The sequence below is a fragment of the Enhydra lutris genome, unplaced genomic scaffold (genome assembly GCF_002288905.1).
Source record: "Enhydra lutris kenyoni isolate GAN:26980312 unplaced genomic scaffold, ASM228890v2 scaffoldscaffold48, whole genome shotgun sequence".
Classification (NCBI taxonomy): domain Eukaryota; kingdom Metazoa; phylum Chordata; class Mammalia; order Carnivora; family Mustelidae; genus Enhydra; species Enhydra lutris.
The window spans coordinates 13,425,983-13,488,034 of NW_019154132.1; the positions used below are offsets into that span (position 1 = coordinate 13,425,983).

General features: G+C 44.5%; 2 protein-coding genes across 2 annotated transcripts in view; both read right to left on the reverse strand.

Annotated features, from left to right (window-relative positions):
- The window catches only part of LOC111156713 (N-acetyl-beta-glucosaminyl-glycoprotein 4-beta-N-acetylgalactosaminyltransferase 1-like), a 24,316-nt gene extending 466 nt beyond the window's left edge, over positions 1-23,850 (reverse strand). The window contains exons 1-2 of the mRNA XM_022517757.1: positions 22,541-23,850; positions 19,251-19,706 (exon numbers count right to left, since the gene is read on the reverse strand). Of these exons, the coding sequence (XP_022373465.1) occupies positions 19,251-19,693 (443 nt within the window). The 5' untranslated portion in view covers positions 19,694-19,706; positions 22,541-23,850. The remainder of the gene's footprint in view (positions 1-19,250; positions 19,707-22,540) is intronic.
- Positions 23,851-26,279: 2,429 nt separating this feature from the next.
- LOC111156736 (mitochondrial calcium uniporter regulator 1) lies at positions 26,280-54,677 on the reverse strand. The gene is made up of 9 exons (XM_022517791.1): positions 54,192-54,677; positions 45,822-45,959; positions 41,475-41,578; positions 40,557-40,658; positions 38,345-38,386; positions 37,581-37,652; positions 32,611-32,664; positions 30,338-30,452; positions 26,280-29,505 (listed from the first exon to the last, which is right to left on the reverse strand). Exons 1-9 carry the CDS (start codon positions 54,619-54,621, stop codon positions 29,450-29,452), a joined length of 1,113 nt encoding a protein of 370 aa, XP_022373499.1. The 5' UTR covers positions 54,622-54,677; the 3' UTR covers positions 26,280-29,449.
- Positions 54,678-62,052: the final 7,375 nt, after the last annotated feature.

A 62,052-nucleotide genomic window follows, 5' to 3' on the forward strand; every position in this document is an offset into this window, starting at 1 on the left:
ATTATGTCCAAAATATGAAAAAGAAATGAGATCAAATACACATGTAACTGAATGTCTTCAAAACCTACCATATGTTAGCTGCATCCAAATTATTTATAAAAAGTGATTCCATCTGAAGATGATTTGTAAGCTGGGCTTTTTTCCCCCTTTCCATTGCCTCTCCCCCGGTTCCCTGGGGTTAACAGGCAATCTTTGGGGCTTCTTGGCTTGTGGCAGCCTGACTCCTGTCTTCCCACGGCACCCTCCCTGCAGGGCTCTGTGTCCAAATTTCCCCCTTTCCATAAGGATACCAGTTCCTCTTGGCATAAGGGCCCGGCCCACCGGCCCCCCCACCCCCAGTGTGGCCTCCCCCTGATTTAACTCATTACATTTGCAAGGCTCTATTTCCAAATAAGGCCCCGTTCTGTGGTACTTGAAGTTAGAACCTCAGCACATGAATTCTGAGGGACACAATTCACCCCATAAGAGTGGGCATAGTAGTCATGGGAGGAAGGCCAGCCAGGCACCTGCAAAGGCCCTACAGAGACCAGAGAGCACAGGGCCACGTGGGGAAGAGAATCAAGATGAGCCTGAGTGGGGGGGCCCGGGTGGCTCAGTCAGTTAAGCATCCAACCCTTGGGTTGGCTCAGTTCATGGTCTCACAGTGATGAGACAGAGCCCCGCGTCAGGCTCTGCCCTCAGTGCCTCATCTGCTCGAGATTCTCTCTCTCTCTCTCTCTCTCTCTCTCTCTCTCTCTCCCTCTGCGCTGCCCTCCACCCCGGCTCATGCTCATGTGCACTCTTTCTAAATAAATAAAATCTTAAAAAAAAAAAAAAAAAAGATGAGTCTAGGATGTGTTCAAGAGCAAATTACAAAGTACTTTATAAACCAAATATAAACCAAAGTACTTTCTAAACCAAATACAAGTTTCATCTACAGGCCAGGGTTTTCCAGTATGAGATTTTAAAATCAAAATGAAACATTAAAACAATCCTTATGCACCTCCGCCTTCCCTTGCCCTCCTTTTACCCAAACTCCCCTTACTCGAAGATCCTAAAAGCCAACGAAGAAAGAGTCAAGCTCAAAGGTGTAGGGAGTCCCCGGGGGCATGTTCCCGCATGATCTCAGGGCAGAATCCAAGGAACTGATCCTTGTTCAGGTGGCCTCCTTCCACGCCTGCCATTTTCATCTGTCTCATTTAGAAGGTAATTCTTTGGTTGTTGTTGAATCTTAGATCATAATTTATTGGATCCATTTTTTAAAGTAGTATTCTGTAATACTAAATGGACCAATCTCGTCAATATCACTACCTGTATTTAAATGTTTTATGAAAGGGGGCGCCTGGGTGGCTCAGTGGGTTAAGTAGCTGCCTTCAGCTCAGGTCATGATTTTAGGGTCCTAGGATCGAGCCCCACATCAGGCTCCCTGCTCAGTGGGGAATCTGCTTCTCCTTCTCCCTATGTCTCTTTCTCCCACTTGTGTGCTCTCTCTCTGACAAGGGTTTATTTATTTGTCAGAGGGAGAAAGAGAGAGAGCACAAGCAGGGGGAGCAGCAGGCAGAGGGATTGCACAAGCCGTTCATGTAATACAAGTGGCTGGTAAACAAGGAAAGGGTCTGCTACTGACCCAAGATATGCACGTTAAAACAGCAATGAGTAACTTTTTTGCCTCCAGGGTTGACAGAAATGGACAAGATCCAGTGTTGCTAAAGCTGGGGGTGAAAAGCGCTCTGGGAGAAAGTATAACTTGGTTTATTTCTGGAGGGCAATTGGCAGCATCTACCATGATATAAAATGTAAATAAGCTTGTGTCCAGAAAGTACAGTTCTGGTGCATTCCGGTGATACAGCAATGGGCAGCCTTCACAGAGCACCTCCTGTGTACCAGACGCCACACCAAGTGCATCACAAGGATGACGTCATTTGCATCACAAGATGACCTATCATCACCTCCATTTTCCAAGAAACTGAGGCTTGGAGAAGTTAAGTTTTCTTGGTGAGTGATTAGTGATTTAAATCCAGGGAGTCTGATTCCAAACCCTGTGCATATGATCACTCCCTTTAGCATACCTCACACTTGCACAAGGATGTACTATTATAATAGACAGACAAAATACAAGATTCTAGCATTAGAAGGATCAGGGACTTCAGAAGGATCGGGGACGCCTGGGTGGCTCAGTCGGTTAAGCATATGCCTTTGGTTCAGGTCATGATCTCAGGGTCCTGGGATCCAGCCCCACGTCAGGCTCCCCGCTCAGTGTGGAGTCTGCTTGTCTCCCTCTCTCTACCCCTCCCTCCTGCTTGTGCTCTCACTTGCTCTATCTCAAATGAATAAATAAAAAATATCTAAAAATAATAAAAGAAAATAAAATCACAAGGATGGTTTGATAAATAAGTTACAGTCATACCTTGGGAAGCCCTACAGCAGTAGGTAGCTAGCTTCATTTGTACCGACAGGGAAACTCCTCATGCCGTTTTATTAAGTAGAAAAAAAGGAAGTTATAAAATGACACAAGCAGTGAAATGGATTTTTTTAAATCAACTAGGTGTGTGCATAGGTACAAAGGGACACATACCACTTCAACAGCCCACCCCCACAGAGTGATGTAAGAAAAAGGACACACACCAAGTCATTTACAGTAGTTATTCCTTAAATGTGGAAGTAGGGGGACATTCACTTCTTTAAATATGTATCATTTAGGTCTCTTGAGTTCATAAGTGACAGAAAGCCTAACCCAAACCAGATGAAATACTACAGGGGAACATTTGCTCATGCCACTGGAAGGCCCAGAGGTCTGGTGTGATTTGACAGTTTGACAAGGCTGGGATTGGTGTGATTTGGCAATGTAGCAATGTCTTCAAGGAACTGGATTCTTCCCATCTTTGTACTCTGCTTTCAGCTGTGTTAGCTGCATTCATAAGCAAGATTCCCTCATGGTGGCAAAAAGGTTGCAGCGGTTCCAGGCTTCACATAAGCACCCCACCGTATCCTGAAGCAGGGATGTGTTCATGTCCTCTGTTACTTAGCAAAAGTCTTCAGCTTCAGTGTCGATGGAACCAACCCTGAATGAACTCCGGGGGCCAGAGGAATGGCAGGGAAGTATCAGCTTGGGCCTATATACTCTAAATAAACCACTGTGGCAAGGAGTCCTACTGAGATTGATCAAAGTGTCCCCTGGAGCTGGGAGTACAGTAGATCCCATGTAAATCACTCATGGCTGTGACATGATGGGGGAGGGGTGGAATGCTTGTTGTGGAAACAACACTACAATACACATCTGCATTATTTAAATTTTCTACCAATTCAATAGACACCAAAGCATTTAACACTTTGGTAGTTTAAAAAATACAACAGTGGGGGGCGCCTGGGTGGCTCAGTGGGTTAAGCCGCTGCCTTCGGCTCAGGTCATGATCTCAGGGTCCTGGGATCGAGTCCTGCATCGGGCTCTCTGCTTGGCAGGGAGCCTGCTTCCCTCCCTCTCTCTGCCTGCCTCTCTGTCTACTTGTGATCTCTCTCTGTCAAATAAATAAATAAAATCTTTAAAAAAATAAAATAAAATAAAAAATACAACAGTGGGCCTTTTTTTGGGGGGGGGTTCATGAAAATACATTGCAAATAATCTTTTTTTTTTTTAAGATTTATTTGAGAGAGAGCGAGAGAGTGAGAGAGAACCCAAGCAGAGAGAGGGGCAGAAGGAGTGAGGGGGAGAGAGAGAGCGAGAGCACCAGCTTGGGAAGGGAGGGGGACAGAAAGGGAGAGAGAGCATCTGAAGGAGACACCCTGCTGAGCTTGGAGCTTGGGTCATGACCTGAGCCAAAACCAAGAGAACCGGCTGAGTCACCCAGGCGCCCCAGCAAATGATCATTTTTACAAATATTTTTATTTCTTCCTCAAGTTCAAATTACATAGCTAAACTTCCTGCATCCAAGGGTCATCTAAGAGACGTGATGCACCGTGTTGTAGCTAGAGGGACCAGTGCTGGACTGAGAATTAGCAGCCTGAGCTCAAGTTCTAGCTCAGTCAGCAACAGTGAGCTCTCAGCAGTCAGGGACCTGCTCCGGACTCAGTTTCCTTATCAGCAAATGATGGCTTTGGAGGAGACGATCACCACGGTCCCTTCTATCTCAAGTATTCCTTTCTCTTTGTTTATAAGATATTCCCATCCATCCATCCATCCATCCATCCGTCCATCCATCCATCCATCCATCTCCATTCATTCGTTTATGGCTTTTTTTTTTTTGTAATAATACTATATGCATAAGATAAAAATATTCTAACAATACAAAAAGCTTCACAGTGAAAAAGTTCGTTCCTCCTCCCACCCCGCCTCCCAGCTTCTGCTCTGTGCCCCGCCCTCAGCACTGTTAACAATCTATCCCATAAGCATGGATCGCCCCCGCCCCCGCCCCCGCCCTCATTTACCCAAGCACTGACCCACCGCCCCTGCATCCCCCAGTCTGCTTTTTCTCTAACTATCTCCAATGGAACTCTTGGGTCCGAAGTCTTTTTGATAGAAACATTGCAAAATGACCCACAGAGAAAGGGTGATGCTTTATTTCTCCATTGAATTATCAACACCTTACGTTATTACCCTTTCATTTTTGTTGTTGTACAGGATCCAAAAAAACACATCTCCTTGTGGTTTTACTTTGCCTTTCTTTCATCCTGTTTGAGGTTGAGAATGTTAACAAGCTTAAAAGCCATCGACAGTTATTTTTGTAAATCATCTGGGCCCGTACTGGGCCCCTTTGCTCTTGTGAATCTATCAGTTTCCTTGGAATGTGGAAGATGGGGCATCCTCGACACCCTTCTCCTGGGACGGTGGAACTTAGAGACCTTCCCATTAGGCCGTGGGGTTCCAGGTGGGCGTTGAGTGGGGGTGGTGGGCAGAATGGCCCAGGAGGGACCCACGGAGTGAGGGGGGCACCACAAAGACTGAGAGCATGGCTTATACATTGGAAAGGGTTTGGGACATCGCCAAACAAAGAAAGAACAAAAGAATGTGCAATAGGGGCCTTATGACCTCCTAGACCTGAAATATTGGCGATCTGGCCCTTTGCAGAAAACGTTTGCATTTCTGGTCCTGGAAGGGATAAAAAGAAAAAAGAGGAGGCTGGGATGGGGGAGCCTGGCGCAGGCTGGGAGGCAGGAGGGGACTCAGACCGATGGCAGCTCCGAAGGGAAGAGTCCCCAGTTCTCTTAGCTGGAGGGCTTCTCTGTGTCAAGTTTGGCCAAGAGTTCAGGAAGGATCAAGATTTAATCTGGGGCATCTGGGTGGCTCAGTTGGTTAAGCATCTACCTTTGGCTCAGGTCATGATCTCAGGGTCCAGGGATCGAGCCCCCCATCGGGCTCCTTGCTCAATGGCAAGTCTGCTTCTCCCTCTCCCACTCCCACTCCCCCTCCCCCTACTTGTGCTCCCTCTCTCTCTGTCAGGTGAATAAATAAAACCTTTAAAAAAAAATAAAGAGTGTTCTGGAATCAGCAATGAGGAAGCAGGTCACTGTGACCTTTGTAGAACTGGTTTGAGGGATTGTTGATAGGCAGGTTTTTGAGTCACAAGAAAGAAAAAAAAAACAGAAAGGGAGGGAAGGCCCTGGGGGTGGGGTGGGGTGAGGTGGGGTGAGGTTGGGGTTGGGGAGAGAGACAGAGGGAGAGAGAGAAAGAAATAGGGAGGGAGAGGCCTGGACACAAAACAGGAGTGCTTAGCAGAAGTTAATTGGAACAAAGAAAAAACTGGCAAGACTTCCTTAAGAGAAATAATAATTACTATCTAATGTTATATAATCATAATTATTATCATAGATGCAAATGCTGTTTACTTCTCTAAAGCACACGTTAGGTCTGTCTGACGTAAGCTGTAGCTTCTCCACTCGCTCGACTCTCTCACTCTGTAGGGAAGGAAATCCCTGATGGACATAGAAACAGTGTCAACCCTGCGGCGGGGCCCTCCTTGGATGCAAGCCACCAGCCCCCACATACCAGCCCCCACACGTTTTATGTGTTCCTCAAAGAGGAAAAGTGACACAGCCAGGCCACACAAGTGAACAGGGCAGGAGCTACAACTCTGGCTTTTGATCTCAGCTCTTTCTCTGCCCTATGGCCACCAGGTCTATCCTCTTTGACGGCCCAGGAGCATTTGACGGCCAGCTAGCATCCGTAGATCCTCCATCAGTTTTTCCAGATTTTGTATATTCATTTCCATTTATATATTCATTCCCAAGGCATTGTAGTTCATTCTTTTCCAAACTTCTATTTGGAATACCCTCTTCCATTTTTGTAAAATTAATGTTAGGGAGGTAGAATTTTTTGTTCAAGGTTTTCTTTATTTATTTGAGAGAGAGAGAGAGAGGGTGAGGGATCGTGGAGGGGAGGAACAGAGGGCAGAGGGAGAGGGACAAGCAGACTCCCCACTGAGGGTAGAACCTAACGAAGGGCTCCATCTCATGACCCTGAGATCACAACCTGAGCTGAAACCAAGAGTCATTCACTCAACTGACTGAGCCACCAAAGCCCCCCAGAGGTAGAATTTTTTCATTGTGGTAAAATACACACAATACAAAAATTATCATTGCAGCCATTTTCAAGTGTACCATTCTTTGGCATTATGTACGCTCAGATTGTTGCTTAACAGTTTACATGAAGAATTTAAAATTTACATTAAAAGTGACATCCATCACCACCATGAAAAGGCTGAACTTTTTGTCATTCCTGACTGAAACTCTGTACCCATTAAACAATAACTCCCTATTCCCCTGGTTGTGGTACAATTTGTACCCAATAAAATCCCCATCTTAAGTGTACATTTCGATGGATGTTGACAAACGCATACTCTTGGGTAGTCACTCTCTCATCAAAATATAGAACATTTCTGTCACCACAAAATGTTCCCTTGTGGCTCTCTGCAATCAGTCCCCAAACTCTGTCTCTGACCTCTAATCTAGACTTGTGTTCTGCTCAAAGCACATATTTTTTGCAGTCCTGGAGATTAAAAAACCACACCTCATTGTGGTTTTACTTTGTCTTTTTTTTTTTTAATTGTGTATGAAGTTGAGAATGTTTCCGTCATTATAGGTTTATTTTCCCCTTTCCTAGAATTTCATAAAAATGGGATCAGACTGTGTATGCTCTGGGGTATTTGGCTTCTCTCACTGAGTGTAATGTTTCTGAAATTCGCTCCTGTCTTGTATACCAGAACTTTGTTCCTTTTTATTGCTGAGAAGCATTCTAAGATATGAATCTACCAGAATTCGTTTACCTCTTCGCTGGCTGACAGACATTTTGGGTATTTTCAATTTTGTTTTGCTATTATGAATAAAGCTTCCATGAACACTCATGTACAAGTCTTTGTGTAGACACAAATTTTCAATTCTCTTGGGTAAAAGAAACAGGAGTAGAATTGCTGGGTCATATGGTTAGTGTAACTTTATGAGAAATGGCCAAACTGTTTTCCAACGGTGGTGGTTGTACCATTTTGGTTTTCACCTTCAGTGTCTGAGAGCTCTGTCACTCCACATCCTTGCCAACACTTGGTGGCGGTGTCAGTTTTTCACATGTTAGCCATTCCAGTGGATGTGTAGTGGCGTCTTTTTGTGGCTTTAATTTGCATTTCTCTGATAAATAAAAATGTTGAGCATTTTTCCTGCGCTTATTGGTCCATTGTAGGTCTCCTCTTGTGAAATGTTTGTTTAAGTTTTTTGCCCATTAAAGAAATGGGATGCTTGTCTTCTTATTGATTTGTAAGAGTTTTTTTTTTTTAATATATCTGGATACAAGCAAGCCCTTGTCAGATGCATATGAATATCAGAAGTTAAAATTTGTCTAATTCGCCTCCACAGAGGCAAGGATAGGACCCCTTCTTCTTCTCCTTCTTCAAGATTTATTTATTTAGGGGCACCTGGGTGGCTCAGTGGTTAGGTGTCTGCCTTTGACTCAGGTCATGATCTTAAGGTCCTGGGATCAAGCCCTGCATCGGGCTCCTTGCTCAGAGGGGAGACTGCTTCTCCCTCTCCCACTTCCCCTGCTGTGTTCCCTCTCTTGCTGTGTCTCTCTCTGTCAAATAAATAAAAATCTTTTTTAAAAAAGATTTATTTATTTGAGAGAGAGAACATGGGAGAGAGAGGGAGACAGTGTGTATGCACATGCAGGGGTGGGTGGTGCAGAGAGAGAGGGAGAGAGAGAATCTCAAGTCGACTCCCTTCTGAGCATGGCCAATGCGGGTCTCGCTCTCACGACCCCAAGATCATGATGTGAGCCGAAACCAAGAGTCAAACGCTCAACTGAATGAGCCACGCAGGCACCCCAAGGGTGGGACTTCTTAATACCAGGTTTTATATTTGTGGATGGCACTGCTCTGAAAGCCTAGCTAAGGATGGCTTGGCTTGATGGCCGCTGGCATTTTTGAGCCCTATACCTAAAGTGGTAATAAGCAGCGGCTTGGGGTCTTGGTGCGCAAAGACATTCTATGGCTCCTTGGCACTCTGGCAAGCAGCCTCAGGAAACCATAACCCAAAGCCATGGTGAGTCTTTGATGTAGGTTCTGAAGATTCTAAGCCACATTTGTCTCTGGAAGAAGGAAAACGTGATAGAAGTGTCACAGGCCTAGGGGAGCTGGGTGCCTTGGCTTGGTTTCTGGATGGGGCACTCTAAGGTACATGGCCTGTGTCTTGTCCTGGTTACAGTGAGGGAAAGCAAACAGCTCTGATGCAACAGCCTCGGAAGGTGATGGAAGGTGCTAGAAGGTGACAACCGGTGTCCTCACGTTCTCGCTCTTCTCTTTTTCAGTAGAATATTTGAAATCGTCAATGATGTGGGACCTCATGGAGTCCTCCCAAAATCCTAAAATCCTACACAGGAAGGTCTCCATGCAGCAATGGGGAGTCTCAGGGGTGACCTCGGACGCAGATCAAATTGCGTCTCGGTGATTATCTGGAATATTATCTGCAGAAATATCTCTTGTCAGGAGACCAAAGGGTTTCCTTCGAATGTGACTGGCAATGGCGCCTGGGTGGCTCAGTCATTAAGTATCTGCCTTTGGCTCAGGTCATGATCTCAGGGTCCTGGGATCAAGCCCCACATCAGGCTCTCTGCTCAGCGGGGAGCCTGCTTCCCCTGCTCTCTCCGCCTGCCTTTCTGCTGACTTGTAATCTCTCTGTGTCAAATAAGTCAATTAAATCTTAAAAAAAAAATAAAATAAAGAATGTGACTGGCAAAGCAGGAGGGCACCTTTGATCACACAGATACGGTGCAGCTGCAACGGTCTGTCCGGTGAAACAGGGGGGACTGACCTCGCGTGGCGGCTGGAGCCAGAGACGAGCACTGGAGATGGCAGTGTGTGAGCAGACTGTCTGTCAGGCGCTTGCTTTGAGCCAAGGGGAATGAGGAAATCAGAGCCGGAGGGAATGAAAGAGGAACCAGGGCGGGCGGCAGGTGCACAAAGACCAAGCAAGGAAGGAGAAGCTGGGAATCCACATCTGCACTACAAAAAAATAAAATGAGGTTTCAGGGAGGGGAGTCAGGAAGGCTGTCAGGTTTGAGATGAGACCTCAAGGCTGAGTAAGAGTCCACTGGGGATGGAGGGGAGGGCTGAGTAGTCCCAGCAGTGGGATCACATGTCAAAGGCCCCTGGGTGGCCGGCGCTTCTTGGAGATGTTACTTCCGTCTTGGAGATGTCAGTTTCACAGTGACACCCTACAGCCTTAAAGCTCCAAGCACATGGTGGGCACCTTCTCCTTCGTGTGGACCAAGGCTGTTACGCCCACGTGCTCGGCAACCATTCTCAGGCGGCCACGTCTTCTGTTCTCCCCTCCCCCCCCACCCCCCCACCCCCCCCCCTCCCCCCGGTCCCATGCTGCTATCCACGGTCCTGTTCACGTTAGAGTCTGGTCCTTTAATTTTCAAAGCCCTCCCTAAAGCCCTGGGGCTCGTGATGAGTATCTATCTCCCTCGGGTCTGGAGGACAACTGGCCTTCTGGCCCCAAATTCCTGTTTTCTTGCCTCATTGCCAGGCTTGGCCAGGCTTCCTCAGGGACATCTGGAAAAGAACTTTCCGACGCCATGTTTTAGCTTTTAAAAACGACAGGCTGTTCTAAAATCTCACAGTCAGATTGGGATGGCCTCAATGTTTTTGTTTAAGAGCCTTTGAAGAAAATATTGTATAATGATACTTAGTTTCATACTAGATGTAGCCAAGAGCCCAAAGTGCAGTTATGGGGGTACCCATGTTTTGGAAAAACTGATACATGGAAATTCTCCTAACACAGCTCTATTCTGAGAGGATTTTTCACATTAAAAAAAAATCACTGCTGGCTTCCTTTAAATAATTTCCCCCCGTGTAGTTAAAAGATCAAGTTTTCAAGAGAAATTCAATCCATAGTCAACTTCTCAGCGTCAATAGGAGGACAGTCGTTGTATAAAGACAGGTCCATCTGAATGTCCTGTTCTCCTTCCCTCCACTCAGCACATCAGGATTTGCATGGCCTCCTCTTCCAGAAATCCTACCACCTCCAGCCTTCAGTTGGGCCCCTCTGTGCTCAGCCATGGACTCCCCCCCAGCCCAGACTCTGGAGCTGGACTGTCTCTGGGAGACCCGAGACGCCCCGGTCTCCTCTGGATCCCGAACGCATCCAGCCATGCCCCCGATGCTCTGCTCCTCCAGCAGAACTCTCCAGGAAGTTGTTCCTACTGTCTTCAATTCCTCTCCCATTATCTTTTAATGCAGTTTCACCAGGCTCTCACCCTGCCGCTCCCCTGCTACTGCTCTTGTCCAGGTCACTCGCCAGGCCTAACGGGCACCCCTCCTCCTCTCCTCTCACTCGACCTCTCACCAGCTGATTCTTCTCCGCTGTGGAACCCTTTCCTCACTTGGCCTCGGGACCACCACTCCCCCATGCTTCTCCTACATCCTCGCTTGTCTCTCTTTGCGGCGTCCTCCTCATCTCCCCAACACCCCAGCCACTGGAATATTCCGGAACTCAGTCCTCAGACTTCTTCTCTCCTCCCCTCTGCATTCACTCCCCAAGGGCCATCTGTGGTCACGTGGCTTTAGAGGCATCACAACAGCTGACACAGTCGCGTTTCAGCCGCGGCCTCTCCTCTGAACCCCAGGCCCACACAGTCTTCCTATGTCCCCTCCTGCTCAGCTATGGTCTGTGACACTCCGTTGCTAGAGCCATCAGGTTAAAACATAAATTAGAGCTTGTCATTCCTTTCTCAGGACCTTCCACGGTGCCCCACCCCGTGTGGAATGAAAGCCTGTCCTGAGGAGGGTCTCCACGGCCTGTATGACGTGGCCCCTGGACGCCTCTCTGAGCTGGTTTTCGGTCAACACTGGCTCACTTTGCTCCCATCGCTGGCACGCCCGAGGTAGCGCTGCCCATGGACAGCCCTTGGGTGCTGAGGATGGCCTCGGGGCAGGAAGGTGGCCTCGGCCTCCACCCCCCCCCAGCAGCCCACCCCACCCCTGTCCCAGGGCAGCCACTGCTGAATGAAAGAGGGGTGCAAGGGCCCAGCCCCCTCCGCAGCGTGGGACAGCTCTGGAGGGTCGTCCTATCTTCAGACTCCTGTCACGGGAGACAGCTCCTCCTGAACCTGGTCTCGCTCCCTTCCCCCTTCCCTTCCACAAGCTGATCCCAAGAGCATTCCCCCATGAACTCGCCGGGCACCAATCGCCATCTCGGACAGACACTGCTTCCGGGGGAACCCGACCTGGGAAACTGATTCCTTTGCTGTTTCTGGAACCCACCAGTACGCTCTGCTCACAGAGCTCTTCTCCTAGATGCTCTCGCAGCTCCCTCCCTCCCTTTCTTCCCATCTCTCCGGAACATTCCATAGAGAGCGGCCCTTCCTGACTAAACAGCACCGCCATCACCAAGTCCTCTCCTGTCATCTCTTGGACACAATCTAATGAGTGTGGTGGAGCCTCATTTGGCTGCACGGTTTTCTACGGTCTTTGTGATCCTGTGATAAATATTTCCTTGTTTATTTCTCCCATTGCACGCTTGCTCCATAGGGCATGGACCTCACCTAGTTTGTTCACTGTTATTCATTCCCTGGCTCCTGCCACGGGGTCGGGACTCAGCACCAAGTCAGGATGCTGCTGGTCTTGCTCTGACCTGATGCTGGTCACTGGCCACTGTTCTATCCTCTGTGACAAAGTCCTGCCGTGTGACTTTCCACCTCGACTCCTTCGATCTCTTTGACGATGAGTCAATGTCTTCATGGCTCCCATCGTATCCTCCACGACTTGGTGGAGGGTCTGCCTTATTACCTCCTCTCCGGCCTTTCTAGAGGCAGGATCCTGCCCCTCCAGCACGGTCCCTCTCTATCTGCTATTCGATTAGCAGGAATCCTACCTCTCATTCTCCAGGTGCCCTCGTGTGCTGTTGAATACCGGAACCTCCCCCTGCAATCCAAGTCCCCGTTCTCATCCATGTGCCACCCGCGGTCTGGTCGGCCTCCCTGAAAACCCTGTCCAGATGATGAACCACCCTTTCACCGGCAGCATCCGAGAGGCCACTGACAGGCAGTGTCTCTGCTGTAGGGAAGAAAGTTCGCGTCAAGGTGCACATCCCAGCTCTGCCGCTTACTGTGGCAGAATGCTAGCCCCTCAATTCTCTGTGCTTTAGCTCCCCACCCTCTTGGAAAGCACAGTTGATGACGTCAGCCTTGCAGAGCGGCTGTCACCAGCACAGGAGGACATATGAAGACGTCTGGCACATTGCGGGCAGTCAGCAAACTTCCCCGACTATCCTGAGATCCTCGGTGACATCTGGCCCATTGTGTTCAGCGGAGTGGCACCGTGTCCTCAAGAGGCAGCTTTGAGTCTTGGTAGCCTCCGTGTACAAAAAAAAAAATCTAGTATTTCCCTCGGGAAAACATTAGCATTACGTGAAGGGTTGTGAGAATTTCAAACATCTCGGAACAATACAACAGCAACCTGCGCGCGGCCGGCCGGGTCCACCGGGTCCGGGCAGTTAGCTCAAGCCGACAGAAGCCTGGCTTTGCCTCTGAACGGCAGCCTTTAACAGACAGGTAGCCCTAACGCAGAATGAACTCTATCCTCACTTTTGTCAGATTTAATGGAAACATTTATACTAAACCTTGCCAATTTCACAGGAGCTTTTCTAGTTCCCATTACTTTGCTACTCCCAAGGAAGGGCGTAATCATTTCGGGGGCAGGGTGTGGTATATCTAACAGAGCAGTGAAAGCAAGTTCAACACAAATGACCACTGTTGGCAGACTGCATAATGCTCCAGTTATTTTTGTGATGGGCAGTGTTTTTCTTTTTTTTTTTATTCTATTTTCCTCCCTCTCAAGTTGGCGAAGGATTTCCAATGAATAGCCTCTGTCTGGTACAATCCAGTTAGCTCAAGTTGCATACACGGTGTCAAAGAGAGGCTGTGTAATGAGAGACATTCATTATTTTAATGGACTCCCAGTAGAGTGAAGACGGAGGAGGAAATGTTGGGGTGTTCACTTGTAATTTGTGCTCTTAGTTTGGAGGCAGGGCGTGAGCTCAGCAAAGAGAATGTAAAAATACACAATAAGGTCCCCACATTCTCTGAAGTCTGAGCCATCATCTGTTAGGGAATTGAAACATGTGTAGACACGTCATGAAGGTTTTAATATTTTTCTTCCTGACCAGGAACAGAGCTTCCGAGTCCAACTGCTGTGTTTTCTCTGGGAGATCGCTAGACGGGATACGTTTAAAGTTACTACTAAATCTGGTAGTAACACGGTATCCTCTCAACATACTTTGTCCACTGCGATGGCTAGAGGTGAAGAGTGTCCTTGAAAACACATAGTGTGCGTCCTAGAAGGCAGTCAGATTCATTCTTCATACTCAGCCCAAGATGGCTCAAAGATTCCCAGTTTCCTCCTGGGAAGCTGAGTGCAGAAGCCAAGAGGATGTTTGAGTCCAGTGAATGTTTTCCAAGAGAAGCTTCAGCACTTAAACTCAGTTTTCATTTTTTTTTTTTTTAAGAGGGTAGGGAGACAGAGACTCTTAAGCAGGTTCCACGCCCAGCATGGAGCCAAATGTGGGGCTCGATCTCACAACATGAATCATGACCAGAGCCAAAATCAAGAGTTGGATGCTAAACCCACTGAGCCACCCAGGTGCTCCTCCAGTTTTCACTTTTAAAAACTATTATATGCTCATGTTAAGAAAAAAGTAAACAGCACACAGTGAAGAGTAAGCCTCCCTCAGCACACTGACCGTCCCCCTTCCAGGTCCCTTCCCCAGAGGAAACCACTGTTACCATTTTTTTGTGGGTCCTTCCCAATAGAGTCTATGCATACAAGAGGAGCTTTGATTTTTTGAAATGCGTTTTTATAGGTTCAGCTGAAGTGGTTTGTAAGATAGCTTTTCCAAATAACTCTCCATGGTAACATAACTTTGGAACATACACAACCACACACACTCACACGGATATACACACGTACACACACACACAGTCGTCCTCTACAGCAGAAAATGGAGGGGAAATGATGCAACAGCATGACTAGTAGGTATATTCCAGTAAACCGCGATGGTGAGTGGATTCTCAGATGGTTCCAGACAGCTTTTTGTACAGAAATAGCCCGGTGAGAACACCCAGCCTACTCAGACGGCAGAACAAATCCCAGGAACTTGCCTTTGTGCAACCTTCAAGCTCAAGTCTAAACACATCAGAGCTTGGCAGGGCTGCTCGGGTACATTGGCCGACAGGCAGACACTCTAGTCCCTCAGGCTCTCTGTGCTTTTCCCTCAGAACCAGCAGATTCTTACGGATTGGACCCCACCAGCCCATCCCCTGCCGCCAACATGCAGAAGCGGAAAGCCCCTCGAGTTTCTCTCCATCACACAGCTGGACCAAAACCCAACTCACTCCCACTCGGAAGGAAAGGAAGAAACACCAGCAGGTATAAAGAAACATGCCCATGTGTGCATGTTTGGCAGAAACAAGGAAAATCATTCTGTCTAGGAGGCCATTCTGAAGCTAGGTCACGCACAGTATCGCTCAAATCGGGAAGTGGTGTCTTTGGCTTCAGGATAGTGGTGGCTGATGGGAGCAAGACGGAGTAACATGAAGCTGCCGTTCTAGAGACTTTTTCATAATTGACACGGGAGTGGGGAACACCAGAGGACTTGCTCTTACCTAAGTCCCAAGACAGAATAATAAAAGAGCTGTCCTAATTTTTAGCGGAGTCAGCCAATCTACAGGGAACCCGAGTAAAAATTTCTCATCAAAAGCCAACGCTCTAAAATAGGCACCATATGGAAAGCAGTAGAAAAGGAACGTTTCCATCGTACAGCAGATATACCTGGGAGAGCACGTCTTACTCCTGGTTAAGGAAAGAGAGACTTTTATGTCTGGTTTCCGGGACACTGGAACGATCACGTTCCATGGAAATACTGCCTCACCTGCTGGCTCCTGCCTGAAAAATCCTTTCTGAGTCGAGAAAGCCTTAAAGTCCTCAACAGTGGAGAAAGCGAAAGAAGCAAAATCAGCCATCAGGATAATGCTCATTTCCTGAACGCTTACTTACGGTAAATGCTTACATTCATACTCAGGACTTTACATGAATGATCTCCTTTAATCCCTGTGGTGGCTGGTCCCCAGGATGACCCCTCCATGACCTGGCCTCTACATACATAGACGCCCTCGTGCAGCGCCCTTCCCTTGAACTTGGGCTGGCTCTGGGACGCACACATAACCAGCAGCATGGGGCGGAAGGGGTACTGCGCGGTCTCCAAGCCTAGCTCGGGAGAAGCCTGCCACCTTGGTTTCTTGGAAGGGGTATTCTGGGGGAAACTCAGTTGCCAGATGAGAAATCCAATTCCCCTGAACCTGCCATGTTGGGAGAAAGCCCAAGCAAGTCACGTGGTATGGCTGAGTGGAGAGCGATGCCGGCGATGGCCCTCGGCTAGTCCCGCCGTCTGGCACCAGGTGCCAGACACGTGAACGAAGAAGCCAGCTTCAAGCCGTCACAACGTCCTCTTCAGACGATTTGGCCCCGACCCAGAATCTGATGACCCTAAGTGAAAATTGCCCAGAAGAGCCCACTCAATCCGCAGAACATTAGAAATCATAAGAAATTGGTGCTTTAGACCACCAGGTTTTGGAAGGCTTTGTTATCCAGCCAGAGATTGCTGAGATATTTACTCTCCAAGATCCTGAAAATCACAGTGAATGCTCCAACATCCATTTCACTCTTCCTAACTGTGCAATCTGGGTTCCCCTAGGGTACCTCTCATCGGACTATGCTAGTGGTTTTCAAAGTGTGATCCTGTGGCTTCAGTGTTATCTCAGAACTCATTAGAAAGGCAAATTCTGGGACATCTGGGTGGCTCAGTTGGTTAAGCCTTTGCCTTCGGCTCAGGTCATGATCTCAGGGTCCTGGGATCGAATCCTGAATCGGGCTCTCTGCTCAGTGGGAGCCTGCTTCTCCCTCTCCCTCTGGCTGCCGCTCCCCCTGCTTATGCTCTGGCTCTCTCTCTGTCAAATAAGTAAGTAAAAAATAAAAAAAAAAAGGTAAATTCTCAGGCTCTTCTCTAGACCTGCAGAATCAGAAATTCAAGCACCGAGGCCCAGTTATCGGTCTAGTGATTTGTGTTTTTATGCGTCCTTCGGGTAATCCTGACATATGCACAAGTTTGAGAACTCCCATCCGTATACCAACCCCGGTAACCCTGTCCATACCTTGCTAGTAACCGCTTTAAGGACCCAGGCCTCAGTCAAGCAGCACCTGGCATTCCGTTGGTGTCAGTCATGAATCCGTGCCCGAGGGCATGGTCCCTCCATCCTGGTGACAGTCACTCTGTGAAAGGAGCCGGCCTTAAGAGACAGCTGCCATCAAGAATGGAAGGCAGGGAGGCCAACCAAGCCTGGGTCCCTGGCAGCAGGATTCAGGCAGACCGTGTCTCCTTTGAACTTTGAATTAGGGCGGGTGGGGTGGGGAATGTCCGTCAATTTCCTTACTGCTTAGACCCATGTGAGTTGGCTTCTGGTTTCTTGCACCTCCAAACACACAGAGCGTGATGATCTGTCTCTCACGTGGGAGAGGCTAGCTGATTTGCAGTATAGCTCAGACCCCTAGGAAGCAGAAAAGCTAGGGTTGGATCCTAGCAGAAAAGCTAGGATCTCTGTGTTGTCAAAGCCACCATCATAATGAAGCCCCGAAAGGGTGAGCTTTGCCCTCTTCCTGAGATCAGAAGCTTCTGTGCATATACTCCATGGGTTAGTAAGGTGTCTGACAGAAGAAGGGAACCACGGAATGGGGAAAAGGTCCAGGGAGAGGAGGGAGGTTGCAGAAAAGAGAATTCCTGCTGAATTCTACTCAGGTCTGGCCTCTGCTTGGGTATTTCTTCCTGTCCCTAAATTGAATGACGTCCTTTCTCCTTTCCTTTCCCCCCAAACAGACTGTCATATTCTGTTGTTTTGCAGGGAAGATGCCAGGAGAGGGTAAGGCAGAGTGTTCCTTTGGCGAGCAGGCTGATTGGTCCAAGGAGGTCTATAAACGGCATCCACCCACAGCCCGCTACTCCAAAGACAGTTTATAATCACAAAAGGAACAATCCGGAAGATTCCAGCTGTCAACACAGCTAAAATGTAGCAGCAGCAGACCTTGCACAGGAGACACAGGCCATGACACGGATTGGGGATTTTTCTAACCTCGGGGATCCCCAGGCTCTATGCCCCCTCAGGGGATGCCAACATTTGAGGGGGGCAGGGGGCTCTTGCCTCTATTCCCCTACACTGTGTTCTCCACCGGAGGTCTCCTCCATCCACTTCTGACACACCCCGGCCTCTTCTGGAACTGACCACGAGAGTGAGGTGCCTAATTTTAACCTGTGATCTGAAGCCCAGTTGGGGGCAGTCCCAAGGTACCAGGTGGCTGCAGCTAGAGGGCCCTTTCAGGGAAAACACGAAACAAGGCTTAAGAGAAACAAGACAAACAAGAAGGGGACAACTCTTTTCCAACTGTCATCCAGAGTTTGAAACACGGGCAGATCAGCTTTGTTAAAAGTTCTGATAAATGTTCTCCTAATTCGAAACCACTGGCTCCGGGAAACAGCAGGCATTTCTTTTTTTTTTTTTTTTTTTTTAAAGATTTTTTTTTTTTTTTTTTTTTTTTTTTTTTTTTTTAGATTATTTGACAGAGATCACAAGTAGGCAGAGAGGCAGGCAGAGATAGAGAGGAAGGGAAGCAGGCTCCCCACTGAGCAGAGAGCCTGATGTGGGGCTCGATCCCAGGACTCTGGGATCATGACCTGAGCTGAAGGCAGAGGCTTTAAGCCACTGAGCCACTCAGATGCCCCCTTTATTTCTTTTTTTTGACAGAGAGAGAGAGATCACAGGATCACAGGTAGGCAGAGAGGCGGACAGAGAGAGAGGAAGGGAAGCAGGCTCCCTGTTGATCAGATAGCCCGATGTGGGGCTCGATCCCAGGACTCCGGGATCATGACCTGAGCTGAAGGCAGAGGCTTTAATCCACTGAGCCACCCAGGCGCCCCCAGCAGGCATTTCTTGAAGCCTCGGCTGGTGCGTGGCATTAACTGAGCACTGGGAAAGGACATCAGTGAGGGGACAGTCCTTCCAGGGATGCTTAGAAACGACTATAAAACAAGTCGACAACTAAGATAGAGAGGATAAGACAAGGCACCGCCTCCTTCCTCGGTACTATTGTGTCTAAACTACTGTGATCCCAGTCAGGAGCCCAGGCGTAAGTCCTGTCCTTATCTCCACTGCACCGATAAGCAAACCGAGGCACTGGGTGTTTAAGTCATTTTCCCAAGGTCAAGGGATTTCAAACCCAAGCAGGCTGATTCAGGAGGCCGTGCTCCTGACCCTGATGCAGGATGCTAGCAGGGAGGAGAGCAGGGAAGAATGGGGTTCACCCATACGGCCCCCTGGAGGAGGTAAGGGTTCAGAAGACTGGTGGGGATTCAGGGCCATGTTGTTGGTAAATGAGAATGAGCAAGAGGTAAAAAAAAAAAACCACACACACACACACACACACACACACACAAAACTTAGGTTCCCCTTCTTGCTAACTCATGTTGCCTTTTTCTTAAGATATATTTATTTATTTGAGAGAGAGAGAGAGAGAGAGAGAGACAGCACGAGTGGGGGAGGGGCAGAGAGAGAAAGTCTTAAGCAGACTCCCTGATGAGTGTGGAGCCCGAGGCGAGGCTCTATCTCCCCACCATGAGGTCATGACCTGAGCTGAAACCGAGAGTCCGTGGCTTCCGGCCTCCCCCACCCAGGTGGCCCTGGCCCCCGTTACCTGTAATGACCGTAGGGGCAAGTCTCTTCCGTAGCTTTGGTCCTTAGGCCCGCGCCAAGCCCTGGGGACCGGGTTTTCCCGGAGCCGTGGGTCTGGACGGAGAGCGATCCGGTCCCCAGGCTGAGCCGCCCTCTTTCAGAGACAATGAGCCCCAGCTGAGAGCGACCCCGTGGGCCCCGCGCAGCGGCCAGCCTCCCCGCGGGCTCCGGCCTTCCGTGCAGCGGCTCCGCTCGTGAGCACATGCCCTGCACTCCCGGACAGGCCCGGGACGCCAGGGCCACCCAGCCCAGCGTCCTTTCCCCGGCGGGCGCCGCCGAGGCCGGAGCTGGGGGCAGCGGAGGTCTTGGCGAAGGGCCCTTCTGGGTGGGGCCGGATGGTCTGGGCCCCTGGACGGCTGACTTCTGCGCCTGCTGCCGGTCGTAGCGCCCGGTTCTGGCCCCCATGCCCGCTCACTCCCTAGAAGAGAGGCCGGTGGTGAGGATGGGTGGCCTGGGCCCAAGGGGAGTGCCCTGGGCCCCCGTGCTGAGCCTGTCCCCCCGCCACATGGTACCCGCCAGGCGGCTGGGGGGACACATTTCCAAACCCACCAGCTCAGTTTCTCTCCTTGTGCAGACCAGAGCCGACTCTGCTCCTCATGAAACATTTTACTTACTGTATTATTTTAAAGATATTAGGTATTTGAAAGAGCACGAGCATGAGCAGGGGAAGGGGCAGAAGGAGAGGGAGAAGCAGACTCCCCCCACCCCTCCCCCGCCCGCGACCTGGGAGCCAGACAGGGACTCCATCCTGTGACCTGATCCAAAGGAGTTGCTAAACCCACTGAGCCACCCAGGCGCCCTTCCTCATAAAACATTTTATTTTATTTTATTTTTTATTTTTTTTTTTTAAAGATTTTATTTATTTATTTGACAGAGATCACAAGTAGACAGAGAGGCAGGCAGAGAGAGAGAGAGAGAGGGAAGCAGGCTTCCTGCTGAGCAGAGAGCCCGACGCGGGACTCGATCCCAGGACCCTGAGATCATGACCTGAGCCGAAGGCAGCGGCTTAACCCACTGAGCCACCCAGGCGCCCCCCTCATAAAACATTTTAAACAGAGGGATGCACTAGGTCATTTCATTTAGTTATCACTGAACCTTAATCACTAAATAAAAATTTAGGATTTATCAGAAGCCAAAACATCATCTTGGGAGACTGGGTGGAATCCTGGGGTGTGCAGGCAAGGTCAAAGGTCAAAAGGTCAAAATGTGAAGGTAAAAAATGTGAAAATGGTTTACAAATGTTTTATAAACTGTAAGACCCTATGTGCAAGAAACTGGAATCACTTATTCCCAGAGTAGGGGGGGCCTCCAGTGAGCAACCCGCTCTGTGACCCAGGAAGTCAACTGCACAATTCTCTGGCTTGGGTTCTCCCTCCGAAAACTGAACGTGTAGGATGGACAAGTTTTTTAAAAAAGCAGTTTTTTAATGAGTTCAGTGTACAAGTTACTGATTTGAAGTGTGTTCTCAGTATATTCACAGAGTTGGGCAACCGTCACCATAATCCATTTTTAGAACATTGTCATCACCCCAAAAAGGAACCTTGTACCCTCTGCACTCACTCTCCACCCCCTCAGCCCCAGGCAGATACCAATCCCCTTTCTGTCTCTATGGATTTGCTTATTCTGGTGAAGCTGTGTGTGTGTGTGTGTGTGTGTGTGTGTGTGTGTGTGTACACACACATTTTATACATATATACTTTTTTTTAACATACAAGAAGCTGGGGTAAAAAGCGAGTGTGCCCTTCAAGTGTGCCCCTTCTTCCTACCATCTGAGATCTAAATTCCCACTTTGCTTGGGAAGAGCAGGACATACATGGTTTCCATGGGAAGCCGAAAGCAGGAAAGAAGGGTTTTATGCAAAGAAAACAATTCGGATAAGATGTGAATGCTACCAGGGGCCCAGACAGGATTTGCGTAGCCCAGCTTTCTGGGAAACTTTGAAAAGTGGCTGATTTTTTTTTTTTCCTCATGTAGTCCTACAGAGAGTTGGTTGACTTGGTTGATTGGGAATGAAATATCTGAGGGACCCCTGGCTGGCTTAGGTGGAGTGTGCGACTCTTGATCTCAAAGTTATGAGTTTGAGCCCTGAATTTGGTGTAAAGATTATTATTTAAAAATAAAATCTTTAGGGGGTGCCTGGGTGGCTCAGTTGGTTAAGCGACTGCCTTCAGCTCAGGTCATGATCCCAGGGTCCTGGGATCGAGCCCCACATCGGGCTCCCTGCTCGGTGGGGAGCCTGCTTCTGCTTCTCCCTCTACTGCTCTGCCTGCTTGTGCTCTCTCACTCTGTCAAATAAATAAATAAAATCTTGAAAAAAAATAATAAAATTTTTAGGGGCGCATGGGTGGCTCAGTGGGTTAAGCCTCTGCCTTCAGCTCAGGTCATGATCTCAGGGTCCTGGGATCGAGCCCCGCATTGGGCTCTCTACTCGGCGGGGAGCCTGCTTCCCCCTCTTTCTCTGCCTGCCTCTCTGCCTACTTGTGATCTCTCTCTCTGTCAAATAAATAAATAAAATCTTTTTTAAAAAATAAAATCTTTAAAAAGAAAAAGAATGAAATATCCTAATTATCATATCACCAAAAAAAAAAAAAGATACTAACTAAATAATAAGGAATTATTTAAGGTCTACACTTTGGATGAATCTAAGGCTTGGACAGTGGCCTTCATATCAACATTAATCCTTTTATATAAAGACCCCTGAATAAAATTATGAACATTCACAATCACCCTGGGATTTATATGAAGGGCTGGTATAATATAATACTTGAGAGCTTATGGTTATTTCCTTGAGGTTATCTATGTTCCTCCAATCCCTGCTATAATCTATACTCCAGCTTTTTTAAGGATTTGTGTTATTTATTTATTTACTTTATTTAAGAGAGAGAGAGAGACCACAAGCAGTGAGAGAGACAGAGGGAGAGGGAGAGCAGGGAGCCCAATGTGGGGCTCAATCCCAGGACCCCGGGATCACGACTTGAGCTGAAGGCAGACGCTTAACCGACTGAACCACCCATGCGCCCCGGGACTAGTTTTTTGCTAGGATACTGCATCTTTCTCAATAACTTCATCTGTCTTGGTACTCTGGGGAGGTTGCAAGGGAGTGGATTTAAGGGAAATGTACTTATTTGGGTAGTGGTATAAGCAACGTTACTGGTAATTATGAGTAGGTGATTCCAGTTAATTGCACAAGTGGTTTTATAGTTTTATAAAACATTTTCACTTTTTTTTTTTATTACCTCATTTGATGCTTACCAAGTGCTATCAGTGGGTAGGGTCTCTATTCTTCAGAGTCAGAATGCTTGGGTTTGAATCTGCAGTCACCGAGCATCAGCTGGGTGCTTGTGAGGCACGTTACTTCGTCTCTGCCTTGATTTCCCCCTCTGTAAAGAGATCATTTCAGTGCTTACTTCCTAGGGATGTGATGAAGAGTAAATGAGCGGGAAAGACTTTAGAACCGTGCCTGAAACACACTAAACCAAAGCTCCATAATGATTCCCATTCTCATTATTATTGTTGCTGTTATTTTAGAAATGTGGGAACCATTGGCTTGGCAAGGTCCAGTGGTTTTCCCAAGAGCACAGCAAGTGGCCAGGCTGGGAGCTGAACCCAGATCTCCTGACTCATCGCATTAGTGGTTGTGAAATTATCTGACTATAAAAACTGGTGGTTAGCAACCAGAACGAGATATTGTGCCGCTAAAACAAAATCATCACGGTTTTATTAATTGGCAAGCAGAAGTTAATAGACTTTTCCAAACCTTAAACTTTTTGCCTTAGTGTTTGCTAAACCTTGGAGGACTTGGCTATTGTTCTGTCTCCCAGCACTTGCGGTGTTCATAACCAAGCAAAAGCTTTCACATAAGTATTAATGGGGAAGACTCGGAATGACCTGACCATGCTCAGTTCAACAGCTTTTTCATTCTCACTGAGCACTGGCCTTCTGGTTTAACTGCATTCACGCATCTTAAGCAGACTTTCTGCAGGTGCACCCGTCCTCGGTTGCATGAAGGAATTGGCTTCGCTGGGAATCTGCAGGATCCCACAAAGAACAGGATGTTCAGTAAGTTCCACTGCCCCCTTCGCAAGCCTGATGGTCACCAACTGTGCCACAGCCGTTCCTCCCCAACCCTGACTTCTGCCAGATGTAGACTCACTTTTTTTTTGTAGACTCACTTTTTTACTGTCCCTCAACCATGTGAATTTCAGATCTAGTATGTATGTTCTGAGTTATTCTTATAGGAGATAGTTGGAAAAGAAGGAACCAGGAAGCTGGGAACAGAGGTCAAGAACAGATAGGAGAGTTGGGGGAAACGCGTGCTTCTGCCATGCAACCAAAGGCCACCGAGGCAAAAATAAACCTCAGGATATGGGGGTACAGCACTGTTGAATGGAAGGGGAGTGGTATCTGGGTTATGCTGTGCTTTGGCCAAAATAATTCGGCAAAGCTGAGGATATATTGCCCTGCAGATTGGGGAGGAGTTTTGAGAAATAAGCATGTATGTGAATTTGTTCATTAACAGATTTATTTTTCCTCAAATATGCAAGTTATTTGGAACAAATCCCAAGAGAATTAGTTTTAGAATTAAAAAAAAAAAGGAATTAAAATTTGGTCAGAGAACCAGTAAAAATATTCTGTGGCATGGAATAAAATAAAATTAGCCACAGGTTCTTGGAAATAAAGGGAAAGGACATTCTAAAGCATTTCTAACCACGAAAGGGTGGTAACTTAATTATATCCTTCTCCCTAGTGTACAGCCTGTGTTAATCACACAAACACTGTAACTGACACTGTTGAATGCCAACCCAACAAAGACTTCCAGCTTCCCTCTTCCTTGTCCTGCTCCCACCAGAAGGGCTGCAAAAGCTAAACATTCTCTTTTGCAACCTGTCTTGCTGTAGGTAGCCATGTGACCTCATCCTGGCCTATGAGACATCCAGGGTTTTTTGTGGGAGTGGGATAGAGCTTTCTCCTTGACTAAAAGGAGAGAGACCTATGAAAAGAGCCCTTGTGCACCTCGCTTTCTTTTTGTTTTGCACGCTGCCATGTGAGGATGTGATGCCTGGAGCTGTGGCAGCCATTTTGTGACCAGGTAATACCAAGGCTGAAGCTGAAAGCTAACACACGGAGGAGGCTAAGTATGGCAAGATGGAAAGAGCTGGGTCCTTGAAAGCAATGTTGAGCTGCCAAACCAACCCTGAGGATCACCTATATTTCTAGACTCAATTAAGTAGTAAATGTCATTTGGTATAAGCCGCTGTTTGTTTTGTGTTACTTACAGTTGAAAGCATCCAACAGCTATGATGTAAAAAAAAAAAAAAGAGAGAGAAAGAAAAAAATCCATAAGTGCTCTTATGGGTTCACGAAGTATCTTGATCCCCCAGGCTTCCATCTTTTCTCCCTAAAATCTCATCACACCTTTTCACAAATAGCCCGGAGACACCACTTGTTACAGCGTCTTTCAGGATGATGTAAGGCTCATGCACACTATAAACTTCTACAAAAGCAAGAGAAATAGTAAAAAATGCTTCTGTAGTAGGTAAAGACACTGACTTTCATGCAAGGGACAAGAGGCCACGCAGCAGCTGTTTCTTCCCTCCTGGGAGAACACACGTTGTGGATGGAGTCAGAGGTGGCCGAGGAAGAATTCAAACACCCGTGCGAGACAGTAAGTGCAGGAAGGACGTGCTGAGGAAAACCATGAGCGCAGCTCCCCGGGCTTTAATATTAAGTTCACCCGAATCTTCAGAATCATGAACCGATGAGTGGGGGGTGAGGGTGGGGATTAATTTAAACTGAGAGAAAAAAAATTAGGACTTTGTAAAATGTTCCACTCCTGTTCCTGAGAGTGCTGGCGTAATAACAGTCATGAGCATGTTTGCAACATGTAAAAGGCGACCTGAAGCTGGGTGTTGCCTGTTTACGTCAAGGATGCAGATGCCCAGTGCCCAGACCCCTCCCCAGCAACCTGCTATCCCTGCTATCCCAGTAGAGGCACCACTGGCAGGACACTGTGTGGTCAGAGCTCTGCTGTGGAAAGCCGGAGGTTTTGGTTCCAGAGAGAAAGCGGTTTCTAGAAAATGTCATTCTTTGAAGCTGTGTTCTTATTTTGAAAGCCATCAAAGGCCCCAGGCAAAGATTAGGTTTTCAGGTTGCCACACCCTCAGATGAAAAAGCAGGACCAGGTGGGGGGCTGCGCACAGCACCCCACACCCTGCACCCCACACTTGCTCTATAAATACAGGGACTGAGTCTGTAAATCTGTCTGCAAAAGTCTGCAAACATTTGGGGACTTTCAGGATCCTTATGGCTCACCTCAGATCTGGTTTGACTCTCTAACTTTGGTAGATTTCTGATTGGAGAAAATGGAAGATACCTAACATTAATTTCTGGGCTATTTCATTCAACCACGTTCCCAAGGGGTTTGCTTTTCTCTGGAGCAGACAGACGTTGTTACCCAGAAGGCCACCTGCACGGAGCTGATGCTCCAAGAGCTCCCTCCTTGCGCAGCAAGCCCGCAGGCTGCCACTGCGGCTGCTCGCTTCTGATCCTTTCTCCAAGGCTTTGTCTAGGTGAACAAACCCTCCAATCGCTAAGCAGTCAGGGACGTGCAGGTGTTTCAGTTGTCCACAATGGAAGCTGGTCTGAGAATTCTGCCTACCCAAAGGTGAGGTAAGAGGTGCAGAGAGGGGTTGATTGCATTTTGACTTTTGCCCTTCTTGAACTTTAATCATAAGCCAAAGGCAAATTCCTTCTTGCTCCAGCTAGCCAGTTCTTAGTCCAGCTAGATCGGGACTTCGATTACCCGAAAACTGAGTCTGCGCAGATACTTCTAAAAACTTGTAATTAAAACTCATTTACCCCTCTATGTAAGCCCCCAGTTCTAACCATCTCGAGTCACATTTTTCTGTGAATTCCAGTGTACACAGATGAGTGAAAAAAATCTTTTTCTCTTAAAGCACTTCCCCTCAACTATTTTACACGAGCATGTTAATTCTTTTGAATAAAAAATTTATTTTGCAAATCAAGTAAGCACTTTCAAAGTTATCGTCTATACAAACCCCCTTTTTTAGGGTATTAGGTTTTCTTATAATACACCAGTGCTGTCATATACAATGGAGGGAGTAACATTAAAATACAGTGCAGGCCGAAGTTGTTTTCGATTTGCCAATTCATTGAGTAATTCAAATGAAAGGTGTAGTAGTTACATAGAAACAATTAAATATTTTCCATAATAAAAATATTATACCCACTCATATAACAATATGTAACTGACTATTCGGTTAAGTGATACAATGGTTAATAAACTGATTTGGGTTATCATCAAAAGAACAGAATCAGAAGAACATGAATGTAAATCTAGAAAGATATTTTCAAAAAATTCCAGTGAAGGGCTTTAGCCATTCTCAAACACAAAGAGTACATCAAGAGTAAGTGGTTTCTGTTTAACATGTTCTCTCTTTAGTGTCAGAAAGCCACAGATTTGATAAACATATGGTAAAGCCCAAGTTTTCTAGACATGAGTTCTGTAGTACCATTTATGTGTTATTTGTTCAGAAATGATGCCAACCCTATCAACAGAGCATGGCCAGGGTCGGGGAGGGGGGGCGGAGCATGCCCATGCTGAATGGTTAAGTAACAGGCAGAGGCGGCAACAGAGGTGGCTGGAGGCCGGGACACGGGGAGGGAAGCTCACGTCACTGTGCAGCTAGAAAGGGAAAAGCCCGGCTCGGGATTTTTATTTTTAGAGTGTTCCGAGACAAATTCCAGCAAGATGTCTGGTTTGAGTCAAGCCTTTCTTCTTGAACTTAGCTTCACGACTGAGGTACTTGGCATACTTAAGGGAAAAAATGAATACACTCAGATTTATTTTTCTTAGATATTAAGGTAGAAAAGTAGCTTAAGGAATAAGAATAGCCCAGAAATCAAAATCCTGTGTCCCGTAAATAGTATGGACAGACAGGTTTTGCTTATTAATGGAACAGGAAATGACAGAGAATTGGAGTTTAAGCTCTTTAAACAAGGAAAGGGCAGGGGAGAGCAGAGTGTAGGAATGCAGAGGCACCCCCCAAGAATGGAAAGGAAAGCCAGAGTCTGTCCATTTGATGTTCTGCTTTGGCCATTTGTAGCAAAGGCGTAGCAGGTTACGTGTGTGCTACCTGGCCCTGGTGAATTTCCCAGGTGCTATGGCCTGGGTTACATGGAAGTTGTGCCAGGCATCCTCCCCCTTCTGAAATTAGGCCAAGGCCTAAGTTCCTAGGCGATCGGAATCCCTCTGAACCAAGCTAGTTCAGAAAGCTGTCCCACTATGTCCAGTCCCAGCATGCTTCCGGTGTTCACAGAAGTCTGGGCCAGCCAGCAGTGGGAAAGGTATGCTTGTATTTCTGGTTTATATGCTTTTCAAATAGAACGCGTTTGACCAAACAAAGGGAACACAGTCCCGAACCTTCCTAACCTCCATAAATGCATGTAATCTGAGCCACCAAAAGGCAAGTTCTTTGTTCCCGATGCTGCGGGTACTGGGAGTCTGTTCTGTAGTGCAGAAAACTACACAGGAAAATCCAAGGCCCAAATTAAGTGACTGCTGCAGCCAGTATAAACCAGTAGGAATGTCATCTGGAATACTTTTGGCAGATAAAAGAGTGTCACCCCGCTGAACGATATTTTCAAATATCGTATCAGGAAGTAAGGTCACTTTGCTTGTTTCTAACCTATGCAAGTTAGTGTTTGCTTTGAAACGTAATTGCATACAGTGCTTTTTTCCTCTTGGGGATTCTTTCGATTTTGGAGGAGTGTCTGTGCTCCGGGCCCTTTCTCCAAGCTCTTACTAACAATAGTTATATTAAGTAGTTGCAAATGTGGTCTTAATGGGATGTCATTTACTTAAATCTGTAATACGTAAGGCAACTGCTCAATGTGCAGTATTTTCTGGGGATCCTTTTCTGAAAGTGGAAGCACAAACGGCTACGGTATTTTACACAGCCGTTGAGATAATTTTGGATCAAGTTTAAAACGATCAAATAATTATTCACTTTGAAACTGACACCACTGACGCCAAAGTACTCAATTTTTCAGGCTCATCTGGAGCTCAGCAGCTTTGTGCTAAACACGTTTAAAAAAAAAAAAGAAAGAAAAAAAGACACTGACTTACATTTTCTGAAGTTCAGAAAGACATCCAAAGGACAAAGGTAACTTTTTTGCTAATGCGGTTACAACAGTGACAGCGGATGATTTATCCTACCTATTCGATCAACATCGATCGACAAGTGCCCGTGTAGTTTCTCCACTGTACCAGGTCATGTGCACGTGCGTGAATGCAGAGAAAGACACAAACACGTTCTCTACGTTCTCGTTTTTAAAATGCTTATTCTCTCCCACACCAGTCATTCAAATAACGTGAGAATGTCCTTCTCTATAAGAACCCCAGCAGGCACGCGCACGCGCGCACACACACACACACACACACACACACACACAATGTAAGGGTGGGAGAGAAATCTAGCACTCTGAGAGGCAAAACCAGAGTCTCCATTTGTAATGATTACAAAATTTCATCAGGCAACAAGATTTTCTGGCTGAAAGGCACATGAAAAATAACCATGACAACTTACTAAGACAATGGAAATTAAGAGAAAAATAACTGCTTTAGGGGGATAGTATAGGTGAATCATTAGCACACCAACTCACTGGGGCTGCCCCCTAACGTGGGCACTGGCTGAGGGGAAGGGCTTGGTCAGAGGGACAGAGGGTCTGGTGCTCTTGGTTTAGTTTCGGTGATCCTTTAGCACTTAGTGAAGTCGTTGTGCCTTTTAAATGGAGACCCCCAAAATCCTCTATGTGACAGAAGATTGAAAATTGTAGGGTTATATAAATATTTACTGTTGGCATGTCCCACAGGTTAGACCAAGTTCACTGGTCCGGCTGAGTGGGGTCTTCCGTGTTTTGTCCACCACCACTCAAAGGTACAAAGGCAACTAAACAGAAAAGACGGAAGAATGATTATGACTTCTTTCCTTGGTTGTATGTCCATAATCTGCATAAAATAAATAATACGTATTAAGTCAAAACTGGGGTTAAAATCTGGAAATGAGGGGGGGCAAAGAGGCCCAGCAGTCTGGTATTCTTAAGGCAAAACAATAGGGATCTCTTTAAATAGACACTTTATTATATCCATAGGCGATAAAATCCCAGAGCTACTGTTAGGCACGTAAATACAGATCCTGTAAGAAAAAAAAAATTGAGCATAGTATTAGTTGTGTTAAGAGTTACTTAAAGAAAAACGTTTTATTAAGAAAACATACAGGCGCTTATCCACCTATCCACCAAACAGAAAAACCAACCCAAGAAACTCAGATCGCATGTGAGGTGCCACATTCAACGAGACACCCGCCCACTAAAACACTCCGCTCTTTGCAATCATCTTCAAAGTAGAAAAGTATCCAACAGTCAGCGAAACTTTTCAATGAACCTCAGAAATTCTGTGATCACAAAGGATGTGTGTATGTACTATAGAGGGCCACACCCTTTAAAACGTCACCAACAAAATTCCACTTTTAACTGCTATTATAACTTGAATATATTGATAAATCCAAAATGTTAAATGTGAATTAATCACCGAGTTGTTTTTATATGTGAATTTTCATTCCCTTTTTTGGCTCAAAAATTACAAAACCAAAATAACTCCTTACAAGGAGTGTCCCCGATTGAAGCAGGAAGATCGCAACTCAAAAACCTTTCCTCCCATCCGTAAAATACTGCCTTGAATTTCACTAAAAAAAAATTCCAAGTAACAACAGTTCAGTGACAGTATCCTATAAAACTTAAGATTCCACCAGTTGTAAAGCACATCATTTTACTACTAAGGAAAAAAAAATACCGATTACTGTATGATACTCCATCTATCGGAAATGATTACCTGCCTTCTAATTTCAGAGACGTTAAAAGGTGAAAAAAATGTGTTAGAATAGAAGAAACGCAGCATCTGTCTTTGATTTATTTTCCAAATTTTACGAATTTTCCACTTGTGAACTATCCAGACGCAAAAGAGCTTACCTGCTAAATATTTAATATTATCAAGCTTGTGTGACTCCAGCATGGTTTTGAGGCCAGCGACCTCAGTGTCTATCTTCCTGTCTGTCTGGGTGACAGCCCGATCTTGCTGGGCATGCTTTCAAAACAAAGAGATTCACAGCATTAAACCACTTAGGATACACCTGCCATCCCCTCGGCTCCCGCCATCCCATAGGCCCTCCGCAGCAGCGGGAAGTCCCGGGGAAAGAAGGGCTACGCTTAGGGAGACCTGGGCTTTAGCTTTAGTTCTACTATGCTCACGTTATGTTGCGTTGGTCAGGGCCTTTAACTGTCTCTGGGCTTGTTTACTTTAATTTGAAAAAAAAAAAAAAAAAAAAAAAAAAAAAAAAAAAAAAAACTCACCAAAACCCCAAAACAAACAAATACCACTGGCCCTGTCCTCACACAGGACAATCAAATGTGATAATGTAAAAAAAGCTTCTGTAAAGGATACACTGGTCTACAAATTAAGGTTAAAGTTAAAAGACAGTCTGTACTCAAAGACAATAAAGGTACCTCATTTTTTCCCTCTTGATGATAGGGAGACAGAAAATGCTTCCAAAAGTGAACACAGGGACTCCTGGGTGGCTCAGTCGGTTGAGTGTCCGCCTTTGGCTCGGGTCATGATATCAGGGTCATGGGATCGAGCCCTGCTTTGGGCTCCCTGCTCAGCAGGAGACTGCTTCTCCCTCTCTACCTACCGCTCTCCCTGCTTGTGCTCCCTCTCTGACAAATTAAATAAATAAAATCTTTAAAAAAATAAATAAATAAAAAGTGAATGCAATCTTAGATAATCTAAAAGCAACAGTGTTTGCCTTGATACAATTCCTATTCACATTTTAAAGTTTTCTTCTTTCATAGTTCAAACACCAAGTATTTTATTAGTATGAGGCTTGGTTATACCAAAGGCTTCTTTTCCAAATACAATACAGTTAAACTAGATACACAACCATCCTCTAAGGGTGGCAAGTTTGGCTGATGTTATAAAGGGGTTGTAACATTTTATTAATGCACAAAAATAATTCACTAAATATCCCAGGACAAGTAAGTATAATTGACCCTTTAACAATGGTTTAAAGTGCACGGGTCCACTTACACCTGATTTGTTTCAATATGGTACAGTGTTATAAATGTATTTTCTCTTTCTTATGATTTTAATAAGAGCTTACTTTGTTTTAGTGTGTAATACACATAACATAAAAAATATGTGTTAATTGACTGTGTTATCAGGAAGGCTTCCGGTCCACAGTGGGCTATTAGCAGTTAAGTTTCTGGGGAGTCAAAAGTTATATGCAGATTTTTAACTATGTGGGAGGGTCCCTAACCTCCCTACTGTTCAAGGGTCATTTGTATGTAGTTCCTTATGGCTAACAAGTCTGGTAATGAACAAGGAAATAGAGGTCTGGATGAGCAGAAACATATTCCAGAGGAATATTCTACTACTCTCTGATAGAAGTGTCTTGCATGTTTTAGAGGTCCCAAGTAACAGAAGACGGAAAAAAAGTAAAGCATGTCGTAAATTTGAAAAGTAATTTTAAAAATCGCCATTCCCTATTGTTCTTCAATCACTGGGATTTAAACTTTCATGAAGATAAACAAATATTCTATTAAGTGCCAAGAAAATTCCAGGATACCCCACTTCTGGGCACCTGCCCCAGAGAAGTGAAAACAGGGACTCCCAACAGATACTGGCACAACCACAGCAGCATGACTCCCAACGGCCAAAAGATGATGGCAACCCAAGTGTCCACTGGCAGGATAATCCAGCTGTGGTCTATCCGCAAATGGAATGTTATTTAGCTTTAAAAAGGAGGGAAATTCTGACAGGCTATGACATGGATGAACCTTGAGGACATTATGCTAAGCGAAGTCAGTCAGTCACAAAACAAATATTGTGTGATTCCTAGAGCAGTCAGTTCATAGAGACAGAAAGCAGAATGGCGGGGAGAAGGGAATGGGAGTTAGCACGTAACAAGTCATATCAGGGCTACAAGACGTAAAGAGCTCTGCGGATGGGTGCCAGAGATGGTTGAATAAGGATGTGAATGTACTTAATGCCACTGAACTGTATGCCTAAAAATGGTTAAGATGTAATTTTATGTGTACTTTACCACAATGAAAAAAACCCCAAAACACAGCCTAGGACACAAAACTTGAGAACCCTCCCATAACACATCATTACAAAGGACAGTAACCACACGTGGGATGAAGCCAACATGAAAACAATGACCACGAAAAGTAGTCTCATTTCTTACCAATGCCACCATTTCTGTCCTCATTTCCAGCAGCTTCCTTTCATTCAATGAGTACTGAAACCAACGAACATGGAACACAGGTCAGATTCTGATTTATTCCTCTCTCTCCTTTTCTGCTGCCTTAAATACTCTGGTCTCAGTACTTCCAAGAATATAGGACACTAGACATCACATCTGGAATCAAGTAGCCTACTTGCCCCTTTCCCTTAGATGTATTTTTTTGAAGTTTCTTTCCTTTTTCAAAGATTTTATTTGTTTACTTGAGAGAGTCACAGCACAAGCAGGGGGAGCGGCAGGCAGAGAGAGAAGCAGACTCCCCACTGATCAGGGAGCCTGATGATGGGGCTCGATCCCAGGAGCCCAGGATCACGACCTGAGGGAAAGGCAGATACTTAACCAACTGAGCCACCCAGCTGCCCCCGAAGTGTCTTATTTTTGAGCCACTCACTGCTCCAGTATCTGGATTCCCTTTGTCACCTTTCACCTCTCTCCTCTGTTCCTGTCATCTGTTCACTGTGATGCCATTTAGCCCCTCCCCCTACTGTAACGGCATTCTCCAGGCACCAGTTTGCATGGCTGCTGAATCGTGTGCTTTTTGCTGCTTTTGAGAGGGTTGCAAAAGTGGGGAACAATATAGTTTGGGAGCTAACCTGTCACAATCACAAAACTGGTCACTACCTGAGGCTTAGATAAAATTAGGAATGTTATAAAACTGGGGAAAAAATAGTTTCAAGGAATATTTTTATGTGACAGGCACTGCCTAAAGATACAATATAAATACACTGGTACAAGATAAGCATTAAACCATCACATGTTGATTTAAATTAAACAAAACCCTACTTGGGTGTGTCACAATCCAGTGTTACTGAAGGAACTGACCAGCATGCCCTAGAATCAAAGTGGTATCTTGCCTTTGGCTATTGACTTTGGGGGGGGGGGGCTATTGACATTTATGCAAAAATTTAGTGCAATTTTGTTGACACTGAGACCAAAATCAGACACATCTCCTTAGCAGTGGGTATTAGGATTTAATTGAGCAAATGAAAAATTAGCATTTAATTCTTCAGTAAGGTAATGCTATGATAGGGGAGAAAATTAGTGCTGTTGTATCTAGAAAACTTTCTAACTATAAAATGTTCCTCTGGACTACCAGGGTGCTAGGGTATAAAAAATAATATTGCTCAGAAATTTTTAAATTAAAAATATTTTTTTAAAATTTTTTTAAAAAGTTGGAAAAAACCCCCCCAAACCTCAAACCAAGCACCAATCAGGACCAAAGAACGCTGATCTCTGCCTAAACTTCAGGGTTTTAGAAGAGGAAGGAGCTATGCATTGAAATGCCACAAGAGGGCAGGGTGGACCGGATTTTTCAGTCAGTATTCACCCGCCACAAGAGAAAAGCCAAGCCTCATCTTGGCCCTGCCGTGATTTTTTTTTTTTTTTAAAGATTTTATTTATTTATTTGACAGACAGAGATCACAAGTAGGCAGAGGCAGGCAGAGAGAGAGGAGGAAGCAGGCTCCCCACCAAGCAGAGAGCCCAATTCGGGGCTCGATCCCAGGACCCTGAGATCATGACCTGAGCGGAACGCAGAGGCTTAATTAAGCCACTGAGCCACCCAGGTGCCCCCCTGCCGTGATTTTTATGTGACTCTATCTCCCTGTATCCCAAAGTGGCTTAGAGGCCATACTGCTCTGAAACTGACTGTAAGTAGCACCAGTTTTGGACTGAAACAGAACTTTATTCAACAAGGAGAGGGAAGGTCCCGTCACTCCTCTTTACCAATGTGCACTGAATACACACTGCTGTCCTGTACTCAAGTCTTCTCAGTTTAGGATAACCACGGAACACTTCTCAGCTAGGTTAGAAAGTCCCATCGACTCACGGGCTTTCACCCATGTTCAGCAGGCGCACAGCTCTTAGCTATGGGCATCTTCCTAAATCAAGTGCATTCAGATTTTTTGCTAAGTACAAAACCTGTAAAGTCAAAGGTAATTAAAAGAGTTTCTCCTTCAGGCGCCTAGGTGGCTCAGTGGGTTAAAGCCTCTGCCTTCAGCTCAGGTCATGATCTCAGGGTCCTGGGATGGAGCCCCACATCAGGCTCTCTGCTCAGCGGGGAGCCTGCTCTCCAACCCCCCCCCCACCCCCGCCTCTCTGCCTTGTGATCTGTCTGCTGAATAAATAAATAAAGAGTTTCTCCTTGGGGATGGGGTAACTGCGGGATGGACATTAAGGAGGGCTCATGATGTAATACACACTGGGTAATATATAAATAAGACTGAGGAATCACTAAAACTAGTAATACACTATATGTTAATTAATTGAATTTAAATTTAAAAGATTGAATCTGTTAAGATGGTTAAAAAAGAGTATTTTAGAGGAATTTGAAATTAAAATTCTAAATAACAGTGCTATGCAGAGACATTTGACACCTAAGGCAAAAGGAAAGTTTGGATATTTCATGTCATAGATTTTATGTTAATTTAAGTATTTTACTATTGCATTGAAGTATTATTCGTCCTAATTAAAAAATTTTTCCTTTTCTAGAGAATAATCATACACTAGCACCTGTTAAATATTTTAGTGATGCTAGGTGAATTAATCTTTACTGTTGAGAAGTGGTTTTTGAGACAAGAAAGACAGGTGACATGGGAATAATGATTTTGTACAACAAAGCTCAGCCTAACTCTTGAAATCCAGAGGTGGTTCCAAAATAGAGTTAAGTGCTTATTTAAATTTCAGTATTAGCTTCACTTATCATTGTAGTACATTTTGGTTAAAAGCAAACTGTGATAAACCAGGAGACAATGAACAACTGTGTATACCCAGTTTCTACATGTGAATCCAGTTCCGTGTTAGTTAAAATATGCCTCACACAGCCCATTTCTCATTATTCTAAGAATAAAGAAGGTATCTAACCACTGCTATCAAATTCAAATAAAGCCTGAACAAGAAGATAGATGGGTTAAAAGTCACTAAGGCAACTCAACATTATTATCAGAGGGGCGCCTGGGTGGCTCTCAGTGAGTTAAGCCTCTGCCTTCAGCCCAGGTCACCGTCTCAGGGTCCTAGGATCGAGCCCCGCATCGGGCTCTCTGCTCAGTGGAGAGTCGGCTTCCTCCTCTCTCTCTGCCTGGCTCTCTGCCTACTTGTGATCTCTGTCTGTCAAATAAATAAACTCTTTAGAAAAAAAAAGGTACAAACTTACAGCTGTAAAATAAGTCCTGGGATGTCATGCATGGAGACTACAGTAACAATACACTATTTGAAAGTTGCTAAGAGAACAGATCTCAAAAATTCTCAACACAAGAAAAAAATTTTGTACCTACGTGTGATGACAGATGGTAACTAGACTTCCGGTGGTGACGACCCTGCAGTGTATGCAAGTAGCAGATCATCATGTTGTTCCCCTGAAACTAACGTAATGCCGTCTATGTCAATTATAACTGAATAAAATAAAAAATTGAAAAGTGCTGCTGTGCAAACTCGGAAAAAAAAAAATAGTAGTCCCATGCATTATTTTTGAAAAACCAAGGGCAGCAAACTGTATCTGCACAGCTTTCTTGAGTCCTGTACACAATCCCACAAGTTTACCACACAGGGGCAAGCGCCCTTGCGCTTACTTACTTACATCCTACATTTCTGAGACCCCCTTTTCTTTTTTTAAAGATTTATTTATTTATTTATTTGAGAGAGAGAGAGAGAGAGAGAGAGCGTGCGCGCACGTGTGCACACATGAGCAGGGGTAAGGGCAGAGAGGGAGGGAGTAGCAGGCTCCCCTCCCCCGAGCAGGAAGCCTGACGAGGAACCCAGGACCCTAGGAACATGACCTGAGCCAAAGGCAGACGCTCAACCAACTGAGCCACCCAGGCGCCTCTTCTGAGATCTTTCTGGTAGCAAATGCACAGAAGTACTTTTCCTAATTAAAATTTTCAATTTAGGGGCGCCTAGGTGGCTCAGTGGGTTAAAGCCTCTGCCTTCGGCTCGGGTCACGATCCCGGGGTCCTGGGATCGAGCCCCGCATCGGGCTCTCTGCTCGGCAGGGAGCCTCCTTCCCTTCTTCTCTCTCTCTGCCTGTGATCTTGGTCTGTCAGGTAAATAAATAAAATATTTAAAGAAAAAAACTTTTTTTTTCAATTTAGTGTAACTTAAAAAATTGTTTTGAATTTGCATTTGGAAACAATGCAATCAAGTCATTAAGATTTCTCTATTTAAAAGTTTAAAAAGGCTATATGGGGGGCGCCTGGGTGGCTCAGTGGGTTGAGCCTTTGCCTTCGGCTCAGGTCATGATCTCAGAGTCCTGGGATCAAGCCCTGCATCGGGCTCTCTGCTCAGCGGGGAGCCTGCACCCCGTTCCCTGCTGCCACCTCTCTGCCCACTTGTGATCTCTGTCAAATAAATAAATAAAATATTAAAAAAAATTTTTTTAAAAGACTATATGGGAAATTTTTTTTAATCTTGAATTTTAGTGTAGAATTAAATTTAATATTATTCAAGGCAGATGATCAACTTAACTTTAGAAAAATCTGGACCTGTAGAGGCTTAAGTTAGATGAAATAGGGTGAGATTTGGTTTGATTTCTTTGGTAATATCTAAGTCACACATAATTTAGTTTCTCTCCCTCTCGGACATAAAACGAGATTCAAACTTGATTTGAACAAGAGTTTCATTTTTTATAAGGTTTTACTTTTAAGTAATGTCTACACAATGCAGGGCTTGAACTCATTACCTCACGATCAACAGTCACACACACTCTACCAATTGACCCAAGATTGGGAGCCAGGCACCTCCCAAGATTTTCATTTTATTTTTCAGTTATCAAACTTAAGCTCTAAGCTAGAATATAATTAAAGAGAAAACCGTGTCTAGCAACGATGCACAGGTGAACTGTCTATATACTCAGACCAGACCGAGCATTCCATCCTACAAAGCGATGAATTCACACTCTGTTTTTTAATAAAGAAACATACCAATTCCTTCACTCTGCTCTTTTCTAGATTGAAGTCTAACTTGGTGTCTGTTCGGACTTTGACCACTTCATCCTGTCAGGAGGGCAAACAAAGAGAAAGAAATCCAAAGTGAGAAATGGAAACCCTGTTGGGACGTGAAGCCTGGGACTTCCCAGTCATGTACACAAATGATGCCCGCTTATGCATGAGTCAGGCCAGAGTGGGTTCCTGCTGCTTTTAATCCTGAGATTCCCAGTGTAATCTCCTTATGGAATTTATGACTGAAGCTGTTCCCTGGCCAACTCTGGAAAGCAGAGAAGGACTCAAAGGAGGAAAATATGAAATTCTGGTTTAAATAAAGCCTTCTTTCTAACACTCATCACAACCTTTTCTTCCTTAACATCCATGTCCTTTCTACTTTAAAAAAAAAAAAAAGAAATCAAACAGCTGGCACAGTCAGCATTCTGAAATCACACGTAATTCTCTAAACCCAGTCTGTTCTAACAGAACCTAAAGGCTTCATATGTTGCAACTTCAACATTTAATTTAAAGATAACTCCATTTATCCTAGAACACAATTTTCTTAATGAATTTGTTTACAGACCTCACCAATTTATTCATTGTGTTCTTAGCTAAACTTTCCAGTGTGTCCTTTTGAGACGTATTACACAAATGCTCAACATGGGATTAAGTTTTTAAGAACACCTAAAGAACTTCTGACATGGTATTTATTACTATGTTTAAGTAACTGACTACAAGCATGCAAGGAGGAGTGAGGGTCTCACCATTATTTGTTGTTTTAATCGATGTAGCTCCACGTTTATCTTCTAAAAACACATTAAAAAAAAAAAAGTCAAGGATATGGCTAGAAGGTTAGAAAAAAATACCTGAAACTTGGTAATAAACATACATTAGAACATGTTTCATGCACAGTTCTAGCTGCATTCAGAATGAAGCATGAGCTGAAAAGTCTTGGGAGCAGACACGATTATCTGTCATATCAGGATGGTATTACAATGCATGCGCCTACTTGGGTGCCCCAGTGGCTCAGTCGTTAAGCATCTGCTTCTGGCTCAGTCACGATCCCCGGGTCCTGGGATCCAGCCCCCGCATCGGGCTCCCCGCTCAGCAGGAAATCTACTTCTCCCTCTCCCACGCCCCCTGCTTGCATTCCCTCTCTCTCTTGCTCTGTCCAAATAAATAAAAATCGAAAAAAAACAAAAAAAAAACAACAAAAAAACCCTGCATGTGCCTATCTTGAGATCGGTTTCATCCTGAAGGTTACATAAGATCAGCAACACAGTTTTAATTTTTTTTAAAGTAGGCTCCCTAGCGTGGAGCCCAGCACGGGGCTCATGTTTCTTATGACCCCGAGATCATGACTCATGACCCTGAGATCAAGACCTGAGCCAAGATCAAGTCAGAGGCTTACTGACTGAGCCACCCCAGTAACACGTTGTTTTTAACATACACCTTTGCCTCCAGAGGCCCTGCTGTCTTTATACCTACTTCAATTTTTAACAAATTCTGCCTTCAAATAGCCGATTTCAAGGGCAAATGTGAGAGTTTCAAACTACTGTTTTGCTAGAAGGCCTTTCATAAGACTAAGATGAATCACTAATAAATGGACTTCATTTGAGACTTTAAATAGGACTGAAAACAAAAGAAGGATGCAAACACAGCACTCACTTCAGTGCTGAATGTCACACTTAAGAAACCAAGGGATACATTGCAACGACGTGGATGGAATTAGAGGGTATTATGCTAAGTGAAATAGGTTAATCAGAGAAAGACAAATACCATGATTTCACTCATATGTGGAATTTAAGAAACAGATGAACATATGGGAAGTGAAGGAAAAATACAGTAAGATAACAGAGAGGGAAGCAAACCATAAGAGACTCCTAATCATGGGAACAAACTGGGGGTTGCTGGAGGGGCCGGGTGGGGGGTGGGAGGATGGTGTAACTGTGTGACGGGCATTAAGGAGGGCACGTGATGTAATGAGCACTGGGTATTAAATGTAAGTGATGAATCACTAAATTCTACTCCTGAAACTTGTTAATATACTGTATGTTAACTAAACTGAATTAAACAAACAAACAAAGAAAAGAACCCCACCCCAGAAACCAAGGGATATTTTACAGCAAGGCTTTGTGATAACCAGAAGCTGGAAACAATTCTAATATGCAGTTGGCCCCTGAAAAACACAGGGGGTTAGGGGCACTAATCACCCCTCTCCCCGTTAAAAATCTCATATATAGTGGTGCCTGGTGGCTCAGTGGGTTAAGCCTGTGCCTTCGGCTCAGATCATGATCTCGGGTCCTGGGATCAAGCCCAAAATTGGGCTCTCTGCTCAGCAGGGAGCCTGCTTCCCCTCCTCTCTCTGCCTACTTGTGATCTCTGTCAAATAAATAAATAAAATCTTAAAAAAAAAAACAACTCCATATGTAACTTCTGACTCCCCCAAAACTCAATAGCCTATTGTCGGCCAGAAGCCTTACTGGTAACATGATATATTTTGAATGTTATATGTATTACATACCATCTTCTCAGAATAGAGAAAGTCAGAGAAAAGCAAGTATTATTAAGAAAATCATATGGAAGAGAAAACACTGACTAAACTGTGTAAGTGGTTGGTTGGGTGGTTCAAACCCGTGTTGTTCAGGGGTGAAGCGTACATCACAGTAGAGTAACGAGGCACATTCATATAACACTATAGACAATGAGCAAGACCCATCCACCATTAAGACACACCACAGGATACCCCCAGATGAAGCTCTGGAAAAGGCAAAACCAGTCAACGGTGACACAGGATATAGGGGTCTTCCTAGCAGGGGTTAGCAGGCTTCTGGGGTGCCAGAATATACCACGCCTTGATCTGGTGGTAGACACCTGATGAAAACACATCTAACCTGTCCACTTTTGTCTGTGCATTTATGTCTCAACGTCTTGACAGCGAGCATTTTATTAGTACGAGCAGCTCTTTAGTTTTACCTCATTTTCTGCTCTGAGGGCCGAAAATTCGCTCTTCTCCAAAATAATCATATCCTTTTTCACATTGGCAATCTGAGACATTATTTGCTGAACAGTGATCTCCTAGGAAAAGAGAAATGAAACATGTAACCCAGGCTGGCCTAGGACGTCTGCCTCCCACCTGGAATCATCTTAGTGAGAAACCAGGAGAACATGGACACGAGGAGAGAGGTTCAGCACGGTCGTCCTCTATTCCAGAATGAAGAAAGGAGAAGACGGACTCAAGTCCAGTATCACCATCAAGTGAGCCAGTTCAAAGGGTGGCGGTCTGAGGACCAGCAGCTCAAGAACACACTGCTGTGATCCCAGCCGCATCTCCCTGTGTTCGGTACGGTGGACTGAAGAGTCCATTTTCAAACATAGCTGAGTTTTCCAACATGACTCTACAACAGTTGAGAAGATAGCTTTGAAAAAAGAAATACAAATATATGTACTTTAAGGCAGGCTCCGTGCCCAGTGTGGAGCCCAATGTGGGGCTTGAATTCACTACCCTGAGATCAAGACCTGAGCTGAGACTGAGTCGGATGGTTAACCGACTGAACCATGCAGATGCCCCTCGAATAAACTACTTTTTATGCCACTAGGATCATTTCCTTCTCAACTATGGTTAAAAGTACTATATGCTTTTTAGGGCGCCTGGGTGGCTCAGTTGGTTAAGCGTCTGCCTTCAGCTTGGGTCGTGGTCCCAGGGTCCTGGGATAGAGCCCTGCTTCTCCCTCTGCCCCTCCCCCTGCTTCTGTTCTCTCTCTCTCAAATAAATGAACAAAATCTTAAAAAGTACTATATGTTTTTCAATACAGTATTATCCAAAAATAGGTATTACAAATAACAACGTAACTTCAGGCTTTAAATTTGCTACCGTGCCCCGAAAAAGCTAACCTGCTGCATCTTGGTGACCATATCCTTGTAGACGATATCCATGTTGGCGTCTGTGATCTTGACCAAAGCAGAGACAGTGATTTCTGCTTGCTGGGTGGTGAAGCCTAAGCAAACACAAAGACAGTCACACTCTGGAGACTCTATTTGTTGGAAAAAAAGAGAATAAAACCCTTCACAAAAGGGGAGAAAATGTTTTGAATTCAGGAAGACTGGAATCCCAGGCTGTGCTGTGTCTGTGTCTCTGGACAAGCATGACATCTATTTCTACACGTAAAGATAAAGGGCTGGGCTGGTGTCCTCTAACTAGCTGCAAAAAATCCTATTTCCTGACACTGTCTCATGACATAGAGGAAGCCTGCAATGCGGGGTCAAGGAAAGGAAAGCAAGATCAAAATTACAGACTCTATTTACTGCTTTTGTAACTTAACAAAAATTCTAGGTAATCTTTATTTCCTTCCCTGTGGCTTAAATTTTCTATGACTTGATTTCCCTATTTTAAAGTGTACACGTTAGTAAAGAATAATTTACTTAAGTAGGAAAGCTCAATTATTTCACATGCAGCATAAATCCATCAAATCATTGACCATAATAAAGACAACTAGTAATTTAGCTATCAATTCATCTGATGTTAAAAGGAAAAATCTGTTCTTTTTATTTTTCCTCCGCAAGTCTCTTCAGTCACTTGTAGAGAGGGGACCAGGCTGGAAAAAAATATATAGCTTTGATGCCCAGTAAATGATGCTAAATCAAAATATCTAACTCAGCAGTGTTACTGTGTTTAATAATTTTAGATAGTACTACCTGTGAATCTAATAAAACACTATACACTAATTAACTGAATTTATATGAAAAATTTAAAAAAAAAGTTGGCAATAAAAAATAATTTTAGATAGTAATTTACATTTCACATTGGCAATTCTAATAAGATGCTTAAAACTAAGACCCTGGAAAGTAATTTTTTTCATTAAATACTTCCACCTGTACGAACTACAGAAGAATCTACTGATTCTTGTAATTAAAGGCACATTTGTTCGCAAAAATTTTAAGTGATACAATTTGGATGAAATTAAGCCGAGACTATATATTTTTTAAAAAATATATTTTATTTATTTAACAGAGAAATCACAAGTAGGCAGAGAGAAGGGGAAGCAGGCTCCCCGCTGAGCAGAGAGCCCGACGTGGGGCTCAATCCCAGGACCCTGAGATCATGATCTGAGCTGAATGCATAGGTTTAACCCACTGAGCCACCTAGGTGCTCCGACGATACATTTTTTTTTAAAGATTTTATTTATTTGACAGAGAGAGAGAGAGAGAGCAAGCACCAGCAGGCAGAGAAGCAGGCAGAGGGAGAGGGAGAAGCAGGCGCTCTGCTGAGCAGGGAGCCTGATGTGGGGCTCAATCCCAGGACCCTGGGATCATGACCTGAGCCAAAGGCAGAGGCTTAATCGACTAAGCCACCCAGGTGCCCTGACTATAATTTTTTTTTATTTTATTGAGTGTGAGTGCAGACGTGCTTGCTCACATACAGGAGTGGGAAGGGGGAGGGCAGGCGAGGGGAGAGAGAATCTCAAAGAGACTCCCTGCTGAGCTCGAAGCCAAGATCTCCAGCTCTGAGCACGGAGATCCTAACCTGAGCCAAAATCAAGGGTCCTAAGGGACTGCGCCACCCACGTAGCCCCCAACTATAAGAAACAAAGAGATTTGAAAGAGACAAAAAGACCTCCAAAGACCTATTCCCTTCATTTATTCAAAGTCCTTTGATTTTCAACATGTGGGTCATGTACATCTAGAAAAATCATCCAAAAGGTTACCCACCAAAATGTTACATTGGCTTGCTCTGGGGTATTGGGATTCAGAGTATTTTCCTGTTTCTTTTATGCCTACATTTTTTGAAAATGAAAATATAATTTTTAAAACTTTTGAAAAAGTGCTCATAGCTAAACATAGTTAGGTTTGGCAATTATGAAGAAAAGAAAGAGACCAGCAGAGAACTTATGCTGCTAATATACTCCACAGCCTTGTAATTTATAACCACCTATGGGAGGAGAAAGGGATAAGAAAAAGCAGAAGTTAGGTCTGAAAACCTACTGGGTTACCAGATATAAAATAATGTTCTGTAAGGGGCACCTGGGTGGCTCAGTGGGTTAAAGCCCCTGTCTTCGGCTCAGGTCATGATCCCAGAGTACTGGGACTGAGCAGGGAGCCTGCTTCCTCCTCTCTCTCCGCCTGCCTCTCTGCCTACTTGTGATTCTGTCTGTCAAATAAATCAATAAAATCTTTAAAAGAAAAATAATGTTCTGTAGGAATGACAGAACAAGACACCATCAGGGTTAGAGAGATTATACACACACAGAAAGTTTTGTGAAGCAGGAGATGCAGCTCTGGAGAAGGTAAGGATGGAAGGTGGGAGTGCTCCTGGACAGGTCCTTCTGGCCCTCCCCTATAGCATCTTAAATATCCATCATTCGTCTAACAGGCCTCGTGCCCTACATCTTGGCAGGGTCCCCATAACACCAGTCTTGAGATACCCCAAAATTCATGTGTCAAGGTTTGAAATGAAGAAAAGCAGGAAGTACATCTATCAAAACATCACACTTTAAAGGTGAACAATTTTTATTTATCAAAAGTAAATAAATAGACTTTTTTGGTGGGGGAGGAGAAATAAACCCCACCTGTTAACAGGAGAAAGATCTGTGGCCACCTCGAGCCCACTGCTGCTACCTTGCCATTTAACAAGATTTATGATGCTCCCTTACTCTCATCAAACCCCAGTGTGTAGAGAAACACCTCCATTCTCTCCAATATGGCTTTTTACAATGGGTTACTTTGAATGCAAGAACATTAGAGCCACAGAAAAAAGGAAAAAGCAGGAAGACTTCTGCTTATCCACATAATTTCTGATGTCTCTCTTTTCCATTCTACTTTTCTAAATTCTGAACCGAAAGAAGTTTTAGTGAAAAAAGGCCTAATGTTTCAAGTTGAGAAGGAAAGCAATGAAGATTATGATATGGTACTTAAGAGTTTTTCTGAAGTGTACTCAGGTGTATTTCCTTTAATACTCAAAGGACCCTTTGGAATTTTTACTGAGCCCACACTGCTAATGAGATGAGGAGATAGAGACCGGGAAGGATGGGGACACCTGGGTGGCTGAGTCAGTTAAGTGTCTGCCTTCAGTTCAGGTCCGTGATCTCAGAGTCCCGGGATCGACCCTGCAGTGGGCTCCCCACTCAGCAGGGAGTCTGCTTCTCCCTCTGCTTCTCCCCTGCTAGTGCATTTTATCTTTGTCTCAAATAAATAAATAGAATCTAAAAAAAAGAAAAAAGAAACTGGGAAGGATGAGAGAACTGCCCCGCTTTGCAGCTGGGCCCTGGCGGAGCTTGAACCCAGAGCTTCTAACTCCCCAGGTGAGCACAGAGCTCATGCCACCTGCTTGGCCCTGGCGAGTAAAGCCCAGCTCCGGAGAGCAGCTCTGCAGATATGAACACGTACAACTGGGGCAAGATCTAGAGCGTCGTGAAGACTCACAATACAGAGAATTAGAACTGGTCTGTCTAGAGAAGATTCAAAGAGAATGTTATCTATGCACTGAATCCACTTTCAATAAACGTCATACATGTTAGAGCATCTTTTGCATTAATAGTGATAAAGAAAATATTAGTTGAACTATTAAAAAAACCCTACAAGTTGAAATTAGCAATGGCTGCTCAGCAACATTTTAATTTCATAACAATTTTAAAAGCACACAACACGCCCAGTAACAAAACTACCACTTTTGTGCATCAAGCAAGTGTCCTAGGAAACATTCCTGAGTTTTGCTAACTTGTGTCTAACTTGTTATCTATAACACTCTACCTCCACAGAGATGTAAAAATACGCTTCTCAGGGACAAAGAGACAACGTATACAAGAATTTCTTAGGGACAAAGAGAAAACGTATACAAGAAGTCTCAACTGGTCTAGCGGAAGCAAAATGTCCTTAAAAAATATGAACCCTTGGGGTGCCTTCGTGGCTCAGTGGGTTAAAGCCTCTGCCTTCGGCCCGGGTTGTGATCCCAGGGTCCTGGGATCGAGCTCCACATTGGGCTCTCTGCTCAGCGGGGAGCCTGCTCCCCCCTCTCTTTGCCTGCCTCTCTGCCCACTTGTGATCTCTCTCTCTTTCCTCTGTCAAATAAATAGATAAGATCTTAAAAAAAAAAAAAAAAAAAAAAAAGAACTTAAAAAAAACGGAGATTGACCAAAAGATCATCTGTAGACTTAAATGTCAAAGAGAAATAGAAGTTAGATAAGATCAGGAGAACTTATCATTTAGTGTTTTTCCGTGGCCCTAAGTGACCCACGAAAGGATTACCATTTTCTTCCAGTAAACACACTAAGGCATGGGTGTCAAAGTAGAGCTTCTTGTTCCCGCAAGAGGTGAAATCTCGCCTTTTGTGCTCCAGATCTCTCCTGTGCTCCAATTGCAGGCTCCCAGCCGAGAGGCTTAGCTCTAGAATGTGAAGAACAATTAGGCTCAAACAGGATGATAGTAAACAAAAGCCATGGAAGAATATGGCATACCTCAAAAGCCCACCTGGCTGGGGCTTTACTGAGATGAAAATTCACATACCATACAATTTGCCCATTTCAAGTGTTCAATTTTATCTTTACTAAAGAGTTCTGCCACCTTCTGCACAATCCTCTAGAACATCTTCTTCATCCCAAAAAGAAACCCTATACCCTTTAGCTATCATGCCCCAATCTCCCAACTCCCTCAAACCCAGGCAACTCCTTACCTACTATCTTTATGGACTTGCCTACTCCGGGCATCACATATGAATAGAATAAGGGATGTGGTGTTGTGTGTTTTTTTTTCACTTAGGTGAGGTTTTCAAGGTACATCTACCTTATAATTAATGTGCACTTTGTATCTTTTTATTGCTGAATCACATTGTTTTAGGAATATACCAATTTCTTCTTACCTATGGAGTTGTTTCTACTTGGCTGCTATGAACAATGCTGTTGGGAACATCTGTGTATGAGATTCTGTGTGAGCAAGTTTTCAGTTCTCTTGGGTATATACCCAGAAAATGAATTGTTACATCACACAGTGACTGTGTTTAGCCTTATGAGGTTATGCCAGATTATTTTCCAAAGTGGCTACACCATTTTTCATTCCCAACAGCAGTGTCTGAGGGTTCCAATTTCTCTACATTATCAACACTTGTTATTGTCTGTCTTTTTTATTATAACCATCCTAGTGGGTATAAAGTGGTATCCCACGGCAATTTATTTTTATTTTTTAGATGTCTCTTCAACTATGGTATTTACTTATTTATTTGTTCTCTATAATTGAAAGTGTTTCTTGGCTTGTCTCTCATTTCTTCCTTTGTTCATTTGTTTCTTAAATCCCACATATGAGTGAAATTTTACAGTATGTGTCTTTCTCTGACTTATTTTGCTTAGGATAATACCCTCCAACTCTACCACATCATTGCAAATGGTAAGATTTCATTCTTTTCTATCACTGACTAATAGTCTATTACATATATAGATTTTTTTATATGTGTATCTGTATCTGTATATCTATATCTATATATATACACATCACCTCTTTATCCATCCATAAGTGGACACTTGGGCTGCTTCCATAATCTGGCTATTGTAAATAATGCTGCAATAAACATGGGAATAGCAGTTTTGACTTGTACTTCCTTGATGCTTAATGATGTTGAGTATCTTTTCATTGCTTATTGGCCATTTGTCTATCTCTGGAGAAACATCTATTCAGACCCTTTGGCCATTTAGAAAATTGGGTTATCTCTTGGGGTGCCTGGGTGGCAGTTGGTTAAGTGACCAACTCTTGGTTTCAGCTCAGGTAGTGACCTCAGGGCTGTAAGGCTGAGCGCCAAATCAGGCTCCAAGCTCAGTGCAGAGTCTGTTTGAGATTCTCTCTCCCTCTCTCTGCTCTTCCCGCTCATGCTCTAATAAATAAATCTTTAAAAAAAATTGGGTTATCTTTCTGTGATTGAGTTGGTCATTAAGAACTCTTTATACAATTTTAGGGGCATCTGGGTGGCTCAGTTGGTTGAGCGTCTGACTTCGGCTCAGGTTATGATCCCGGAGCCCTGGGATGGAGTCCTGTGTCAGGCTCCCTGCTCAGCGGGGACTCGGCTTCCCTGCCCCTCCCCTAGTTGGTAGTTTCTGGTGCTCTCTCTCTTGTGCGCATGCTCACTCTCAAATAAATAAATAAAAATCTAAAGACATATATACATTTTATTTATTTTTGAAGATTTTATTCATTTATTTGAGAGAGAGCATAAGAGAGAAAGCACGAGAAGGGGCAGGGTCAGATGGAGCAGCAGATACATCGCTGAGCCACTCCAGGATCATGACCTGAGCAGAAGGCAGATGCCTAACTGACTGAGCCACCCAGGTGCCCTTCTTTATACATTTTAGATACAAGTTCCTTACTGTATATATACTTTATGAATATTCTCTCCCATTCTGTGGGCTGGCTTTCACTTTCTTGATGGTGCCTTTCAAAACACAATAGTTTTTAATTTTAATGAAGTCCAACTTATTTTTGTTCTTGTGCTTTTGGTGTCATATCTAAGAAACTACTGGCTAATTCCAGAACACAAAGATTTACACCATTTTTTTTTTCTAAGAATTTCACAGTTTCAGCACTTACATATGTATGTCTCTGGTCCATTTGAGTTAACTTTTATGTGGCGTGAGATGAGGCTTTGACTTCTTCTGCATGTGGAAATCCAGTTGTTTCAGCATTATCTTGGAACTTGTCAAAAACTAGTTGACAGTAAATCTTCTCTGGGTTCTCCACTCTATGCCACTGATTTATATCTGTCCTATGCCAGTGACACATTTTCTTGATGACTTATAGCACTGTGGTAAGTTTTTATATCGAGTTTTGTTCTTTTTCAAGATTGCACTGGCCATTGCATTTCCTTATGTACTTTAGCATCAGCTTATCAATTTCCTTTTTTTTAAGTCTGTAGATCAATTTGGTGGAGTACAAAGTCTTCTAATCCATGAACATAGGATGTTTTTCCACTTCTTTAGCTCTTTAATTTCTTTAATGGTGTTATGTAGATTTCACACTATAGCTGACCCTTGGAACACAGGTTTAGACCACATGGGTCCACTTATACACAGATTTTTTTTTTCCCATACTGTATTTCCTCTTCTTTGATTTTCTTAAAATTTTCTTTTCTCTAGCTTACACTATTCTAAGAATACAGAATACAACACATGTGATATATAAAATGTGTTAATTGACTGTCTGTTATGGTAAAGCTTCTGGCCAACAGTAAGCTATTAGTAGTTAAATTTGGGGGAAGTCAGAAGTTATATACAGATTTTCAACTGTGTGGGAGTTGGCACTTGTAAGCCCTGTGCTGTTCAAGGGTCAATCCTATAAGTTTTGTGTGTTTTTTGTTAAATTTGTCCCTAAGTACTTTACTCTTTTTGATGCTACTATAAAGGTAATTATTTTTTAGATTATTCATTCTAGTGTAGAGTAATGCAACTGATTTTTGTTATATTTTTTATGTTGATCTTATATCCTGCAATCTTCCTGAACTTGTTAATTAGTGGTTTTTTAGTGAATTCCTTAGATTTTTCTTACAGGGTCATGTCATCTGTGAACAATGATAGTTTCATTTCCTCCTTTTCATGGTCTTCCACTTGTTAGAACTTCTAGTACAATGTTGCATGGCTGGTGATGGCAGACATCTTGCTCCCGACCTTTGGAGGGAAAACTTTCATCCTTCACTATTAAGTATGATGTTAGCTATGGGTGTTTCACAGATGCCCTTTATTAGTGAGGAAGCTCCTTCCATTCCTAACTTGCCAAGTGTTTTTTATCATGAAGGGTGCTGAATTTTGCCAAATTCCTTTTCTTTGTCTTCTGAGATGATCACATGGTTTTTTTTTCTTCTTCTGTTTTTTTAAATATGGTGCAGTACAGGAATTGATTTTCAGATGTTAAATGAACCTGTTGTTCCTGGGATAGAATTCCCTTCAGTCATGATGTATACTCCTTTTTTACATATAGCTGGATTTGATTTGCTGAGTATTTTGTTGAGGATTTTTGTCTTTATTCATAAGAGGTATTGTCAATAGTTATCTTTGTGATGTCTCTACAAAATCCTATCTTTAGAGGGATGCATTCTAATAATTTGTATGTTAACCTTTCTTATGAATTTCTGTGCATTTAGCCACAGATCCAACTCATCTTGTAAACTTGTTTCAAGGTGCTCATTTGAAGACGGTAGCATGGTAATGGTTCTCTGGCTTTTGTATTTCATGAACCATAAAAATAGTTTAAAAAATATGTATCAGTTGCAGTGCCAACTAGTAATTCTATCCAGAAAGGACAATTAAACACAATAGCTCCTTATTCTTACAATCATATTATAAAAGACATTTTGACCGCAGAAGAAAAAAAAAGAGATGGGCAATATAAAATTAAAAAACTTTCATTTAAATGTAATAAACATAGCTACATGAAAATTTTACTACATGTCTGTCTTTACTTTTCTATGGCGCCAGATTTGTAGAAGAGTGGTAAAAGAAGTAATAGTGACTACTAAACAGTCACTACTAACTCGAAGTTTAAAAGTCTGAGATAAATCCCCTAAGTGACCAGAAAGCTACTGCAGCTAATCAGCTCCTACTGTCAATCCTTCACCTCTAAACACTCTAAAGGAAATTGCATGTAAGCAAAAACATGACATGGACAGAACCCTACAGATCGGATGTTTGTCTAGAAGCCTAGAGCAATGGTTCCCGCCTTGGAAAGAGGGTCACAGTCAGCGTCAAGTGCAAGAAATCCAATCATTTTGTACCAAGCACTGTTTGCAGACTGGCAAAATGTAAAATGCAACAACTGCTAGATGAATGTGTGAGTTTAATCGTTTTTTAAAAAAAAGCGGGGGGGGGGTGCCTGGATGGCTCAGTCGTTAAGCATCTATCTGCCTTTGGCTTGGGTCATGATTCCAGGGTCCTGGGATTGAGCCCTGCATAGGGCTCCCTTCTCAGCAGGAGGCCTGCTTCTCCCTCTCCCACTTCCCCTGCTTGTGTTCCCTCTCTTGCTGTGTCTCTCTCCATCAAATAAATACATAAAATCTTTAAAAAAAAAAAAAAAAAAAGGCCCTTACATTTAGGGAAACACTAGCCTACAGTATCAGGTCCTTGGCAAGGCACACAAATACAAAGCCTGTCCTAACTTAGCCTACACCTACCCTTTCATCTTTCTTTCTTGACACCTAAATTATTCTGTGTCCTTGTGTACTTGTATATCTTGGTACTCTGTGTACTTGTATATCTTGGTACTCTATCCTGATGTCTGGCTTGACCCCCTTTTTCAACTGGCAAATTTTAGCATCATTTCAACCCCTCTTCATTTAATTTTGCAATCTGCTAAGTAAACATTATGCTCTGGGTAGGGAATTGTGCTACACTGTGTGGTTCCATCTGCTAGTTCCACCCAGGTCAGAGGGCAGCCTTGATTGCTCCTTATCTGTGTTCTCAGCCCAGCCCAGCCCAGCCACCTCTATCACAGCACTCACCACACTGTTTCCACATCTGTATCATCTACTAGGTCCAAACATCCCAAGAGCAGCCAGTCTTAGTCATTTTCACATTAGTAGCATCTAGCAGAAGGCCTGGCCAAGTGCAGGCCAGAAATAATTGTGTAAGAGACCTCTCTGATCTGGATCGTGAGACTGTCTAGAAAGAAAATTTGCAATCATCCCCTTTCACCTCTTCACCTACGACCTTCTCTTTGTACCTAAAATAACTCAGTTAAATCTGGTCCCTCTTTTTTCATTTGTCCCTCTTTTTTTCTTTCATTAACCCCAGTCTAAGACAAAACTGGCCTCCAGGAGAAGAGACCCCCAATGACTGCCTGATGACAGAACAGACCGAGCTTGAGAAACAGCAGTGATGAATGAATGAACGAACGAATCTCTCAAGGGGCCCTCCAGAGGCCAACCCACCCATATTTAAACTGTGCTCAACTGTCCCATTGGTCAGGAAGCTTGAAAACAATTTGAGTCTAGAACTGGCTGGTGAAGAGTGATGGGATTTTTCTAGTACCAAATTAGTCAACTGTGTGACTTAAAACATCTCCCTCTCTCTCTCACACACACACATCCCAAAAATAAACAATCATGAGTACTTTCTAAGCAAGAGCTAATTCCAATTTAGATGCTGCAGATTTTTTTCTTGTTCAAAACAACTGGAATTAGGGGCACCTGGGTGGCTTAGTCGGTTAAGCAGCTGCCTTTGGCTCAGGTCATGATCCCAGGGTTCCGGGATGGAGCCCTCCATGGGGCTCCCTGTTCAGTGGAGAGCCTGCTTCTCCTCCCTCCCGCTCTGCCTACTTGTGCTCTCTCTGTCAAATAAAAGAAAAATAAAACAACAACTGGAATTCATTTAAACTGTAAGCTTACTTCAACAAACTATGTACTGTCATCTGAAAAGTGTTGAAAAGGTCTGGCCCCTTCTCACTTGGCAGGCCAACCACCACTGATGGAAGCTGAATGCCATCTTGCCTTCTGTCAAAGGGTGAAGCCTGAGGAGGAGCAATACTCTTGGCATTTAGAATACCTCTGACTCATTTTTCCTCCTTTATTGTCACAACAAAATGAGGCCCAAGAACTATGAATTCCCACTAATAACCAGGAAGCAAGTAAATGGAATTTAAAGTGCAATGCGTAATTCTCCCTTGGAGGGACCTTCAGAATATCAAAAGGATATATTAAAACACACACACACAAGGGGCGCCTGGGTGGCTCAGTGGGTTAAGCCGCTGCCTTCGGCTCAGGTCATGATCTCAGGGTCCTGGGATCGAGTCCCGCATCGGGCTCTTTGCTCAGCCAAGAGCCTGCTTCTCTTTCTCTCTCTCTCTCTCTGTCTGCCTCTCTGCCTACTTGTGATCTCTGTCAAATAAATAAATAAAATATAAAAAAAAAACCAAAAAAACACACACACACACACACAAAAGCAGCCGGGAGTTAGGCCTGAACGGAGGAGGAAACCAAGTACAAACTTACTACTCACAACATCCTTAAGTCTCAGTAGCCCTACTGAGAACCGCGGCACCGAACAAATCACTAGGCTGAAAGTAAAGAAACAAAACTCAGTTGCTGATGGTTGCTCCTTAACTGTGTCTTGGCTGTTTCCCCATATTTATGCATCCATCCTCACTCTCTGAAGAAATGAGATCCTCTGAGCCTAATTCAATAAGTACCACCTTCCTGACAAAATCAGAAAACTCATGAGAACGCTTCCCCTTTTGCCCCACAGTATTGAATGAGGAGATAAAAATAAATCAAAAGTCACGAGCTTATTAAAAAAAAAAGAGCAACAAAAGACAGTACTGAAATAAAGATCAAAGTCATCTCTAACTCCTAATTACTGCAGAACACTGACAGAGTTCACCACTCATTCCCACTTTGTATGTAAAGCTTCCTTCCTTCACTTTTTTGTCCTTCCAGTCTTTCCCCAGATGTGGATATTTTTATACTTTAGAAATTGTCAAGAGGGCGCCTGGGTGGCTCAGTGGGTTAAGCCTCTGCCTTTGGCTCAGGTCATGATCTCAGGGTCCTGGGATCAAGCGCCGAATCAGGCTCTCTGCTCAGCAGGGATCCTGCATCCTCCTCTCTCTCTGCCTGCCTCTCTCCCTACTTGTGATCTCTCTGTCAAATAAACAAATAAAATCTTTAAAAAAAAAAAAAAAAAGACACGAGGGAAAAATTTCTTAAAAAAAAAACAGAACAGTCAACATTTACTGGGCTTTTCTCTTAAGAAAAAGATGGAGGGGAGCCATCAGTGTGGTTACTGATGACTATGGACTGATATGATAGATCACCCAAAGTGGTATTTTTGCCCTTTGCTAGTAAAGATTACCCCAAATGATATTTTCATCAACAATTTGCTATTTAGTAAAATAGCCTGTTTCAGACTTCCTCATCTCTATAAAAGGCTGTGACTGCTCTCACCTCTTTCAAGTATTTAACCAAATGCCACCTTCTCAATATAAATTACTCTGATAACCCCATTTAAGCTCATTGCAGGAGGCCCACTTCACTTCCTAAGCCTTACCACCTCCATTTTTCCCCTAAGGTATTTTTCACTTCCGTACGCAATCATATGTAAATTATATGCGTACACATAAATTGTAGCTATCTACATCATCTCCGGTACTAGAGTGAAGGTCCCAGACTTTTCTCATTTTTCCCAAGTACCCAGAAAAGCGCCAGCCAAGCGCATAACAGGCAACTAGTGTTCATTGAGTTAATAAATCCACGACAGTCGGAAGTGAAACTGCAGTTCCCAGAGCTTCGCTCCCCAATCTCGCAGAATCTCCCGCAGTCGCCCGCACCCGAGTGGCGACACGAGGGATGCGTCACCGGCGCCCATCCGGCGGCTCCACCCGCCGGCGAGCACCAGCTCCCTGCTCAGCGCGCACGGCCCTCCCGGCATCCCCGCCAACCGCAGCCAACACACCTTGTGCCCCGGACTCCGGGTCACCAGGGCGGGGGCAGACAGACCTTCGTCCCACGCCCGGAGAAGCGCGGCGACCTCGGCTCATCCGACCTCTGGGTCGCCGAGCCTCCCCGTCCCGTCCTGCCCGGAAGGTCAAAGCCAAAGCTGGTCCCGCCCCCTGCCCGGCGAGACGAGCCCCCTGCTGCCCCGGCCGCGCGGCCCTCACCTCTCCTGGACGAAGTGAGGGCGGCCAGTCGGCCGCGGCACAGGTGGAGGGCGCCGGCGGCCCAGGCGACGCCCGGGGCGAGGCCCCGCAGGCACCTTCCCGCGCCGCCGCGGCCAGCCGCGGGGACAGAGGGCCCCAGGCGCGAGCGCTCCCTGTCCGCAAGGGGCCGGCGCGGGGCAACGGTGGCCAGGCGCGGGGAGGGCACAAGCAGGAGGAGGAGCAGCGGGGAGGCACGTGACGCGCCGCGGGGGGCCGCCGGGGCGCGAGGCTTCAGCGCCCCCAGACCCACGGACAGCGCAGACAGGCAGTAGCGCGCCGGGACGCCGCGGCCGCCCGGGCTTCCGCAGCCGCCTGAAGGCAGGAAGAGCACAAGCCGCCGGCGGCCCGGCGGGCGCTTCGGTCTCCCGCCCGCTACGAAGCCGCAGTCCATCGCCACGGCGGTCACAGGCCCGGGCGCGCGCTCATCCCGCTCGCGTGCCGCGCCGGCCCGAGTCCTCACCAGGGGCTGCGTGGAGGGTGGCGCCGGGCCCGCCCTTTCCTGCCAGGAGGGCGGGGTCAGGGCGCGCGCCGGGGCGGGGCCAGGCGGGGGCGGGGCCTGTATGGGGCGGGGCCTGTATGGGCGGGGCCAGGTGGGCGGGGCTCGACCCTAGGCCCAGCGAGAGAAGCGAGCGCGGGTCCTGCGCGAGCTTGGGACCCGCTCAGTGGAGTGGAGGCTGCGGGGGCTCCCTGATCTGTGATGCCTTCCTGGCTGCCACGATTTGCTGCCACCGGCGCCCTTCAGAGTCCCCAGGAAAGTCCCTGCACCGCCAGGCTGCTTAGATTTTACTATCCTCATTTGAAGTCCCCCAAAACGTGGCGCTGGGGTGCATGTTAAGGAATTAGCAGGGGCAAAGGAGAGGCGTTTACATAGACAAAACATTAAAAGGCTAAACTTCAGAGCTTTTGTTTCCGGATTAGCACACCAAGAAATGATAAAGTCCCAATCTGGGGTATTTAAAACATGGGGCATGAATGTTAACTGAGACCTCCTGGCGTAGGAGATCTGAAACTAGTAGTGTTGAGTTCAGGAAGAGTTTTGAATGCGTAATGCACTGTCTCAGGTACTGTTCCATTCTGTGAACTCAGTAGATGTTCATTGAGTGAATGAATGAAATATGCACTGGGCGGCAGGCTTGGAGATAGAAGAAAAATGAGGCTGTTCTTGTCCTCCGGGAGTTTTCTGATACACTTCTATTTGTCCACATATGTGATGGAAGAAAAACATGTTATGAGCCATAAGAGCTACAAAGTGCTGCTTAGACAGAAGAGAGTACATAAGGCTATGGGAGAGGTGAAAGAGATGTTTAAGCGGCTATCAAGATACAAACAATTAGAAATAAAGTTCAAGTAGACATTCTCATTAAAAGTAGGAGTTACACTTTTGTAGAACTGGTAGGGAAAGCAATTTAGCAATATGTATCAACAGCCTTTTATGTTCATAAATTGATGGCATGTAGTTTGTTTCTAGTTTTTTGGGTATTATGAATAAGGCTATTATGAACATTCTTGTATAAGTCTTTGTGTGGATGTATGTTATTTATCTCTCATTAAAGAAATAAATATTCAATAACACTTGTTAATGCACAGTAAGGAAGACTTTGTTCAAGGGTAGAGGACGATCTTCACAGGTATTAGGAGCAGTGCCATGGAATTTTGTAGTGGTGGACGGAGAGATTGGGCTCAACTTCAAGTACAGCAGAGACAGGTGGGAATTTATAGCCACAGAGCATGGTGCCGGGGTCAGTGGATGGGGAATTACTATGAGAAAACATCAGGACTAAGATTCTGGCTGGATTCTGGCTAAACCAACCTCCAGGATTCTTACTGAAGGCAGATCAGGGTGATCAGATATGAAGGATGGGGGATCCTGGTTAAATTCTTTTATGGGGAATTTTGCTAAAATTGGACCATGCAGAAAGGAACAGGGAAGTCCAAAAGTCAGGCTTAGTTTGAAAGGAGTTCTGTAGGGGCGCCTGGGTGGCTCCAGTGGGTTAAGCCTCTGCCTTCACTCAGGCCATGATCTCAGGGTCCTGGGATGGATCCCCTCATTGGGCTCTCTGCTTAGCGGGGAGCCTACTTACCCCTCTCTCTGCCTACTTGTGATCTCTCTCTCTGTCAAATAAATAAAATCTTAAAAAAAAAGAAAAAAAAAGAAACAAAGAAAGTTCTGTAGAACCTGAACAACATTTGGTTAATGACAAAATCTTTGTTATCTTCTTGGGAAAGGATCTAAGAGTCAAACTGCTGATTCATATGCTAAGTGTAGTTTAAATTTTTAAAAATTTTTATTTATTTAAGTAATCTCTACACCCTACATGGGGCTCAAACTCATGACCCCGAGATCAAGAGTTACAGCCTTTCCCAACTGAGCCAGCCAGGTGCCCCAAGTGTAGGTTAAAGTTACAGAAAATGCCAAGTTGTTTTCCAAAGTAATCATACCCCTTTTATACTCTCACCAGCAGTAGCTGAATTTCAATCATTCCATCTCCTAGCCACATTATGGTATATTCTCTCCTAATGGAATTGTATCTCACTGTGGTTTTAATGTACATTTCCTTGATGAGTACTGATGTAGAGTACATTTTCATGTTATTTTAAAAAACTGTTGTTGTCAGTAATGAAATGCAGTCAAGTGCTTAGCACAGTGCTTGCCATGCAGGCACTAGTAAGTGTCAGTACCAATTATAGGTTGGATAAGACTTTCCGCTGGGTAAAATGTGAAATACACGTTACTTGCTTTCCAAAGCATCTCCTCTTTTTTTTTTTTTATTTTGTCTCAGCACCCCAGTTTTCCGTGGGGAGCCCCTTGTCCCTGCTCTCAGTCCATGTGGTTTGGGTTGGCCAACCTTTCTCCAGGCCACAGGCAAGGGCATATCACCCAATGAGACTCAATGAGCTTTGAGACTCGGAGTTTTTTAGGAGTTACTGGGAAGGAGAAGGGCTTTTTTTATGCTGATACCTAGGTGTAGGATGTTTTGAACCTTGAGTTCTTGGGGTTATCATGTGGCCTGAGACTGAAGCCATTATGAAGAAAACAAACCTGAAGGATGAAGAGCAATGTCTTGGTTCTAGCTTAACCTGAAATTGGCCTTTTTATTTATAGAAACCAACAAACTGCTTTTGTTTAAACCAGTAGGCTTTGTGTCTCTTATTCTAATAGCGGGAATCTAATGAATGGAGAAGCTAAATGCAAAGATCTAATGGCCAACTTAAAAAAGAAGTATCAACATTTCAAGACTTCAGGCAGGGGCCGAACAACTTCCAAGGTTCAGGACGTTCTGGCAAACTTGAATTGGAGAATACACTTCGACTTGGAGCCAAAGTGGGGCCCTTCTACTCCCCCCCACATCTAGACTTGGGGACCTTCCATGAGCAGAGTTGGGTTCACAGAGCAGACCCTCTGAGACACTACAACTGTGAGAACTCTAGGTGGGCCTCCCATACTCTGCTGTACCAGCAGATAAGAAAGGAATGATGGCAAGAGCTGTCTCTGGAAGAGGCCCTGGGCCTGCCCTCTATATAGTTACCCGGTGATGACAGAAAGATCCAGGGCTCATTGTCTTGCTGCAAGCAAGTCAAAGACAGAACAAAGGAACTGGAACTTGCGGAGTGTGACTTTTAACCTAAAGAATGACCCTTTTTACAAGTAAACAGAGACCAGGAGAGATCGGCTTCTACTAATCAGATTAACTCTTCTCCATAATGGAAGAGTAGTAAAGGGTGAGGGGAGGAATCTGGTTCCAGGTAAGATGGAGAATGCACACCCATCCTGTCTCTTCAACTCAACGCAGCTATAAAATCTGGACGGAAAGCGTAGAGCAGGTATTTGGGGACTCTGAAAACTGAATAGTAGCAAGCAGATCATTGAAGACAAAAATTCAAAGTACCATCTAACTGATGTTCAGTTCATAGGATTTGTTCCCCTGTGGCATCCTTCTAGCCTTTATTGTCAACCCAGAATCCTATCTCCAGCAAAAATTCCATCAGGAATGAAGTTAGAATAAAAATGTCAAAAAAATGTTCTCAGATGGAGGAAATCTAAGACGATATTTTTGCTAGCAGACTTGTTCTAAATGAATTGCTAAAGGAGGGGTGCCTGGGTGGCTCGGGTGCTTAAGCAGCTACCTTCAGCTCAGATCATGATCCTGGAGTCTCAGGATCAAGTCCCGCATCGGGCTCCCTGCTTAGCCGGGAGTCTGCTTCTCCCTCGGACCCTCCCTCCTCACATGCTTTCTCTCTCTCATTCTCTCTCTCAAACAAATAAATAAAATCTTAAAAAAAAAAATTGCTAAAAGAAATTCACTAGGTGGAAGGGAAATGATACCAAAAGGAAGCTTGGAACATTAGGAACGAAGGAAGAGCAATAAAAATAGTAAATACCTAGGTAAATGTAATGCACTATTCTTCTTCTTTTTCTTCTTTAAAACACGCTTAATGGTTGAAAGCAAAAAAAAAAAAAAAAGAAGAAGAAGAAGAAAAGAAAAGAAAACCTCCAATGTCTGATGGAGTTTTCAGTATCTGTGGAGATAATGTATAACATAAGTACAAAATAAAGGGGCAAGAATAAAGAGATTTATATGGTAGTAAGTTTTCTGCATTACGCCCCAAGGGCTAAATACGGATTCCAAGTAGACTTAGAAAAGTTAATATGGACATTGTAATGCCTAGAGCAACCCATAAACACACTATTCACATAAATAGAGTTAAAATACACAATAAATAAAATATAATAATAAAATATGTTCAAATAACTCAAAAAGAGAAAGGAAAAGGGAAGTAGAAAATTAAAAAAAAAACAGAGGGAATCAACTAAAAGCAAATAATGAAATAGTAAGATCTAAATCCACACATAGCAATAATTACATTAAATGTAAATGACATAAACCAGGAGTCAACAAAGTTTTTAAAAGGCCAGATAGTAAATATTCTTGACTTTATGGGCCATATACAAATGTTGTGGCATATTCTTCTTCTCCCAAAACGGGTGGTAGGCTGGACTTGGCCAAGGGGCTATTGTCTGCCAACTGTGGTCTAAGCACACCAATTGAAAGACAGAGATTGGGGCGCCTGGGTGGCTCAGTCGTTGGGCCTTAGCCTTTGGCTCAGGTCATGGTCCCAGGGTCCTGGGATCGAGCCCTGAACTGGGCTCCAGCCCCGAACTGGGCTCCCACACCCTCTGCTTGTGTTTCCTCTCCTTGCTGCATTTCTGTCAAATAAATAAATCTTAAAAAAGAAAGAAAGAAAGAAAGAAAAACAGATTGTTCGATGAATTTAAAAGTAAAAGAAAAAAGAAACAATGACCTAACTACACAGTTTATAAGAAACTCATTTCTGTTTGAAGGATGTAAATAGGTTGGAGCGGTAAGGAAAGAGGGGATTCTTCTTAGTGCTTCCCTAGGAGGTAAAAATCCCAATGAATGTACCTTCTAATGTGGGCTGAGATGAACTTGATAGAAAGAGAGTTCTCCTTGCTATTTCCTTCTCTTCCCTTTTAGGGAGGCCAGATTTTGACAATTTCAGAGTTTAAGAACATAACCCTGAAACTGAAAGTGAAGGATGGCTCTGAGTTATCAACCCTGAGCTCTTTATGCCACACAGAGGCCTTTGGACACTCATTCTGTGCCCATTTACCCTTCTTTTGTATGATAGTAAATACATTAGCCTATCTCACAATCTTATTGGGTGAGAAACAGTAAGTTAAAAGGGAGGAGAAATAAGAAACTTATGCATAAGGTAAAGTAAGAAAGGTATGTGACAGTGATGTGGGAAACAAAGGCAGAAGGAAATGTAGATAAAATTAAATGCCCTTATAACCCGCTGCCCATTGACAAATACCAGAGGTGAGCAGAGTATACAGTTCCTCCAGAAAGCTGCCAACAGTCTTAATGTTAATGCCTTGCTGGAATGAAAAACAGCCTTGGTTTGACAACAGCTAAGCCTCAGGTTTCCTGAGTCGTCTTTTAGCATATGAAAATCCTTTTGAAACTTCCCTAATCTTCGCTTCCCCCAACGCCAAAGTATATCTTCAGTTGCTCCACACAATCCTGGGGAGGCAGCAGCTCTTTCTGCCCATGCTGCTGTCCTGGTGCTTTAATTAGACCACCATTTTGCACCAAAGACATCTCAAGAATTCTTTCTTGGTTGTTGGCTTGCGACCCCACCAACACACCAACATCACCAAAAAACATTCAACAACTACATCAATAGGGGAACCTGGCTGGCTCAGTTGGTAGAGCGTGTGGCTCTTCATCTCAGAGTTGCAGGTTCAAGCCCCACGTTGGGTGTGGGGATGACTTTAAAAATTTAAAAAATAAAATCTAAAAGAAGAAAGAAAGGTATGTGACAGTGCAGCTGTCACTGAAGACTGTGATGGCAACTTAGAGGATTCAAGGAAAGGTTGAAACATAACCACTCTTGGCTGAGTTTCTATTTCAGGGATGACTATTATATGTTGGATCACTTTCATTTTCCATATCTGTTCTATTCTTTGAAAGGGCTATGATTGCTTTTTGTTCTCCTGCATTTACTTCGATCACCTCAAGTCTGCTTCTCCGAGAATAATTTTATTTTTTTGCTATACCAATTCTGTTCCTTATCCTGTGCTCTCTACATTTGTAAGGATCAGAGCAAGAGAACAAATGAAGGAGCCCTTACCCATATATCCAAATATTTAGACGTTATCAATCAAGCCAAGAGACCATTAAATACAATATGGTCCAACCTCCTTTTTCGTGGAGAGGAGAAGAAAATGCCATCCCCAAATATGCCACTTTGGCATAAGGATTGTTTTGAACTGAAGGCAACTGGGAGGAAGTCAATACAAGGAAAGTTCTCTGCTTTCCCCCTATTTTCTAAAAGTAGGACAAAGATCTGTAATGGTGTCCCCTCTCTTTTCACTACCAGGAAGGACAGAAATGAATCATCAGAGGGAACTCTAGATCAGCCCAGAGATTGAATCAGAGGACTACATTATAAACCTTTTCTACAACTAGCCCTTAGCTACCATTACTTCTCCATAGATTCGCTTTCCTACAATTTGCTGTCCCAGGAAGCTCAAAGTCCTCATCCTTTGTCTTGCTACTTCCCTACAAAATAAGGGTTTGTTATGCCCCAATAATGGGTCCGTGATTAAAGGAGAGAGACTGATACAAAGCGAAGGTCAAGCAAAGCTTTATTTAGTGCCAAGCATCAAGAATCTAACCCAACGTTCGGGGACGCACCTCTTACAAGAGAGGGTGACCCTTCTCTGTTTCACAGACTAGGTTTTAAGGTCAAAGGCCATGCGGTCGGGCCTGGCCACGCACAGGTGGCCAATGAGATTGTAACACACACAGGAAACTCCACAGTGATGCTAGGTGACCAATCGAATACAATTTACCCTAGTAGACATTTGACCCAGCCTATTACACCTTGATTAGGATTGGCACCAAAAAGGGTTCCCAAAAGGCGGGGCCCATACTCCTTGGTAACCAGGGAGACAGTACGCATCCCCCCCACTGATCAGATGTCTTCACCTGGCCTGACCCACCCTTGTATCTGGGCTTTGTTACCTAGAGCTGGTTTCCGGGAATTTTCTCCAAGTAAATGCCCTGGGGGAAGGGGAGCAGGAACAGTTTCTAAATAGGTCCTTACAGGTTCTTTGTTAAAATGCTGTATAAGCCCAAATTCTACCCACGCCTATGCCTACATTACTCATCTCTGACCACTCCCAAGTGTGGGCTTGTACTTGTTAATAAACTTTTGCTTGTTTTTTTTCTTGTAAATCTTTTATCAGTCTAATTTACGGACCCCAACCAATGACCTTAAGCTGGAGGAGGGGAAA

Excerpts from the sequence above, each read along its gene's own strand:
- LOC111156736 (XM_022517791.1), bottom strand. The coding sequence starts at position 54,621 with ATGGACTGCGGCTTCGTAGCGGGCGGGAGACCGAAGCGCCCGCCGGGC. Across the intron at positions 30,453-32,610 it reads GGACAGAAATGGTGGCATTG|CATGCCCAGCAAGATCGGGC; the intron begins GTAAGAAATGAG and ends TTGTTTTGAAAG. Across the intron at positions 29,506-30,337 it reads TAATATTAAATATTTAGCAG|GATCTGTATTTACGTGCCTA; the intron begins GTAAGCTCTTTT and ends TTTTTCTTACAG.